The 71,294-nt window shown below is 48.1% G+C and overlaps 2 protein-coding genes across 13 annotated transcripts; one reads left to right on the forward strand and one right to left on the reverse strand.

The window, feature by feature from the left end:
* Positions 1–20,424: 20,424 nt before the first annotated feature.
* LOC100383605 (Transcription factor IIIA) lies at positions 20,425–23,946 on the reverse strand. Of its 11 annotated transcripts, none has more exons than XM_035959731.1 (9): positions 23,779–23,908; positions 23,537–23,683; positions 23,283–23,426; positions 22,872–23,003; positions 22,269–22,412; positions 21,760–22,039; positions 21,209–21,444; positions 20,958–21,101; positions 20,425–20,843 (listed from the first exon to the last, which is right to left on the reverse strand). In XM_035959731.1, exons 6-9 carry the CDS (start codon positions 21,893–21,895, stop codon positions 20,679–20,681), a joined length of 681 nt encoding a protein of 226 aa, XP_035815624.1. In that variant the 5' UTR covers positions 21,896–22,039; positions 22,269–22,412; positions 22,872–23,003; positions 23,283–23,426; positions 23,537–23,683; positions 23,779–23,908; the 3' UTR covers positions 20,425–20,678. The 11 variants fall into 11 exon arrangements, with proteins under 11 accessions (XP_035815624.1, XP_035815620.1, XP_035815627.1 ...); NM_001362095.1 differs by having other exon boundaries at positions 20,432–20,843; positions 23,537–23,687; positions 23,779–23,910; XM_035959727.1 differs by having other exon boundaries at positions 22,269–23,003; positions 23,779–23,921.
* Positions 23,947–24,007: 61 nt separating this feature from the next.
* LOC100284595 (protein alx) lies at positions 24,008–39,390 on the forward strand. Of its 2 annotated transcripts, none has more exons than XR_004849975.1 (13): positions 24,008–24,414; positions 24,737–24,849; positions 24,936–25,012; positions 32,580–32,667; positions 32,750–32,830; positions 32,916–32,972; positions 36,959–37,040; positions 37,264–37,313; positions 37,810–37,866; positions 37,958–38,036; positions 38,140–38,262; positions 38,771–38,828; positions 38,985–39,285. XR_004849975.1 is itself a non-coding variant. In NM_001157490.2 (13 exons), the coding sequence occupies exons 1-13, from the start codon at positions 24,174–24,176 to the stop codon at positions 39,089–39,091; spliced, it is 1,149 nt and encodes a 382-aa protein (NP_001150962.1). In that variant the 5' UTR covers positions 24,064–24,173; the 3' UTR covers positions 39,092–39,390. The 2 variants fall into 2 exon arrangements, 1 of the variants encoding a protein (NP_001150962.1); NM_001157490.2 differs by having other exon boundaries at positions 24,064–24,414; positions 38,204–38,262; positions 38,985–39,390.
* Positions 39,391–71,294: the final 31,904 nt, after the last annotated feature.

Below are 71,294 nucleotides of genomic sequence, written 5' to 3' on the forward strand. Positions count from 1 at the left end.
GAGTCCCTCGGCTCGGTCGGCCTTGGCTGCTTACGTGTACTCCGTCGTTTTCAGGATCCCACTTTCGAAGTAGTCAAAAAGCACGAAAGACGTTCTGGCAGAAAGACTTTTTCCGAGGAAAATTTTGATGCAGAGGGGGTGCCCCCCTTCTAGCCCCCGAGGGAGGGTCGGGCTTTGCCGAGGCAAGGCTAACCCTTCCTTGATGGTTAGACTTTGTTTGTGAACGAGGTGTACGAATGACTTGAAAGCATCTTAAGGGTAGAAGCGACGTAGCTGTCGGATGTTCCAAGCGTTGCTGTAGACCTCGCCTTGACTGTTGGCCAGCTTGTATGTTCCGGGCTTCAAAATCTTGGCGATGATGAACGACCCTTCCCAGGGAGGCGTAAGCTTGTGCCGCCCTCGGGTGTCTTGTCGCAGCCGAAGCACCAAGTCGCCCACCTGGAGGTCTCAGGACCGAACCCCTCGGGCGTGGTAGCATCACGGGGACTGCTGATACCGCGCCGAGTGTAGTAAGGCCATGTCCCGAGCCTCTTCCAGCTGGTCCAGTGAGTCTTCTCGATTGGTCTGGTTGCTTTGGTCGTCGTACGCCCTCGCCCTCGGGGAACTGTATTCTAAGTCTGTGGGCAAGATGGCCTCGGCCCCATAGACTAGAAAAAACGGTGTGAAGCCCGTGGCTCGGCTCGGTGTTGTCCTCAGACTCCAGACCACCGAGGGGAGTTCCTTCATCCATCGCCTGCCGAATTTGTTGAGGTCGTTGTAGATCCTCGGCTTGAGTCCTTGCAGAATCATGCAGTTGGCACGTTCTACCTGCCCATTCGTCATGGGGTGAGCCACGGTGGCCCAGTCCACCCGGATGTGGTGATCCTTGCAGAAGTCCAGGAACTTTCTGCCGGTAAACTGGGTGTCGTTGTCGGTGATGATGGAGCTCGGGACCCCAAAGCGATGGATGATGTTGGTGAAGAACGCCACCGCCTGTTTGGACCTGATGCTGTTTAGGGGTCAGACCTCGATCCACTTGAAGAATTTGTCGATGGCGACCAGCAGGTGCATGTAGCCCCCGGGTGCCTTCTGCAAGGGATTGATGAGGTCCAGACCCCACACAGCAAACGGCCAGGTGATGGGTATTGTTTGTAGAGCCTGAGCGGGTAGGTGGGTCTGCCTTGCGTAGAATTGACACCCTTGGCAGGTGCGGACAATTCTAGTGGCGTCGGCCACCGTGGTCGGCCAGTAGAAACCTTGTCGGAAAGCGTTTCCAACAAGGGCTCGAGGCGCTGCGTGATGACCACAAGCCCCCGAGTGTATTTCTTGTAACAGCTCCTAGCCTTCGGCGATGGATATGCATCACTGGAGGATGCCGGAGGGGCTGCGGTGGTAGAGCTCCTTCCCGTCACCCAATAAGACGAATGACTTGGCGCACCGCGCCAGTCGCCGAGCTTCAGCTCGGTCGAGGGGCAGCTCTCCTCGGTGGAGATATTACAGGTACGGGGTCTGCCAGTTTCAATTAGGCGGGACCCCATTCCGCTCCTCCTCGACGCGCAGTGCCTCACCCTCGGGGGCCGAGGGTGTCTCGGGCTGAACCGAGGGCGCCTCGGGCCGAGCCGAGGGCGCCTCGTGCTGAGCCGAGGGTGCCTCGGGCAGGGCCGAGGCCTTCTCGGGCTCGGGCGTGTCGTCGGTCTTGACTGAGGGTTGATGTAGGTCTCGGGAGAAGACGTCCGGGGGAACCGTTGTCCGCCCCGAGACTATCTTAGCCAGCTCGTCCGCAGTCTCGTTGTATCATCGGGCGATGTGGTTGAGCTCGAGCCCGTAGAACTTGTCCTCCAGGCACCGAACCTCATCGCAGTAGGCTTCCATCTTCGGGTCGCGGCAGTGGGAGTTCTTCATGACTTGGTCGATGACGAGCTGCGAGTCGCCACAAGCGTCGAGGCGTCAGACCCCTAGCTCGATGGCGATGCGCAACCCGTTAACCAGAGCCTCGTACTCAGCCACATTGTTGGACGCAGGGAAATGGAGGCGCAGCACGTAGCGTAGGTGCTTCCCGAGGGGCGAGATGAAGAGCAGGCCCGCGCCTGCCCCTGTTTTCATCAGCGACCCGTTGAAAAACATGGTCCAGAGTTCCGGTTGGATCAGAGCTACCGGGAGCTGGGTGTCGACCCATTCAGCCACAAAGTCCGCCAAGACTTGGGACTTGATGGCCTTCCGAGGGGCGAATGAGATTGTCTCGCCCATGATTTCCACCGCCCACTTTGCAATCCTACCCGAGGCCTCTCGGCACTGGATGATCTCTCCCAGGGGGAAGGATGACACCACAGTCACCGGATGAGACTCGAAGTAGTGTCGCAACTTCCGCCGCGTCAGAATCACCACGTACAGCAGCTTCTGAATCTGTGGGTAGCAGATCTTGGTCTCGAATAGTACCTCACTGATGAAGTAGACCGGCCTCTGGACGGGCAATGCATGCCCTTCTTCTCGTCTCTCAACCACGATCGCGGCGCTGACCACCTGAGTGGTAGCGGCGACGTAGATCAAGAGGGCTTCTCCGGCCGCGAGGGGCACCAAGATGGGCGCGTTCGTAAGGAGCGCCTTCAGGTTCCCGAGGGCTTCCTCGGCCTCGGGGGTCCAAGTGAAGCTCTCGGTCTTTCTTAAGAGGCGGTACAGAGGTAGGCCTCTTTCGCTGAGGCGCGAGATGAAGCGGCTCAGAGCCGCAAGGCATCCCATGACCCTCTGTATGCCTTTCAAGTCCTTGATGGGCCCCATGTTGGTGATGGCCACGATTTTCTCCGGGTTGGCCTCGATGCCCCGCTCGGAGATGATGAACCCCAAGAGCATGCCTCGAGGGACTCCGAAGACACACTTCTCGGGATTGAGTTTCACGCCTTTCGCCTTGAGACACCGGAATGTCGCTTCAAGGTCGAAAAGGAGGTCGGAGGCTTTCCTTGTCTTGACTACAATGTCATCGACGTAAGCCTCGACCGTTCGACCAATGTGTTCGCCAAACACGTGGTTCATGCACCTTTGGTATGTCGCACCCGCATTCCTCAAACCAAATGGCATAGTAACGTAGCAGTACATGCCAAAAGGTGTGATGAAAGAAGTCGCGAGCTGGTCGGACTCTTTCATCTTGATTTGGTGATACCCTGAGTAGGCATCGAGGAAAGACATGGTTTCGCACCCAGCAGTAGAATCCACGATTTGATCGATGCGAGGCAGAGGGTAGGGAACCTTCGGACATGCTTTGTTTAGACCAGTGTAGTCTACACACATCCGCTATTTCCCTCCTTTCTTTCTCACAAGCACAGGGTTGGCAAGCCATTCGGGATGGAATACCTATTTGATGAACCTTGTGGCCATCAGCTTGTGGATCTCCTCGCCTATGGCTCTGCGCTTTTCTTCGTCGAATCGGCGCAGAGGCTGCTTCACAGGTCGGGCTCCAGCTCGGATATCCAGCGAGTGCTCGGCGACATCCCTCGGTATGCTAGGCATGTCCGAGGGACTCCACGCAAAAACTTCAGCGTTTGCGCGAAGAAAGTCGACGAGCACTGCTTCCTATTTGGGGTCGAGCTTGGAGCCGATCCGGATCTGCTTGAAGGCGTCGTTGCTGGGGTCTAGAGGGACGGATTTGACCATCTCTGCTGGCTCGAAGTTGCCGGCATGGCGCTTCATGTCAGGCGCCTCCTTGGAGAGGCTCTCCAGGTCGGCGATGAGGGCCTCGGATTCGGCGAGGGCCTCGGCATACTCCACGCACTCGACGTCGCATTCGTACGCGTGTCGGTACGTGGGGCCGACGGTGATGACCCCGTTGGGGCCCGACATCTTGAGCTTGAGGTAGGTGTAGTTGGGGACGGCCATGAACTTGGCGAAGCATGGCCTCCCCAGCACTGCGTGGTAGGTTCCTCGGAAACTGACCACCTCGAACGTGAGGGTTTCCCTTCGGAAGTTGGAGGGAGTCCCGAAGCAGACGGGCAGATCGAGTTGTCCGAGGGGCTGGACGCGTTTCTCAGGGATGATCCCGTGAAAAGGCGTCACGCCGGCCTGGATCGAGGACAGATCGATCTGCAGGATCCCGAGGGTCTCGGCGTAGATGATGTTGAGGCTGCTGCCTCCGTCCATGAGGACCTTGGTGAGCCTGACGTTGCCGATGACGGGGTCGACAACGAGCGGATACTTCCCCGGGCTCGGCACGCGGTCGGGGTGGTCGCCCTGGTCGAAGGTGATGGGCTTGTCGGACCAGTCTAGGTAGACTGGCGCCGCCACCTTTACCGAGCAGACCTCCCGACGCTCTTGTTTGCGGTGCCGAGCCGAGGTGTTCGCCACTTGCCCACCGTAGATCATGAAACAGTAGCGGACCTCGGGGAACTCCTCTGCCTCGTGATCCTCCTTCTTGTCGTTGTTATGGGCTCAGCCACCTTCCGCCGGTGGCCCGGCCCTGTGGGAGTGGCGCCGAAGCATGACGCACTCCTCAAGGGTGTGCTTGATGGGCCCCTGGTGATAGGGGCATGGCTCCTTGAGCATCTTGTCGAAGAGGTTGGCGCCTCCGAGAGGTTTCCGAGGGTTCTTGTACTCAGCGGCAGCGACAAGGTCCGCGTTGGCGGCGTCGCGTTTCGCTTGCGACTTCTTCTTGCCTTTCTTCTTGGTGCCGCGCTGAGTGGACGCCTCGGGGACATCTTCCGGTTGGCGGCCCTGGGGCTGCTTGTCCTTCCGGAAGATGGCCTCAACCGCCTCCTGGCCAGAGGCGAACTTGGTGGCGATGTCCATCAGCTCGCTCGCCCTGGTGGGGGTCTTGCGGCCCAGCTTGCTCACCAGGTCGCGGCAGGTGGTGCCGGCGAGGAACACGCCGATGACATCCGAGTCGGTGACGTTGGGCAGCTCGGTGCGCTGCTTCGAGAATCGCCGGATGTAGTCCCGGAGAGACTCTCCCGGCTGCTGGCGGCAGCTTCGGTGGTCCCAGGAGTTCCCAGGGCGCACGTACGTGCCCTGGAAGTTGCCGGCGAAGGCTTGGACTAGGTCGTCCTAGTTGGAGATCTGCCTCGGAGGCAGATGCTCCAGCTAGGCCTGAGCGGTGTCAGAGAGGAACAGGGGGAGGTTGCGGATGATGAGGTTGTCATCGTCCGTTCCACCCAGCTGGCAGGCTAGTCGGTAGTCCGCGAGCCACAGTTCTGGCCTTGTCTCCCCCAAGTACTTTGCGATGGTAGTCGGGGTTCGGAACCGGGTCGGGAACAGCGCCCGTCGTATGGCCCGACTGAAAGCCTGCAGACCGGGTGGTTCGGGCGAGGGACTCCGATCCTCCCCGTTGTCGTAGCGTCCCCCACGCCTGGGGTGGTAGCCTCGGCGTACCCTCTCGTCGAGGTGGGCTTGACGGTTGCGGTGGTGGTGCTCGTTGCCGAGGCGACCCGGGGCCGCAGGCGCTGTGTTGCGCGTGCGCCCGGTGTGGACCGAGGCTTCCCGCATGAATCGAGAAGTCGCGGCGCGATGCTCCGAGGGGTACCCCTGCCTTCGGGAGGCAGAGCTTTCGGCCCGTCAGACCGCGGCATCCTCCAGGAGATTCTTGAGCTCTCCCTAGATACACCGCCCTTTGGTGGTTGATGGTTCCGGCATCGCGGGGAGTAGTATTGCTGCCGCAGCCAGGTTCTAGCCGACCCCACTGGAAGCCGGTGGCGGCCTTGCCCTGACGTCGTCGGCAATGCGGAGCTGGATGCCCTGGGGCAGATGACGCACTTCTCCGGCCGGAGCTCGGTCTGCCGATTCCTGCCCGATGTTCTGGCGGAACTGCTCAAGTGTTCCTGCTCCCTCGTCGAGCCTGGCCTGCACCTCGCGGATTTGCTCGAGTTGTGCGTCCTGACCCCCCGCAGGGACTGGGACCACAGCTAGCTCCCGAAGGATGTCAACACGAGGCGCAGGCCTAGGGGGGATCGCCGTTTTCTGGCATACCAAGATGGTTGCTTTCACCGGGACCCCCTAGATCGACGTGGAAACATTCACGACTTGGGCCGCAGTCCTCGTCGCCGAAGCTGCGGCTACCGTCGGAACAATCGGAGAGGCAGTAGTCGCATGCGGTCATGAAGTCCCGCATGGCACTGGGGTTACCGAGCCCGGAGAAATCCCAACAAAAGTCGGGCTCGTCATCTTCCTCGGAACCCGAGGGTCCGTAGGTCGAGACGGCCGTCAGCCGGTGCCAGGGTGACTGCATATGATACCCCGGAGGGTTTGAACATGCCTTTATAAAAGCGTCCACCAAAGCGGGGTCACTCGGTGGGTCGCAGCTGGATCTAAAAGGCACGAGACGGGAATCGGTCGGTACCTCTCGATCGACGGGTGGTGACGAAGTCGCGTCAGGGGCGGACTGCACCGTCATCTCAGGTACGAGGGTGACGCCCAGCAAGTCCCTCGCGAGCGTGCTGGCGTCGTTCGTCCGCTTGGAGTTGGCGTGTTGCGGGGAAACGGCACTCGTCTTCATCTCAGACGCAAGGTCATCGCCCGACGTGTCCCCCGTTTGGGCGCCGGCACCGTCGACTCGCTCGACAGCCGACGAGGTGCCGCCTCCTGCTTGGCCATGGTTGCCCCGCCTCCTCCTCCGTCGGCGGGGGAGATGACGGGACAAACCCGAATGTTGTTCTTCCGCCACGTGAGGAAGACGTTGTTGATTCCATCGCCGGCGGGCGGGCTGTCGGCCGCCATTGTCGCCGTCGCGCGGCGGAGGAAGGAGTATCATGTCGTAGCCGCCGTCGAGGGACATGAACTCAAGACTCTCGAAACGGAGAATCGTCCCGGGTTGGAAAGGTTGTTGTAGACTACCCATCTGGAGCTTGACGGGAAGCTGTTCGTCAACACGCAGCAGGCCCCTACCTGGCATGCCAACTGTCGGCGTTTCGACCCCGGGGGTCCTTGGACCAACGAGTAAATTGTCGCCGCGTGTCCCAGCCCAGATGGGTCGGCGCAAGACGGAGCACGAAGGGGGGAAAGGAGACAGGCAAAAGGGGAAACTCGCGGCCTCCGTGTTGTCCTGCGCCCAGGTCGGGTGCGCTTGCAGTAGGGGGTTACAAGCGTCCGCGTGGGAGAGAGCGAGGGACTTCCGCGTCGGCCCGTTCTCCCGCACGGCCAACCTTCTCGTACGAGAGCCCTGGACCTTCCTTTTATAGGCGTAAGGAGAGGGTCCAGGTGTACAATAGGGAGAGTAGCCGTGTGCTAACGTGTCTAGCAGAGAGGAGCTAGTGCCCTAAGTACATGCCGTCGTGGCAGCCGGAGAGGTTTTGGCACCCTGTTCATGTGATGTCGTGGCCGTTGGAGGAGCGCTGGAGCCTTGCGGAAGGACAGTTGTCGGGGCTGTCGAGTCCTTGCTGACGTCTCCTTGCTTCCGTAAGGGGCTGAGAGCCGCCGTCGTCATGGAGCACGCGGGGCGCCATCATTATTTGTTTACTGGGACGAGCCAGATGGGACGCCGGTCTTGTTCCCCGTAGCCTGAGCTAGCTAGGGGTAGGGTAATGATGGCCCCTCCTGTGACGTGGTCGATCCGAGCCCTAGATCGGGCGAGGCGGAGGCTCCTCCGAGGTCGAGGTCGAGTCTGTCTTCCAAGGTCGAGGTCGAGTCCGAGCCCTGGGGTCGGGCGAGGCGGAGTTCGTCGTCTTCCAAAGCCGAGGTTGAGTCCGAGCCCTGGGGTCGGGCAAGGCGGAGTTCGTCGTCTTCCGGAGCCGAGGCTAAGTCCGAGCCTTGGGGTCGGGCGAGGCGGAGTTTGTCGTCTTCTGGAGCCGAGGCTGAGTCCGAGCCCTGGGGTCGGGCGAGGCGGAGTTCGTCGTCTTCCGGAGCCGAGACGGGGGCCGAGCCCTGGGGTCGGGCGAGGCGGAGCTTCCTATGGCGCCCGAGGCCAGACTTGGCTGCTGTCAGCCTCACTCTGTCGAGTGGCACAGCAGTCGGAGCGATGCAGGCGGCGCTGTCTTCTTGTCAGGTCGGTCAGTGGAGCGGCGAAGTGACTGCGGTCACTTTGGCTCTGTCGACTGAAGAGCGCGCGTCAGGATAAGGTGTCAGACCATCCTTGCATTAAATGCTCCTGCAATATGGTCGGTTGGTGTGGCGATCTGGCCAAGGTTGCTTATCGGCGAAGACTGGGCCTCGGGCGAGCTGAAGGTGTGTCCGTTGCTTGAGGGGGCCCTCGGGCGAGACGTGAATCCTACGGGGTCGGCTACCCTTGCCCGAGGCTGGGCTCGGGCGAGGCGAGATCGCGTCCCTTGAGTGGACCGAGCCTTGACCTTAATCGTACCCATCAGGCCTTTGCAGCTTTGTGCTGATGGAGGTTACCAGCTGAGATTAGGAGTCTTGGGGGTACCCCTAATTATGGTCCCCGACACCATGCTGCTACATTGAGTAACAAGTGGAAATGTGATGAATTGGCAAAAGTTGTTGATTGCTAAAAATGTTTGATACCATGTATGATTAGAGAGGTGCACATTTAGTCTTAAGAGAGTCACAGTAAAACTTGAAAAAGCTAAAACTTGATTTTAGACTCAGCTAGTGCTTTTGGCAAAGCAAACCCCTCAGCCAAACAGCTACATGTCTAGAGGTAGAGGAGTAGACTCCTCATACCGGATAAGTCTAGCTCAGTATTAGTATACTCAGCCTTGCTTGTGGCATAATTTTACAGGTTCTCTGGTGGACATGGTTGCTGGAGTGACTTGGCCATCCATCTTGCCACCGGGTTGGACAGTCGAGTGGGACCCTACCTCGGCTAAGGAGGAGCATGAGGAGTGATGGGATAGGCTTCCCCATCCCCCCGTTTAATTATCGTTAGTTTTATTCCGCTGCAATCCGAACAATGAGCACTACTTTTGTTAAGCCCCAATGATGATGTAATAACTTAATTACTCCTTAATGTTTGGTTTTATGCTTTATTGTATTTGCTCTGTGCCTCACCATCGAGTGAGTACGTGGTACTTGATCCTGTTAGTGGCCTCGTCGGACTGGATCCGAGGGACTGACGTTTTATTCCTATTTAAGTGTGGTCTAGCCTTTAAGGTGGGGCTTAGACACTTAAGTTGGAATAATTCGGGTGGTTCCGCCACAGCCTGCGCGCGCGTTCGCGAGCGCGTCCGCTCGACCAAATCTAATCTGGGTCGTTGCTCGCTTATCTGATGGTCGAGAACACCCCGTACCCCTTCACGTGTGATTTTAGCTAAAGACACCCTGAGTTTTCGGGTAATAGAACCTGTCGTCCTTAGACTTTGCGCGCAGGCCCCTAAACTCTTATAAACAGACCCCTGCACTTTAAAATAATTACAGAATTAGACCTATTTTCATATTTCAAACTTCAAAACTTGTTTATTTCATATCTTTTTCATATGAACTCCAAATTCAGTTATTCAAATTGCAAAATGTTCATAGGAATATTCTCTGTTCAAATAAATTATATCCATTCACAGTCTGTACACTCTAATTTTATAACTAGACTATAGGTTAGTGTATGTGTTGATTTATTCACTTAATAAAATAAATAAAAAGGAAAACCCTAGGGGTAAATAGATGTTTAATATTGTGAAGATAATAATATGTGATGTATGAACTTATCTCTGGTTTAAATTGGATATCTCATTAACATAAGTAGAGTTAGATTATGTAATCATGGATCACACTTAGAGAATAATCAACTACTAAATGATATTAGTTCACCCTATAATTTAAATTCCCTTTTGGTTTTGTTAGTCACCCTTCCTTTGGGGAGAAGTACTGTGTTTATCAAACTGGAGAAACCTAATGGGCGGCTATGATCTCTGGGAAATCTTTGTAAAGGCTACATAGTGAGACCCTGCTAGGTCACCTTGGTAGTGATCAATGGGGAGGCTAGAACCCCGGGCAGAATGGGAATCACGACTTGTGGGTAAAGTGTGCGACCTCTGTAGAGTGTTAGAAACTGATATATCAGTCGTACTCACGGTTAAGAGCGGCCTTGGGATCCTCTTTGATTAGAAGAACTTTGGTTACTTTTATGATGATGGTTAATAATGATGGCTATAATTTTGATCGCTGGTATTTCCTCTATGAAAGAGTGCTTTTGGGTAATAACTGGGTTATTACTAAAACTTGGCTCTACTAATATTAATAAATACTTGACCAACTAAAAGCAACTGCTTAACCTTAACTCCACATACAGCTAGTCCACTTTAGCCAAACGGGACATTTGCTGAGTACATTGATGTGTACTCACCCTTGCTTTACAAACCACCCCCATCCCAGGTTGTCCCCACTGTACTCAGTGCTTAGGAGGAGATGCTGGCAACATGGAGGACTTTGAGGAGTTTCAGGACTACGATGAGTTCTAGTTTTTTTAGTGGCAAACCCCCTGTCAGCTGCCTGTGAAGGCCTTATCTTCTACGTTTCGTATTTCCGCACTTTGATGTTAATGACTATGTTATAGACTGGATGTCTTGGACATCATGTTGTAATAAAGTATTTTTCCACTATTTACTTTGAGCAATGTGTGATGATGTCCAATTATGTAATCATTGTGTACGTGAGTTTCTAATCGTGGCACGTACATGGTTCGCATTCGATTTGCCTTCCAAAACTGGGTGTGACACTCTCCTTGTTTACCGTTTCTTCTCAACAATTTCATGAAGATGGCTTTGTCCTCTTTGTTGAGATGAGCACAGAGCTAGCAAATCTCCTCTTCTTCCACATCCTCGCTTCCATTTTCCCTGTCATCATGTTTAGTGGAAGCATGCAAACCGATATGGGAAAACGAACCTTATAGTGATACATATTCATCATTTGGTCACCATCGTTCTTCTTCTTCTCCCTTCAAAAGGTTAGTACCACAAGCACTAGAGGGAGTATAAGCAATGTGTTTGGACTTAAAATATTTTGATTTAATTCTAGTTTACAAATCATGAGCATCAACACATATATCATTATCACTACTCATGATAGCAAGGTAAGCATCTCTAGTAAGATCATCAACTAAGATGTTGCAAGCATGATGATTAAGGGCCAAACATCTTATTTCCTTCTTAGGGATTTTTACTAATCTTAGAAGGAAAAATACTCTTATTAAACATTTGTCTTAAATCAGGATCAATACTCTTGAAAGCATTAAGAACAGAGACAGAATAAGATGCATAATTAGAACCATCGCCAAATAGAAGTTCTACGGTTACCTCTTTAGACAACATCGTCATCTCCGGATGGCTAAGCCTACACTAGAGAGCCTAGCCTTGATACCAATTGAAAAATTCCTTTGCCTAGGAACATAGATCTGGATGTCGCCTAGAGGGGGTGAATAGGCGAATAAAAAATAATACTAAAAACTTAGAACTTCTTACTCTATTGGTAGTCTAGATCACAGCGAAATGAAGTTGACTCGAGTAGCTCGCAGCGGAATTGTAATCTTTGTCTCAAAATGATCCTTCACTTCAAAACATCTTATACCAGAGATAAGTATAGAAGTGCAAATCAAATCAAACAGGAGACAAAAAATAAATTAGAGCAAAGCAGAGACAAGTGATGTAGGGATTTTATCCTATGGTTCGACTAAGCCTGAAATGTTTGGCTACATCCATATTTGATTTAGCCAACCTGGCTTGGAGCCAATATCAACTCCTTCCTCTATTTGCTCAGATCTATCACCAGGTAGCAGATCGAGGCCTTCACTATGTCGTTCGCGGTTACAGCAGAGCCGTGACTGTTTACAACTTTCTCGACAGCACTCCGGCAGAGTAACAATCCTCACTTGCTAAAGGTCTTGCTTGCAGGAAACAGTGATGCCTAAGGGGGTGAATTAGGACTTCTAAAAACTATCTCTAAACTAGGCCACAAATAAATCCCTACAAAACCTATGCAAATAAGAAATCTAGAATGTGCAAACTAGGTTTTGTCTAAGTGTTGCTATTTCTACCACAAAAAAAAGTTTTGCAACCTAAGTTCCAATCCTAAATATTCTAACTAGAAAGAGAGATTGAAACTTAAGTATTTAATGTAAATGCGGAAGGTAAAGAGCAAAGGTAGAGATGCAAACTCCCGTGGATGACGGCAGTATTTTTACCGAGGTATCTGGAACCACACAAGGTCATGACTAATCCTCATTGGTGCCCCTACGCAAAGGGTAGCCCAAGCGAGGGTCAAGCACCACGGTCGAGTAACTCCGTAGAGAGCCACGGGCCTTCTCCACGCGCAAGTGGTGCTCCGCTTCCGACTCCTCTCAGACGCTCCTCGCTGTCTCCTCTATCGAGCTTTGGGCCAAAACGTTGTGGGCCTCGTTCCCTCTGGTACACGGTGGCGGTCGTGTCACACAAGAGGTTGACACGGTCTCACAAGACTCTCGCCCCACTCGGTACAATTACAACGACTTATGTAAGAGTTGAGTGGTTTTGTGGGTTTTTTAAATTGACTCGACTAACTAGGAATCACCTAGAGCCAGCGCATAAGCGGTCTAATTAACCTAAGCACTTCGCAAAGAACCTACGCTAATCGCCAAGTGATTCTATTAAGCACTTAGGTGTTTGAGCACTTGGAAATGTCTATAACATGTGTTGTTATGTTGCTTGGGCTCCCACACCTTCAAATGGCGGGTTGGGTGAAGTATATATAGGCCCCAACTCAAAACAATCCGTTAGAGAAAAGTTGTTGCTCTCTGCGGCACACCAGACAGTCCGGTGGTAGGCACCGGACAGTCTGGTGCCCTGTACAGTGCACCACTAGCCATTAGATATGACTGTTGCCGTGCGTCAACCTTTGCACCGGACAGTCCGATGTCTCACCAGACAGTCCAGTGGTTCTCCTCCACAGTGCCACCAGGAACTAGCCATTGAGATTTTGTTTCTTGGTGCACCGGACAGTCCGGCATGTGGCACTGGACAGTCTGGTGTGCCACCGAACAGTCCGTTGCTCTCAGTCGGACGGTCAGCGAGTGGCTACACTCTCTTCATGTCTTGGACTTTACTTGATACTTGTTGATCTTCACTTATGGTCTTCATAATGTCTTCTTTTGAGGTGTTGCTTCCTCAATGCTTTAGTCCAAGTCACTTTAGCATCATGTGAACTATAAATACAAACACTAGAAAATATATTAGTCTATAGATTATGCTGATGATCAGACACCAAAATTATTTAGTCAAATGGGCTGAGGTCCATAATCATCTTAGACTTTAGACCATCACACTTGATCTCCTATGTTGAACCCTGTAAGCTTTGCACTAAATACTTGTTCAACACTTAGCAACACATGTTAGTTATTTAATTGAGTTGTCATCCAAACCACCAAAATTCACAAAGGAGCTTTCAGTATTTGTAGGAGTACTTTTAATTGTAAGGATGTATGCACGAAAGTGCAAAAGGCTAGAATCTATTTCCATTATAAAAAAACTCTAGATAGACGCAATTATAAAGACGCTTGGATAACTAGCTGCCTACGAAGGTACATCTACAGAGGTGGCTCCATAAATCTTATTTATCCATAAAAAGACATCGTTGCTAAAAATTATTTTTTTCAATGGTGTCTTATTTTATAAAAGGTTGTCTTACCCCGCAGGTTGAGTTTTACAAATTTCTACAACTTAAAAATCATGAGAATACTCTCTTAACATATCATAAAATGGTGACACTAAAAGTTAATTTGTAATTGTATTGATCCTTCATGGCAATAAATTATCAAGTTGTTATTTTTGGTAAATTTATTCATTTTGACCAAAACACTCAACACACATACATTTATTTGGTTTATTTATGATCATTCTTTTAAAAAACACTATTGTGTACATAATTCTTTGATATATGCAATTTAATATCTTGAACATCGTGGTGCATGCAAAAGAATTATTCATGCTGTTGTAATAACTAAGGGGTTGCCTAGGAAGTAGAATTGGTCTTTTTTTAAAAAAAATAGAATACAAAATGATACTTCTAAATAAAATATAAAATATATGCTAAAGTATGAAATTGACACATGGATCGGATAGAAAATATGGAAACTAATAAGACCAATATTTGAAACTCCAAATCTAAATTCACCGTGTCACAACATATGGGAATTGGGATAAAAAAGAGCTAACATAATTCAACCTAAGGTTGTCTCCGGAAGTAATGCAGACATAGATGTGGTTTCACGGCGTTCGAGACACCGTGAGCGTTACACAAAATGTATTGGTGCTAGTAGAGCTAATAGTTAGTTGACTATAAAAATTGCTAGTGCATTTAGCTAGATAATTATTAGCTAATAGTTAAACTATTAGCTAGACTGTTTAAATATTTTTAGTTAATTTTAATAGCTAACTATTAGCTCTAGAACAACACCCTCTTAAGCTAGTTAGCTTGTAGACGGTAGATTTATCCACGAACATCTAACACTTACATCTCATGATATTCTACTAGTGTCTAGCGCGCGCCCTGCACGCGTTGTGTTCTCGTAGTGAGGACAACGAAAGCACCCATTTATGTTGAGAAGCCGAAAAGACAACCTTATCTGCATACTGCTGGCGTCATTGATATATGTTTTCGGTCGTTGGATAGGGATGGGGACGTCAGAGATACGTTTCTGACCATTGGATTGAACTAAAAATAATATCAGCATAGTATTTGGTGGATTTAATAGGTGCTAGTGAAGCAATGTGTGTTTTTTTGTTTGACTGTAGAAGGATATTGGATTGCATTGGTGTTCTAGGAGATTTGCCTTTGGCTAGAGTTGATGGAAACTACACATTGTCAACATACTGCTTGGGGGATAACTACTGCTAGAAGGTTTCTATAAAAACAGATAAGTAGCAAAAGAAGAGCATCAACTTAATTCGAAGACAATCCGACCAGCAAGAACATATATACTTATTTGACATTGCAATTTTACGAACAATCAGCCACACAAAGATTCTATGGAACAGCTGACAGCTAGTTGAAGGTTAGCATTAACTTGATTCAGAGGTAATTGGATTATCAGCAACGTGCATGTTTGTTTTCCCTATAGTCAAAGCATAAAATGCATGCAAGCCATTATTACCAGGAACCACATGTAAGAATCAGAAGAGAAGGTTTGAAGGCAGTACCATGAGCAGCAACATCTAAGTGCTTCTTCTTTATTACATCGACCTTCAAAGCGTAGCTCAGGTCAATGTAGTTTTCTTTCTTTACATCAGAAGGGTGAGACCTACGAATGAACGTAAAAATACACATATCACCAATCTACAAATGGTTATCAAGACAAAAATTAATGATTTTCATATTTAAACATCGTTCTCTAATCGCTCTTAGGATTCGTAGACCTCCTCTTGAGATCTCAGTGCCTTAGCTCAACATTCCATGATTGTTTGTTCTGTTGGAGCAGTAGTTGATAAAATCTAGCAATACCATGTGCAGTTTGCAAACTTAATTGGGTCATTCTAAATAATTTGGCATTTAGCTTGTGTCAATTGTAGAAGTGAGAAAACAAAATTCAGAACATGTTAATCTAGAGTGGGGGTGTAAGTAATCAACCAAAATTGTTGAGACTTTGTGCGAAGATCACATCGATGTAATGTAATGGAGAACTGTGATTTGTTGTAACCATGGAACTGACTATGTTTCACTGAAGTACCTACTAAACACAGACCATAATGTCAGCGAACACTAAAGAATATAGCTTGAATCTAAACTAATTTAATAACGAAGCTATAATCACGATTCAAGGATATAGTTAAGCACACCAGAGTCATTGTACTGCTTCCTTATGTCATCAGAAGCTTCCTTCTTTCAAATTCAGACTCAATTTTAGAAATTTGGGTGTCTTCATGGCTCACGTTCCACATTAGCAAGGGATGCAAAGTATGGATCAGCTGGAGCCTGAAATAAGATAAACTAATATATTATGTCAACAATTTAAAATATACGTGTGACATTCTTTTTTTATGGAAACTCTTAAAGAAGATCTAACAAAGGAGAAGGAAGTGTGGCATTTTTTTCATCCTCCCATGCAAAAGTTTTGGTTATCAAGTTACCAATCATAGCTGGGAAAAAAATAAAAGAAAAAGAAATACAGTTTATGTTGCAAAAGGCAAGCAGGTTGAATTAGGAGTACATTAGCTGATTTATAGAAATTTGCTCGATTTGGAGCCCATTGGAAAGCATGCTAAACTGAAGTTGATGTTGTTAGCATATGGGGAAATAAAAACTCACTTGGAATGTTTTGGAAAGTTATCCTTATCTTTTCTGCACGCATGAGATTGAAGTGGGCACCCTTACCAGCACTATACCTATTATCTTCTTGCAGAAGTATCAATGTAAACATTTAAGATGTTATTAACAATATAAATTAAAGCTGAGATGCACATTATATGGTGTTAGGTAATATGCATGCTCAATATTAACATGACAGAGAAGGAAAAAGGCCGAAACCATTGAATCCTACTTTATTATATTCCTCGGGCCAAGTCTCTTGGTCAGAGGAGTCGAATAAAACGACATATACATGATAATAGATAAGTAGTTTATGAAAGTTTCCACTTCAAATCAAATGATATTAGGAACTGTCTCTCAAAATCATATAAATGGTAGCACAACAGTTCCACTTAGTAACCAATGGCATAGCAAAAGTTCGCACAGAGCGGAAATTAAGAAGCTTAAATAGTTCACACTAACATGCAGAAAATTCAGAAGATGAATAGGTAACAGGATAACCGTTTTTTTGTAATAAAGATTATTCAAAACTTAAACAACGCTGTAATCACCATACCTTTAGCCCATAATTTTCAGAAATGTAATCACCGTACTTTCCATAACCAAAAACATACATTTTTAGAATTGAAACATATATTTTTTAACATAAAAAGGCTATTTTCAAAGCTAAAAGAACACGTAGCCGAGGACGACCTGCAACAATCAGAGGAGATAGTAGAGGCAAAAGAGGAGCGTCAGAAGTTGTCCACCCTTCTTCCTAGCTCCTAACAACCTACAAATTATCGAACACCAGATACACGGCCTCGCCTTGTGCAGAGAGGCCAACAAGCGTGTAGCGGAGCAGGTAAGAGGAGACGAAGGATGACGAAGGCGGGCTGAGCTTGGTGAGGATGGAGGAGAATAGGGCACGAGAGAACAGTAGGGAGCGTAGGACTACGTAGGCCACGCGCAGCGCGCGGGGATGTAGATTCGTCACCTACTCGCGACGGCCGGGCAACGCCTCGAGGAGCGACGTCGATTTGCGCCTGAATCCGGATGGGAAGGTTGTAGAGGTGGCTAAGTCGTGGTGTGGTCGCGAGGAGATTCGGGCGCACGTCTAGGTCACTCAACCATGGCACGTGGCAAGGCCGGTGAGTTCCACTTAGTAACCAATGGCAGAATAAGAATAAGAAGTTGCTTCTTATATGCGCATACATCCAATTTACAGTGCAGTACCAAATTAAACAAAAGGATGGTGTTTATAAAGAGGTGTCAAATAAAACGACATTCTATAAAATAAATAGACTGACAAACTTTCTAATGTAAATCAAATGATTACAAGAACTGAAAGACTATGTTACAAATAAAATTGACACTTAGGATCCATTTGAAACTCAAGAATTTTACATGAATTATATAGCAATTTTATATGGATCAATTCATTTTTTTAAAGGAAAAATGTGTTGTCCCTGCTCAAACTTCACTGTCCATTGAATTCAAGCATTGTTTTAGGAGTTCTAAAATTGTTTCAGGAGTTGTAAATGGGATGTCAAACCTGAGGCCTTCAGGACGCACTACCGCCACTGGACACCATGCCACTAGCCATCTCCAAGGTACGCGCTTGTGGATCGCAGTCGCAGCACCATCGCCCACAGACCATAGCTAGCAACCCCGCCCTGGCGCACCGCAGCAGTCGCACAAGTCGCGACATAGAGCCCGAGCCTGCTGTTGTCTTCGCCATCGCCGTGAGTAGAACATGAGTTGCCGCCCACCGAGCCGGTCGGTAGCTGGGGTTTGGGTCGAGGTTAGCAGGACGACGACGGTTCCACCAAGTGTTGGTCGACAATGGTGACTTAGCGGGACGACGACGGTTCCACCAGGTGCTGGTCGACAATGGTGACTCGCACGACGAGCGGTGGCGCTGGTGAGGTGGTCGGCTTTTTAGAATTGAAACATATATTTTTAACATAAAAAGGCTATTTTCAAAGCTAAAAGAACACGTAGCCGAGGACGACCTGCAACAATCAGAGGAGATAGTAGAGGCAAAAGAGGAGCGTCAGAAGTTGTCCACCCTTCTTCCTAGCTCCTAACAACCTACAAATTATCGAACACCAGATACACGGCCTCGCCTTGTGCAGAGAGGCCAACAAGCGTGTAGCGGAGCAGGTAAGAGGAGACGAAGGATGACGAAGGCGGGCTGAGCTTGGTGAGGATGGAGGAGAATAGGGCACGAGAGAACAGTAGGTAGCGTAGGACTACGTAGGCCACGAGCAGCGCGCGGGGATGTAGATTCGTCACCTACTCGCGACGGCCGGGCAACGCCTCGAGGAGCGACGTCGATTTGCGCCTGAATCCGGATGGGAAGGTTGTAGAGGTGGCTAAGTCGTGGTGTGGTCGCGAGGAGATTCGGGCGCACGTCTAGGTCACTCAACCATGGCACGTGGCCAGGCCGGTGAGTTCCACTTAGTAACCAATGGCAGAATAAGAATAAGAAGTTGCTTCTTATATGCGCATACATCCAATTTACAGTGCAGTACCAAATTAAACAAAAGGATGGTGTTTATAAAGAGGTGTCAAATAAAACGACATTCTATAAAATAAATAGACTGACAAACTTTCTAATGTAAATCAAATGATTACAAGAACTGAAAGACTATGTTACAAATAAAATAGACACTTAGGATCCATTTGAAACTCAAGAATTTTACATGAATTATATAGCAATTTTATATGGATCAATTCATTTTTTTAAAGGAAAAATGTGTTGTCCCTGCTCAAACTTCACTGTCCATTGAATTCAAGCATTGTTTTAGGAGTTCTAAAATTGTTTCAGGAGTTGTAAATGGGATGTCAAACCTGAGGCCTTCAGGACGCACTACCGCCACTGGACACCATGCCACTAGCCATCTCCAAGGTACGCGCTTGTGGATCGCAGTCACAGCACCATCGCCCACAGACCATAGCTAGCAACCCCGCCCTGGCGCACCGCAGCAGTCGCACAAGTCGCGACATAGAGCCCGAGCCTGCTGTTGTCTTCGCCATCGCCGTGAGTAGAACATGAGTTGCCGCCCACCGAGCCGGTCGGTAGCTGGGGTTTGGGTCGAGGTTAGCAGGACGACGACGGTTCCACCAAGTGTTGGTCGACAATGGTGACTTAGCGGGACGACGACGGTTCCACCAGGTGCTGGTCGACAATGGTGACTCGCACGACGAGCGGTGGCGCTGGTGAGGTGGTCGGCCCCACGCCAGTGGAGCACTCGCCCTCCCCGTTGCACCTCTGCGGGAGGGAAGACTGTAACTGCTCTTCCGAAGCACCGACCTTGCACACGGCAGCATCGCAGAGGCTCTTATTGGCCCGATCCGGATGCTAGCGAGGGGAAAGGGTAAATCCTAGATTCAGGTCGCGGCTAGCGGTGGTGCTAGAGTCGTCGGAGAAGGTCCTGGTGCCTGGAGGGAGGGCCAGAGAAGTGTGAAGAGGGATGGATAGAGACGTGATGAACTTGGTTTGCAGGGGCAAGACGGGTTTGGGTGGGGGCAAGTCGATGGACGGGATAGGAAGCGAAGCCTCTAGAGGAAGCAAGAGAAAGGTGTGGTGGCCTAGAGCTCGATGCATACCATTGAGATGGGATCGAACGGTCTAAATAAAAAGAACGACTTAGACACCACGAATGGAGTCGTTTTGAACCGCCTTTCATATAATAGAAATTTCATGAGAAACGTCCTGGGGCTGTCGAAGGTCCATGCAACAAGCGTTTCTCAGCCCATTCAATTTTTTTGGGAGGATCCCCATGCCATCCAAATGAAGTGATTAATTTGCTAACGGCCTTTTAATCTTCGGAGCCCATTACTGGAGTTTATTGGGCTCTGAGCTCACTACTGCAAACTACTGGGCTTTAACTAAGCCATCATCGCCGTAGAAAGGAAGCACGCGATCCATTGGAGGCAAGAGATCACACTGACACGCGCACGCACACTGAGGCATCCGAGTTCCGAGGCAGAAGAGCCATCGCCGCCGCCGATGACGTCCGTGCGCATCTCGGCCTCGTCGCTAGTCCAATCGATCCGCGGGGCGGCGGAGCTGGTCCGCCTGGAGGCTCTCCGGCGCGAGCTGGACGGGTGCCAGCTGCTGACGGGCATCTGGTGCCACGGGTTCATGGTGCATCTGCAAATTATCTTTTTTGGTCACGTGCATCTGCAAATCGGAATGAAGAGTGCTGTGGTTCTGCACAATGAGAACTGAACAGATATTTTTGTTGTTACATAAGAGCATTCAAGAATCATGAATCCAATTTTCACCTGCAACCAGCAGGAGGCAAAAAAAGGCAAAGACACTGCAACTGCGAACATACCAAAACATGTTGCCAAGCTGTGCTGAAGACACATAGATCTAATGATCATGAGCAACCGCTCTTACATTCAAGATCTTGCCAATACAGCATATTGCCTTTATAATTGAGGTCCAATGATCTGTATTTCTGATACCGTACATAAACATTTACATAACATACTAGAGACATTCATCTTCCTATACATGCCAAGTAAATCGCTGATGTTTCCAACTACACAAAGTGCACTTGAACGTCCAATCAAACCGACAGAAGCCATCTCAAATATTCAGTTGCATCAGCATGAGCAGGCCCATCGTCAGGAGCGGCTACCCTCTTACGCATCAAACTCTCAACAGATACGGGTTTCCTCTTGCACCCACCTACTGAACGTGGCCGCTGCTCATCAGCCTCGACAAAATCACCCTGCAAACAATTGATGGGAAATCATAAACATCCCCCTCACAAGATGCATTTCTGAAGGAGAAAGCACAATGTAGGATGCCAAGGAAATTGTTATCAGGTGATCATTTGTGATACCTCAGTGTGCACATGAGCGCTTGACTTCTCATGATTGTCCCTTACGTGCTTGTAAGAAAACCTCTTGCCACACCCAGAGAATTGGCACACAAAAGGACGACGCTGCTCATGTACCGCCTTAACATGCTTGTCCAAATTGGATTTCTGCAGTTTCATGTTCACCAAGAATGAATAACTGAGTGCTTTTCTTGATAAATTCCACGGAAACAAACCATAAGAGAATCAAATAGTGTTAAGATTAGAAACCACACCTTCGAGAACGAACATTTGCAGTCCTCGATGTGGCATTTAACCCTCTCAGTGACGCAGGAACCTTCATGCATCCGATGATGGCGCTGGAAATTCTTCTTTAGCTGTTTCGTACCACAGATATCACACTGAACATATTGATGGCAAGATTGGTTATGCGCCTTCAGGCATTCCATGTTTGAAAAGAACTTCATGCAGCCTGGCTCACAGCACATAACTTCTGTGTATTCCAGCTGGACTGCACCACAGGTACCAAAAGTTTATCATGACAGAGAAACTACTGTCAGTGTTGATAATAAGCACTTGCATACATAATATTATGCAGAATAGATGAAAAGCATGCACTAAGGCAGAACACATAAAATAATCATATCAGAAAGACAAAAACAATTGGTAAAGGTGAGAGTTCATATTGATAAATATGGCTCAGAGGATAACAAGACCAGAACTACATGCTAACATCATCAATATACTATATCAACAGGCTTTTCAAAGTGTGTTATTTAAACTTGGTGTCAGAAATATGGAAATGGTTATAAAGTGTGCCTCTCACCATGTGATTCTTCGTGCTTCTTTAACTTAGAAGCATATTTGAAAGCCTTCCCACAGTTAACCTTTGGACAGATGAATTCTTTCTTGCTTTCACAAGGAGAGACATCTTTGTGGATTTCCTGAACATGTCTCTGCATATTACCCTTGATATTGAACTTACGGCCACATCCTTCGACAGGGCACACAAATAGTTTCCCTTCATGAGTAAGTAAATGTCTGTTCAAATGATCCTTCCTGCTATAGCTAAAGGGGCAACCATCAACAGTGCAGGAAAAGGGCCTCTGCAGTAGTTTTGGAAAGACATGTATCACTATATAGTACCTAAAAAAAGGTTTGATACAAATAAAGTAATAGAGATGCAAACAGTACCACAAAGTGCAACCAGGCATGCTACAACATGAGCTTTAAGTGGTGTGAAAATAATAGAAAATACAATTATAAAAGTGCAAGTAAATAATAACATAAAAGGAAAAATCTTAGAATGAGAAGGCTGGAACGAAATGAGCAAACCTTAAGAAACGCGTGAACAAGGCATGCTTGATGGAGCTTCTCAGGATGGTCTCCCAATCCTGATACTAGTCCATTCAAGGCCTTATCGCATTTTGGAGTTCTTTGGGATCCAATGCTTCACGCATTCATATGTCAACAAATTGCCTACAAAAACCAGCAAATCAAATGTCGTACACCAGTCCCCAAATACAGGGGCAAATAGCAGCACACCGTATCCGCATAACTCACCTTCAAATGAAAATTAATTTGATTTTTGCATGAAATGTATAATTCAACTAAGGAAGATCATGATCCAATCATTTCAGTGAACACATAACTAAAGTCGAGCACATAAACTATGCAGAACAGGAATTGTGTCTCTCTATGCCTGCTAAATCTATCCTGTCAATAATGAGGGCCATCAAACGGTGACAGCTAGATATACTCAAACAGCATTGCAGTGTAAATTCATCAATTATCAAATATGACTAGAACAGCAGACGCCCAACTTGTTGAAAAAAGTGGCATCGCAATCTCAGACTAGACCTTTAGCATATGTCATGTGACAGGAACATAATAACAAAAAAAGCAGCAAGCAGCTCAGAATAGCTCAGAACACACAACCTGAAGAATAGCGTGAATGAAGGAACTCTTGATGGAGCTTCTCAGGAGGGTCTCCCCATCCTGGTACTAGTCCGTTCAAGGCCTTCTCGCATTTTGGAGTTCTTTGAGATCCAATGCTTCACACATCTGTATCTGAACAAACAGACTGCAAAAGTCAGCATAATTAATAATAACATACAATGGACTAAAGAAAGACCATGAGGTATACAGAGTCATCCATCGAACCAATTGTTATTATAACAGGGTTGTAGCAACCACACCAAAAGAGTCAAACCAGCATGTATCTCGCTTTCGGCCTTTTCTCACACAATAAACATTAAGCGGATAGTAACAAACCAGGCGAGCACTAGTAGCCTGAGCATTCACTGAGCAATATACCAAAAAACCCAACATAAGCAGCCAGATCAGTACCTCGAGCGAATGGCTCTGCATATGTTGCTTCAGATGCGCCTGCTTCTTGAAGCTCATCCCGCACTGTTCGCACGCACGGCTGATCTCTTTGCGCGGACCAGCATCTCCACCTTCCCAGTAACCCCCCAAAGCATCCACCTCATCCTACACACACCCCATAAGTGTTACCCCTGTAGAACAATACAAAGGAGAACGCGCGCAAATCTGAAGTCTGAACCAAGCGGCGGCGAGCAAGCGAGCAGCACAGCTGGTACCTTGTGGTGCTCAAGCACGTGGGCGCGGAGCAAGCACTTCTTGGACCGGACCACGTCGCAGAACCCGCACTTGTAGCACCTTATATACCTCAGAGGCGGCGCTGTGGTCGCCCCGCCGCCGCTCTCTGTGCCTTCCCCCATCTGAGTCTGACTAACCCCAAAACCACAGCGAAATAAACGAGAAATTGAGACGGGATTCCCAGAATTAGCACCACACGCAACACCAATCGGAGGAAACTGACCTCGAATCGCGGAGGGAGCCGCGGGATCTGCAGGATCGCCCGCCGCCGCCGTGGAGAGAGGTAGCCGCCGCGCAGGAGAGAAACCCTCGACTCGTGAGTCGCCAAGCGTTAGTGGGAGAACAAGCCAAAAACAACCACTGGGAGATGGGCCTGATGAGCATCAGGCCCACCTGGCAAGGGGAGAGCCTTCCCGGGTTCGGGGTCCTAAACGGGTTACGGGTCCCGCTGCGGGTGGCGCACGTGCGCTCCGTTTGGGTGGGGTGGGCTGCCTACCGCTATACGCCTGTACCGCAGCCGGTGTGGCTGACGCTGAAGTGTGCTCCGCTCCGCCTCCGCCCGCGGCCGTACGCTCCCGAGCTCCACCCGTCGCGCCCCGACCGAGATCGTCCCCGGCGATGGCTTCCGCGGTGGCCGCTTCGACCGCTACGCGGTTCCTGCCGCGGCTTCCGGACCCGTGGTGGACGCGTCGTGCGCGAGCGGCGCTCCCGCCGCCGCCGCTCACGTGGCGGCCTCTCCCGTTCACGGTGTCCGCCGCGTCGTCCCGCCCTGGGGAAGCGGAAGGAGGACGGCGCGGGAGGATGCGGAGGCGGCGCGCCAGGAGGGCGGAACAGGAGGAAGGCGTCTCGCTAAGCTCTGGTGAGTACGACGCTCGGCTCCACCCCACCGCCGTCTAGCTTCTTACCGCCCAATTCCTTCCTTCGGCTCCTGCGAGCCAGCCAGCCTTGGGCGCAATAGCTTGGTTGCAACATCAAGCCATGCGCACAATTGTTTGGTTGCAACATCAAGCCATGGGCGCCATAGTTCGGCTGCAACATCAGAAATGCGCAATAACTCAGTGACGCATTTTGAAATCAAGTTCCTCAGAAGGGGACTCCCATGCTATCTGCTGAATTCATTTTTGATGGTTTCGTGAGATTTCTTGTCCCTCTCTGATACCTCGCGTTGGATATGTATGCAGAAAAGGAGACGGTAAATTCTACTCCACGTGCTCAACCCAAAAAGGGTGCAGAACCCGTAGCGGTGTCCAGCACGAGTGGGAAAGGCTCTGCCATTAGAAGGGTGACACTTGTGGTCAGTTTTTTCTATCTATCTACCATTTTGTTGATTCAGCTTAGAGTTACTTCTACACATGGAGCTAATACATTGGGTTTGTTCAGATTCTTGCTGCCGTGCTTTTTGGAGTTAGCATTGCCTTGAAGGACGGGGCCGAGAAGGCATCGGAGTATTTTGCTGGGTGTGTGCTATGCAGATCCCGTTGTATTTAGCATTGGCACTTTTTTACAAAATAGTTATAAGTTTGGCTGCCTTTTCTATTAGAATAGGATTTCTAGGATTACATATGAATAACAGCACATTTGAGAAGGACACAGCAATGCACATTAGCTTTGTTGTTTCGTGCATGTTAGTTTGGTTGCATTGCTGCTACCAATCAGCTCCGTAAAATAATTGAGCAGCACCTTCCATTGATCTTGAGGCCCTCGGGATCCAACACCATCTTCTGGATCACCTTGTCAACTCATGTTCGGAAGAAGAAGTTTGGGATACCATCAAGCAGATGCCCTCTGACAAAGCGCCGGGGCCCGATGGCTTCACGGGAAGATTTTATAAGGTGTGTTGGCCAATCATTAAGAAGGACATCATGGCGGCTGTTGTAGCAATTTGGAGGAAAGACTTTCGGAATTTTCGGGCTCTTAATTCAGCCTTTGTTATCCTCCTTCCCAAGGTTGAGAACCCGTCTAATGCCAAGGAGTTTAGGCCTATAAGCATCATTCATAGTTTTGCTAAACTGATTACGAAGATCCTTGCAAACCGGTTGGGAGGTCAACTTGATAGTATGGTGTCCAAGAACCAAAGTACTTTCATCAAGGGAAGATTTATTCAAGACAACTTCATGTTGGTCCAACAAACAACCCGCTTCCTTCATTCTCAGAATCAGCCAACAATTATGCTGAAACTGGACATATCAAAGGTGTTTGATTCAGTATCTTGGCCCTTCTTGTTGGAAGTCTTGCAGAGTCTGGGGTTTGGTGCTGGATGGTGTGACATTGTGAGTGGGCTGCTTGCCACATCCTCCTCTCAGATTCTCCTTAATGGTATTCCAGGGGACTTCATTCCGCACAGAAGAGGGCTGCGGCAGGGAGACCCCCTCTCCCCTATGTTATTCATTTTGGTGATGGACGTTCTAAACCTCATGGTGGGGCGAGCTGTTGAAGCTAGGCTGTTGCAACCCCTGTCAACTTGTTCCTTTCTGCATAGAGTCTCTCTTTACGCGGATGATGTTGCACTTTTCATCAAACCTACAGTGGATGACCTTGTTCTGGTGGGAAATATACTCAGGCTGTTTGGTGAAGCTTCCGGTCTCCAAACAAATATTCAGAAAAGTAGTATTATCCCTATCAGGTGCTCACAGTCGGAGGTAGCCACTGTTCAAGATCATCTGCCTTGCAAGCTGGAGGAATTCCTTTTCAAATATTTGGGGCTGCCACTGTCCTTAAAAAAGCTCAATAAAGCGCAATTACAGCCCTTCATTGACCGCTTGGCGAACTCTCTCCCGGGTTGGAAGGCTGATCTTATGACTAAGGCAGGAAGAGCGGTCCAGGTTCAGTTTGTGTTGACAGCTACTATCGTCTATCATGCTATGGCTCTAGATCTCTCTCCTTGGGCCCTCAAGGCCATGGATAAAATCATGAGAAATTTTCTTTGGCGTGGTAGAAGCGAGACTAATGGAGGTCATTGTCTGATTGCTTGGCCTAAAGTCACTAGACCTAAAGAGCTGGGTGGTCTCGGCATCTCTAATTTACAGTCTTTGAATTGGGCTCTCCGTGTTAGATGGCTTTGGCTTCAAAAGACTAGTCCGGACAAGGCTTGGGCTTCTTTTCAACTCCAGTTTTCAGATCAGGTCAAGTCTCTCTTCGATCTTGCCTTAGTCTCTGAAGTTGGAGATGGCAGGCTGGCAGCAACACCTTGTTTTGGGGTGACAGATGGCTGTTAGGGCAGCGCCTGGTTGATCTGGCCCCCAACCGTCGTCGTCGTCGCCGATTACGTCGCGAAGTCTGTGACCGTCGGCCTACCAGTCGCCGGCGCGCAGTGAGGTATGTGGCTATCAACCTACCAGCCGCCGATTGGTGCCGCCGCCACGAGGTCTGTCGCTGCCGTTCATTGATTGGAGCCGCCGCCTGATGAGCCGTGGGCTCGTTGCTACTGTCGCAGTCGATCTGTGGTCATCAGTCACCGATTGGAGTTGCCGCCTGATGATTGGTGGGTCTGTAGCTGCCACTGCCAGACTGGGTTTCTAGCCATTGTCGCCGATCCATGTCACAGTGACGCCCATCGATCCACAGGTCGACGTCGGTGTGTTTTGTGGCTGCCTGCACACCTTTGCCACAAATCAATCTGTAGGTCTGTGTTCTTATCTTCCCTTCTTGCTTCTCAAACTCCTTGCTTCTCAATCTGTTGACTGGTACAACTCCGGTCTTGTTAGATCCCATGGCAGCGACTAGCGAGTTCAAATGCTTCTGCTTCTGCATCTACTGAGGCCAGTGACAGCGAAGGTAGTTTTGCACGTCGCTAATAATCCTGCTATTTATTTTTATTTATAATATATATTTACGTGTCGCCGTATCAGTGTTTTTTGAGAAATGGCGTATCGGGGTATCGACGTATCGCGTATCCGTATCCATATCCCCGTGTCAGGGTAACATAGATGGCAGGAACACCTTGTTTTGGGGTGACAGATGGTTGTTAGGGCAGCGCCTGGTTGATCTGGCCCCCCACCTATATGCTATGGTTCCTAAGAGAGTAGCTAACAAGAGAACGGTCGTTGAGGGCTTAACTGATATGGCTTGGGTTCACGATCTTCGTGGTACGGTCACTGTTGTGGTCATCGCAGAGTTCATTAACTTAGCGGAAGCTGTTTCAGAGGTGTTGTTCTTGCCCGATACCCCTGATAAGCATATCTGGAGATTCTCAAGCTCGGGCCAGTATTCAGCAAAGTCTGCTTATGGGATGATCTTCATGGGCTCAATCACTTTCGAGCATTGCGATCTTATTTGGAAAAGTTGGGCGCCTCCAAAGTGTCGATTCTTCTTATGGCTGGTTGCCCACAACCGTTGATGGACGGCCGACCGGTTGGCTAGGCGCAACCTCGACCATCCCGACGCTTGTGTCCTTTGTGACCAGGAGGAGGAGACGATCAACCACCTGCTGCTGTCTTGCGTTTTCGCTCGACAATTCTGGTTTATCCTTCTCCAAAGGATTGGGCTTGCTGGTGTGGCACCGCAACCGGGTGAAGAGGACTTCATGGCATGGTGGAAAGGCATCTCCGCTCCCTTGGGGGGATCTTCTCAGGCTGGCCTTAATTCCTGGGGGCGTGGTGTCTTTGGAAGCATCGGAATGATTGTGTTTTCAATGGGATGAGTCCAAATCAATGATTTCAAATCGCCTAGTCGCCTGGTCGAACACCGGGACCGACCAGGCGACTAGTCGCGATTAGGCGACGACTAGGGCGACTAGTCGACCCCTAGTCGGTCCCTGGTCGTCCTAGACTATTAGCTATACTTATATAGGTATTTATATAAATATACCTGTATACATTATATAAATTAGAACAAACAACTAGGATAAACAAAGTAACATATTGCTTCATTGTGATTTGTGACTTACCTGAACCTGACATGTGACATCCCATAATGGCATAATCTCCAATTCTTCATCTCTCCATCTGTCCATCAATCTTGCAGCCCTACCTCTTGAGTCTTGAAGACTTGATTCCTGAATAACAACATAAAAGCACAAGCCACAACCACAAGCAATAACCCAATTCCAATCATAAAAGCACATGCACAAGCCACAAGAAATAAGTTCATGTTTTAACTGTCTACTCTAGTGCAACAGCGAACAATAGCACAAAAGTAGCACAAAAGATATGAGCACCGAGTAGCACAAAAGATAAAAGCACAGTCTGCTTGCAGTTGTAGCCTACAATAATCTAAATTTTAAAGCAAATCATCATCCAAATGGAAGCCTGCATCAGCAACTTCAGCAGGTCCAGATTCATCATCATTATCCTCGTCCATTTCATCTGCTGCATCACCTTCAGGATGTTGGTCTATGTCCCTTTGTCGCTTTCTAGACCGAGAATAAGCAATAATTTGGCTAGAAACTGCAGCACGTGTAGAAGCAGCACGAGGCAAGTTACGACCCCTTAGACCCTCCGTTGCACCAACAACTTCATCCACATTGGCCCAAGTAATATCAGCACCATCACCTGCATGAACCTCATCGTTTTCAACAACCCATTCACTCTCCCATTGAAAGTCATTTAGCAGTAGTGGATTGCTCCTCTTTCCTTTAGAACCGAGCTCTCTGATTTTTTGAAATCTGTTTTGCATCTTACGGTTGTAGCTGACATACACCAATTTATCCAATCTTTTGTGCTCCAACTTGTTCCTCTTTTTGGTGTGGATCTAAAAGAAATAAAAAACAGAAAAATACACTCCAATTAAGGACACAGGACAGCAGGTCAGCAGCAGTTAATTAAGGACAGCAGGAGCAGGACTTCACTTACATTAGCAAATACACTCCAATTACGCTCACAACCAGATGCTGAACAACAAAGACTAATAATTCTTTTTGCTAGACATTGAAGCTCATATGCTAGGCCACCATACGAACCCCACCAAAGAACTGCAATTGCAAACTAATATGAATATACAATTTCACGCAGAAAATAAAATAGAGAGACAAAAAAACTTACTAGGATTTTTTTTGTCTCTGTCCCTTATTGCTCCTTGCTTTGAGAAGCACTCTCCTTCCGACCTCTCATAGTCGTCAGCTTGCTTACTAATCACCGTTTGTTCATTATCATCGGCAACCATCTTCCACATACAATCATTGAACATGGATCTTAGCCTTGCAGCTTGTCTTCTGTCTTTGTCCCTTATGGCAAAAAACTTCCCTGGATTCAAGAACAGTGCAGCCCCATACAATTTTTGCTCAATTTGGGTTTCCCATCTCTTCTCATAACAATTTAGAACCTCTGCAAGTAACCTTTGGTTGTCTTTCAAAGCTTCCTTGATTGTGTTTTTTGCCACATCCATGGCTGCAAGAATTTCAGGAGCTGCTGGTGTCTCATCTCCATCAGCTATCCTCAAGGCAACAAGTAGTGGTTGTGTTGCTTTAAGGCAATTTTCAACTTTATTCCAAAATGGGGCCGACAGGACAATATTTTCTGCTTGTTGTCCTTCTGTGGTAGTAGAGAAACGACTAGCATGTCATTCTTCACAATAAAATAAAGCTCTCAGTCCATTCCTATGCCTATACATGCTTGCCAATGTAAGGAAGGAGGTAGCAAATCGAGTCACTGCTGGCCGCACTAGATCCCCACCTATCTTCTCTCTCATTTGGTCAAGAAGTCTCCCATGCTTGTAGATGAACCTTGACACCTTCTTTGCCATATTGATACAAGTACTGAAATCTTTTATCTTACCAATGTCTTCCAACATCAAATCCAAGCAGTGGGCAGCACAAGGTGTCCAAAACAAATGGGGCATCCTATCCACAAGAATCCTACCTGCTGCCTTGAAATTGGCCCCATTGTCTGTGACAGTCTGGACCACATACTCCTTCCCAATCTTGTTGATTTGCTTCTCCAATAAATCTGCCAGCATTTGAGCATTAGCTACCTCACTTGAAGCATCAACAGACTCAAGAAAGAAGGTCCCTGCTGGACTGTTGGCAAGAAAATTTATTATGTGGCGTTGCCTCATATCAGTCCACCCATCAGACATAAGACTGCACCCATATTCTTTCCAAGCCTCCTCATGTTTCTTTCTCAATTCTGCTGTCCTGTCCACAGCTCTATCAAGCAAAGGAACCCTAGTGTCATGGTATGATGGTGAGCGATATCCAGGGCCATACTGCCCAATTGACTCAAGCATAATCTCCCAACTTCTAGATTTAACAACATTTAATGGAATATTATTCTCATATAGGAAATCAGCAACATGGTCATCAACTATTTGTTTGGCCTCCTTATCTTTTTTGGTGCAGTGCTCAAGTGTAGATTGAGATGTTTTAGATCTATGCCTCTCAGCAACCACTTCTTCTGGTGTCTTGCAAAGCATAGAACTCACTGACTTAGAGTGCTTCTGAGTTTGTGGTTTTGGTGGTGCTGAAACAACAAATGCACTAATGGCTGACTGATTTATCTTCTTCTTCGCTTGCTTAACCTTAGTCCCAGAACTTGGTTCAGCTGCAACTTGTTCTTTTTTACCTTCACTTTCATCTTCTCCACCATCTTCATCCACATTCACAACCAAAGACCTTGCATTCTTCCTTAGGTAAGCAAGCATCTCTTTTGAAACCAATTCAGGCACACTACCACACTTCATTGTATCACCAAAACCTCCAGCGAGATGTTGCTTGAACCTTTTTATCCCAGAAGGGATGATCTTCCTACAGAAAATGCACTGCACAAAGTCCTTTGTAGAATCTGGCCACCAACCATATTTCCATCCTGGGTCTTGTGATTTGGCTTTCCTCTTCACGTCAACAGCTTGGGATGCAAGCTCTGGTGGAAGTGCTGCTATAGCCTTTTCAACAAAAGCAGCAGAGTCTAAAGTAGCAGAAGCTGCTGAACCAGGAGCACCACCTGATGCGGCTGATGATTCTACATTATTCATAATAACTTCCACTTGTGCACGGCCAGCAACAAATTCTGTACAGGGCAGCAGGCCAGCAACACAGCATTGGTTGAATTGGGGGAGCAGGAGGGACAACAGCAAGTCAGCAACCATCCACTACATGCAGTACAAAGAAGGAAGAAAAGTGGAGGGAGCAGGAGAAACCTTCAGATGATGTGCTCATCTCGCCACTGGTTTGTAGCCACAGCCGCTGCAGGACTCCAGGAGGGGCAGGGACGCAGGCTGCTGTGCCGCTGCCCGCCGGTGTCCAGGAGGAGGGGCAGGGACGCAGGGGCAGTGGCGCAGTGCAAGAGAAGGGAGAGGCAGGGGGGCGCAAGAGAGGAGACGTGCAGAGGCCAGAGGAGACGTTGGCCAGGCCAGGGAGCCAGTGTTTGGCGGCTAGGGTAGAATAGGAGAGGAAAGGAGACTTGTAGTCACTATAGATGGGCTAAAAAAGGCCCAATAACTGAACCCTAGCCAGGACGACCAGATCACACAAAATCGGACGACTAGTCGACCTAGTCGACGATTAGTCGGACGACCAGGACGACTAGGCTGTCTAGTCGAGTCGTCCGCCAAATCGTGCACAAAATACCGACCAGCCCGACTAATCGCGATTAATCGCGATTAGTCGGACGACTTGAAATCACTGGTCCAAATCTTTCTGCTGCCTTAGCCATGGTTGGAAATGATATTATGCTTTGGAAGCTGGCTGGTGCCAAAGGTCCGTCACTGCCAGATGTTGCTACCTAAGTGCTATTGTGTTTCATGAGTGTTTGTGTGTTTGGGGTTGTTATGTTTGTTTATGTTTCTCTCCTCTTGTAATCCTCCTGTAATTCTTGTGTGGCCTCTTGGCTATGACTTTTGTGTTTTTGCTTCTCCTATTAATACAAAAATACGCAATTCTCTTGCGTATTCGAGAAAAAAAAATTGGTTGCATTCTCATCTAATCATACATCTTGCTATTTTTTCCCTCCAATAACACTTCCATTTAAATGCTATTAGTTTGTAAACTTGAAGATGAGTTTTATTTTGTGTGTTTTATAAAATGATCAATCATTACAACAGTTTCCTTCAACTCTATACATAACAATGTAATATTGTCCTGTTATCTAACAGGTATTTATTGGAACAGAGTTTGTCGGTGGACAATCTCTTTGTTTTTGTTCTGGTCTTTAAGTATTTCAAAGTGCCAAATGAATACCAGGTATGTCTCAATGGCTATTGCAGCAGTTGACATTCAAGTCAATTTTGTACCTTTTCTCATCATTTCTGATGTCTGAAACAAGAATCGAGTACTTTCTTATGGTATTGCTGGAGCTGTGGTCTTCCGGGCTGTGATGATCATCCTAGGAACAGCTACCATCCAGGTTGATTGTTCTCTCATGCTACTGTTGGTTATTTTTTTCATTTATCATATTATATTGATTATTACAGCCTTCTAATTTTCTGTAGAAATTTGAGGCGGTGAATTTGTTGTTGGCTTTGATCCTGTTATTCACTTCTTACAAGGTAAGACTGTTTTTTCATTAAAAAAGATGGGTCACACTTTACTGTAAGACTAGCTCCAACAAGGGACCCTAAAGGGTTCTGTACCCTAAATATAGAGGATCGAATGGTCCTCTACGCCCTCCAGCAGCGTCCTCTAAACGGTCCTCTAAATTTAGAGGACGCTGCTGGATTCTCTATATATAGAGTTTCTCTAAACGATCCTCTATTCATTTGAATACTTTAAATAACCGGTTTAGCAAAACTAAAATATGTACAATACATTTGAGAGTATGACAAATACGTATGTATAAAAAATAAAAATAAAAAATGTTTCTAATATAGATATTTGAGTATAGAGAACGTGATTTAGAGGACGTTGTTGGAGAGGAAGGAGATATAGAGGATGGAATCTTTTAGAGGAGACTGTAAAGGACGGATATAGAGGATGAATATAGAGGACGTTGCTGGAGACAGCCTAAGCCCCTATTGGTAAACTTGTTATTTTACCATGTTTAAGATTAGCATAATAGTGGCCAGGATGCATTGTTAACTTCATGAGAATGGTAAAGTCGCCAAAAAAATATCAACTTAGAAATGATCTACTTGTTCATTTCCTGCAATTACACTTTTGGCAAAAACAAACTCCTGTCTTTTGACAGCTTCAATGAATGTGTCACAGCCCTGCTGCTGCTGCTTGGCGTGGGACAGAGAGGGGGGTGGCGCAGGGAGAGGGGAGCACACAGAGAGAGAGAGAGAGGGAGGAGCAATAGCTCTATTCTTGCTTAGGTTGAAACCGTAACATAGCCCCTAGTATAGACAGGTGTTGTGAACGGGTAATGGTACGACAGTGTCAAGAACGCCCTTGGTGGCACCTCCCTCTACTGGATGGCGACAAACATTTTGTTCGTCACCTCTTCCACAAGCTTGGGCCCGTGAGGTTGATTTCTCCTTCCCCTTGAGGAAGGCATGTTCAACTTGTTCAATGACATGTTTGGTGTGATATCCTGACCAAGACTTTGAATTAATAGAGTACTCATACCAACAAGGTGTATCTTATTTTTCGGAAGCCTGTCTCGAAATAACCTCTAGGTTAAGCATGCTTGGCCTAGAGCAATCTTGGGTTGGGTGATCGATCGGGAAGTCTTTTCGGGTGTGCATGAGTGAGGACAAAGTGTGCATGAAAGACTCGTGTTGATCTGTGGGGATGGTCTATGATCCTAGACGGTTGTCAGGAGTAAGTATCGTCGGTCTGGGAGTGGACGGGGTGTTACAAATAGTATCAGAGCCAACTCTTGCGGTTTCACGGACATGTGTGGGCTAGGGGTTCGAGTATATGGGGCATGTGGGCCCAGAGTGGTCACATGATATGGCATATGTCGGCACTAACATACATACGTGGACAAGAGGGAAGGTTCCTGGCTTAGGGTTGACCGACGAGGACGTCAGTCTTCTAAGGGGGTGAATTGTGATATCCTAGCCCCAGCGGATGGTGATATCCTGGCTCAAAGATTAATAAAATTAATAGAGTACTCATACCAATAAGGTGCATCTTCTTTTTCGGAAGTCTGTCTCGAAAAAACTTCTGGGTTAAGTGTGCTTGGCCCAGAGCAATCTTGGGATGGGTGACCGACCGGGAAGTCTTCTCGGGTGTACATGAGTAGGGACAAAGTGTGCACAAAAGACTCATGTTCGTATGTGGGGATGGTCTAATAATCCTAGAGGACTGTCATGAGTAAGTACCGCCGATCCGGGAGTGGACTGGGTGTTACATTTGGTCTCTGCCTCGAGCTCCTTAGTGCTAGCCTCGCGTTCCAACTTTTCATTGGTTGTGGTGGCGGCGGCAATCTTGTCTTTGGAGCCTCCTTGCCGCACGTTGCCCAAGTGGGCGTCGACCTGGCAAGGTGCTCTTGCACCTTGTCTATGCGCTTGGTGAGGTCAGCGGCGAGGGCCTCAAGCCACTCCATCTCCATGGACATGGTGGAATTGTCGTCCATGGGATCGATCCAGCCGAAAACCTAGTGTAACAGCCCTGCTAGGGGGGGCGGCTGCTGCTACTTGCATGGGAGAGGGAGGGGGCAGTGCAGGGAGAGGGAGGAGAGATAGCTCTATTCTTGATTAGGTTGAAATTGTTATGTTGCTCTTATATTTGTAGTCCCTATTAGATTTTTATTCAAAGAAACTAGAGGAATCCTTATAGATTTGGACTCTCCTTTTCCAAACAAACTCTATCTTTTTCTAAACAAACTCTATTTTTTTATTGCAAACTTATCGAAGGTTATTGAAAGGGAAATAGGGTTAACCTTTTTCTACAATTAATTTTAGTGGTTGAATGTCCAACACAAACATATGGACTAACTAGTTTGCTCTAGAACTAATGTATTACAGGTCCATAAGGTTCAACACAAACCAATAAAAGATTCAAGTTAGGGACTAAATTGAACCGGAGCAAAGAACTGAGTGTTCTGTGGTCTGGCGCACTAGGACCGTACAAGGGTCAACCAGCCACTCTCGGGAAAACGCAGGCGCGCTCCGCTATAATTCACCGGACTGTCTGTCCGGTGAGCCAGCGGGCAACGGCTATCCAGCGCGCAACGGTCGACTCTGACAGCGGGAACAGTGCAGCACAGTACGCGGCAGAAGTCAGAGCAGCGAGTCAGAGGGGCACCGGACTGTCCGGTGCACCACCAGACTGTCCGGTGCCACAAGAAGACAAAGGCGCCAACGGTCAACTGCTCTAGAACCCTAACGGTTGGGTTACGTGGCGGCGCACCGGACACTGAATAGTGGGTGTCCGGTGGCGCACCGGACTGTCCGGTGCGCCCATCGCCAGCAGTCTCCCAACGGCTTACTTGGTGGTTGGGGGCTATAAATACCCCCAACCACCACAACTTCAAGCATCCAAGATTTCTGAAGATCACATTCAATACAAGAGCTCTAGCATTCACTCCTAGACACAACTCAAAAGATCAAAGCCTCTCCAAGTCCCAAATTCATCTCAAACACTTAGCGACTTGTGAGAGAGAGATTTGTGTTCTTTTGAGCTCTTGCTTCTTGGATTGCCTTTTTCTTTTTCCATTCTTATTTTCAAGTGCTTTGTAAGCGAGGCAAGAGACACCAAGTGTGTGGTGGTCCTTGCGGGGTCTTAGTTACCCGTGGGATTAAGGAAGAAGGCTCACTCGGTCTAATTGACCGTTTGAGAGAGGAAAAGGGTTGAAATAGACCCGGTCTTTGTGACCTCAACAGGGACTAGGTTCTTTGGAAACGAACCTCGGTAAAACAAATCATCGTGTTCATCCGCTTGATTCTCATTTGATTTGTTTTCGCCCTCTCTCTCGGACTTGATTTTAGTTCTAACGCTAACCCCGGCTCGTAGTGTGTGTTTAAAGTTGTAAATTTTAGATTACTCCTATTCACCCCCAATCTAGGCAACTTTCAATTATCTCTGAGTTTCCATCGATTTCGGATTCTCCCGGACGGGAGGGACTCTACGGGCGGCAGGGGGTGTACCACCTAGCTCGCGTGCCTCCCTAGTGGCGCCCAGGGTGAGGTCATGGCTCGCCAAGGCCTAGCATTGGGCCTCAGTTGGCCTGCTAGGCCCAACATGGCGGCCCATATTTAGGCTCGTGGCATAATGCTTGTTTCTAAACTATTCAGTGTATTCCTTATATCACTCATTAGTGATATTAATATACCATAATGGCATGCTTATTTTACGGATCTATTCAGTGTATTCCTTATATCACTCATTAGTGATATTAATATACCATGATGGCATGCTTATTTTACGGATCTATTCTTGTTCCACCTATATTGTTACGTTTCAATCTTATGCCTATGTAATTTAACCCTCAAAAGGAAAAAAAACAATCATTGATACATTCCCAATTTATTTCCACTTTTGTGATGTTGAAAAGTCTCCAAGATAGTCGTGCAGAGATTCTTTAATTGACTTCAAGATATTCAACGAGGGTCACAGCACTAATACTTTCTTGATAACATAATGGCAGCTCTTTGCTGAAGAAGAAGAAGAATCTGATCTATCTGATAACTTCATTGTGAAAACATGCCAAAAGTTCATTCCAGTCACTGGTAACCAACTTTATTCAATGATTTTCACTTTTCCTTACCTATCTGCTATTTAGATTACATTAACATGCTCCATAGTTCACTCCAAATTACACGGCTAAAATGACCAACTTCTCACCTAAATTCTTGAATCACTTATCTTAAAAGTTATTATATTAGGGGTTAGTATTCACTAAATTACTTGATTTGTGTCTAGTTGAGCTCATTCCCATGTTTCTCCTGCCAGATTATTATGATGATAATCGTTTTTTCACAAATCAAGATGGTGTATGGAAAGTAAGTGTACGCTGGATCTTTACTAAAGCTACCATGGAATGAGCATTGTCCTGGATTATGAGTTTCTTTATCTGTTCCCAATCATTTGAATGTGTTACTATTTTAGCATTCACTGTTATGTTTCTGTTCAAACAAAGTAGATGCATGTTTGAGTGGAGAATTTAAAGGAGTTGTTGTGCCTTCACAAAGTTATATACTCTCTCCATCCCATAAAATACCACATATTTTTTTTGACAAAGTCTTTAGAGTGAAACTTTAACCATTAATTTCTTTTAAAATATTACATCAACAAATAGAAATTGAGCATCATATTAAAGTATTTTTTAATACAAATTCAAGTATATAACATGCATACACTAAAAATATATGTTTTTTGTTGATTTGTTGGTCAAAGTTTTAAAACGTTGACTTTTCTAAAAACATGCATGCCTTATTTTATGTAATGGAGGGAGTATGTTCCTGAAGATGTGATACCTCTTTTGGTTAATATCTGCAGGCTACACCATTGCTCTTGACTTTGGCAGTGATTGAGCTGAGTGATATTGCCTTTGCTGTAGGTTTCTTCTCAAGCTATTTTTACGTGCAGTTCTCTTTTTTTCTATTTTATGGCTCCAGGTATAGGTATTAACATTTATGTTATACAGATTGACTCAATACCAGCAGTTTTTGGCGTCACAAGGGATCCACTTATAATACTATCATCAAATATTTTTGCTATTTCTGGTAAATAATCTGCCTTTTTTGTTGCAAGCTCAAGTTTTACAAAAAAAATATATATTTCAGCAATAGTGGTGATTTTTTTATAATTGATCTAAACATTATGCAGGGTACAGTTGCTGCACTTCTAGATAATGTCAAGAGCTAACTTGATGGAATTATTGTTATGTCAGGTTTGCGGTCGCTCTATGTGCTCGTTTCTGAAAGCATGGGTGAATTGGAGTATCTACAGGTGAATATCCACAATCCCCTTTCCTTTTTAAGGTTTCTTGAGCTATTTTCTATTTACCTTTCAATATTGAATATTTAGATTTTATTTATTTTGTTCTGTTATCTTGCTTTAGAACAAACAAATCATTCAGTTTTACATCAGCCACTGTGAAAATTAGGTCCATGTTAGTGGTAATTGGAGGTATTGGATATTTGTTGTTAAATAATATCCAACACCACCAGTTACCACGAGCGTTGCAAATGTGATTGATCAAGGGCTGATTTGGTGTAGTCTTGCTTTAGCTGACACCCTCTTGGCACCCGGGTAGTCCCTGGTGGTTGTAGTGCCCTGTGTGTGTGTCCGAATGGTTTTTTTTGTTTTTTCTTTCTTTTTCTGTAATGCATGTTCTCTCTATTATCTATAAAGATGTGCAGTTCTCCTGCGCTTTTGTAAAAAGAACTGATTTGGTTCATATATTGCTCTATGATCTAACTGCATCACTTGCTTCTATTGGCAATTTGCTCTGCAGCCTGCCATTGGTATTGTGTTGGGCTTCATTGGGACAAAGATGATCTTTGACTTTTTTGGTAAGCAATTTAAAACATTATCTAACTCTTATTTTCTCACATTCATATTCATTAAGCACCTAATGTTTTGATCTCTTCTTTAGGAGCATACAAAGTGACATTGCTGTTTTTAAGTGCTTTTCGTCTCATCTAATTACTGGTTTCCACTTATGGCAGGTTATCATATACCAACAGAAGCTTCGCTTGCAATTGTAACTACATGTCTTAGTGGAGGCGTCATATTAAGTCTTAGGAAAGCATCAAAAGAGAAGGGGGACAAGTAGACTGATGCAACAACACATGCAGGCATAGGAATCCAGCTTGCTCCATATTTTTGGCAGATAGTCAAGTTACAAAAATAATTATAATAAACACTTAAAAGCCAGGTAAACATAGTGTTTTCACTAAACTAATTACTTGTATAAAAAAATCTAACCTGACAGAATATCTTTTGATCAGTATATGTAGTCTTAGCTAATGCCTTGTTCATTTAAAAATAGATTCAATAGCTTCTTTATGTTCTACATCTGAGGTGAATTTAGAAGTCACCATAACGAGGATAAAAGTACGCTGGTGCTACTTCAAAATTGTGCTCTTTTTTTTAGATAATGGAACACAAATAAGGTCTCAGCCTCTACACCATCCAAGACAGCGTACACAGCGTATCGATACAACCAAAAGGCGCTTAGGCTCACAAACAGACTCAAAAAAACCAAGTTTACCAAAGACAGCTAGACGACTAGGCCGCAATTCTATTTGAGAACTTCCACCCAAACTTAGCGAACACCTCCATAACGACCGACTCCAATAAGCGGCATGCCCTGTTTAGATCGGTCCTCGCGTCCTCGTCTCTAAGCAGCAGCGACCAAGAACGTGCCCAATATGTCGCCCTGAAAATAACCTGCATGAAAGTGTTAGCCTTGGCGCAATTAAACACCATATCATTTCTATTCAACCATATAGCCCAACAAATAGCAGATAAACCTACACAAATCTGATTTCTAAATGCTGGCCGAAAACCAGCAAGCCAAGAACCAAACAAGTCGTAGATGCTAGAGGGAGGTTTAATTCCAAAGGTGATATGTATTGTATTCCAAATAAAGCGAGCGAAGTGACATTGGATGAAAAGATGTTCGATAGTCTCTAGAGAACTACACAAACAACATTTTAGATTTCCTTTCCAATTCCGCTTTGCAAGGTTATCCTTAGTGAGAGTAACTCCATTTTTGATGTACCACAGAAAAATTTTAATTTTAAGTGGTATCTTAATCTTCCAGATTGGGGACTTAAGTGGAACAATACCATCACAAATCAATACCCTATAGAAAGAGCGTGTTGAGAATACCCCACTTTTGTGTAAATTCCAAATGAAAATGTCCCTATCACCTGTAAGGCTAGTGTTGAGGACACATGCCACCAATTTGTACCACGACTCCAAGTTAACGCCCGTTAACGCCCTTCGAAAGGTCACATTTAGCGGCGTGGTGCTTAGCACCTCGGCTACCGTTGCAGACTTTTTGCGCACAATCTGATAGAGGTTAGGATAGGCGATTTTAAGACGCCTATCACCAACCCAATTGTCCTCCCAGAATCTAGTTTCTTTTCCATTATGAACTTTGAAACGTCTGTAATGTAAGAATTGGTCTTTCACTTTCATGAGTCCAGACCAGAAATGTGAATCCCCGGGCTGTCTTTGAGCTTGGGCAAGGTTTTTATGTGACAAATATTTCCTTCTTAGAAGATTTTGCCAAATGCCTTCCTCATTAATTAACTTGAAAAGCCACTTACTCAAAAGACATTTGTTTTGGGTTTCCAAATTCAGGATGCCTAAAACCCCACAGTCTGTAGGCCTACACAAGATGCTCCACTTAGTGAGCCTGTACTTCTTCTTGTGTTCATCACATTGCTAATAGAAACGTAAGCGATAGTAGTTGAGTTTTTTAAGCACACCTTTCGGTATCTCAAAGAAAGACAACATATACATGGCAAGGCTAGTAAGCACAGAATTAATTAGAACTAGCCTACCCCCTACTGACAACAATTTTCCTTTCCAACTACTGAGTTTTTTCTGAAATTTTTCCTCAATTATCTTCCAGTCGTTGTTTGATAACTTCCTATGGTGCATGGGGATTCCAAGGTATTTAAAGGGAACACAACCAGTATTGCACCCAAAAAGATTTGCATATTCATGCTCAAAATCTTTAGCCTCTCCATAGCAATATAGCTCGCTCTTATGGAAGTTTATTTTAAGACCCGATAGCTGCTCAAAAGTACTTAACACTAGTTTAAGATTTTTGGCCTTATCGAGGTCATGTTCCATAAATAGGATAGTATCATCAGCATATTGAAGTATAGAGAGCCCTCCGTCCACTAAGTGTGGTACTAATCCTACTAAGTCAACATTATTCTTTGCTCTCTCAATTAAAATAGCCAACATGTCCGCAACGATATTAAAGAGGATCGGAGACAGAGGATCCCCTTGTCTAAGTCCTTTCTTTGTTTGAAAGTAGTGGCCTATGTCGTCATTGACTTTGATACCGACACTACCTCCCTTGACAATTTGGCTGATCCAATTGCACCACTGGGGGGAAAAGCCTTTCATGCGCAAAGCTTGTTGGAGAAAGGACCAATTGACCTTGTCATAGGCCTTCTCAAGGTCGATTTTTAGTACGACGCCATCAAGCTTCTTCCTGTGTAACTCGTGGATCGTCTCGTGTAAAATAATGACTCCCTCCATAATGTTTCTTCCTGACATGAAAGCAGTTTGAGAAGGCTTAATGACTTTCTGTGCTACTAGAGCCACACGGTTCGTCATTACCTTGGTGAAAATCTTAAAGCTCACATTAAGCAGGCATATAGGTCTAAATTGTTGAATTTGTTTGGCCTCTTTTTGCTTGGGGAGTAAAGTAATTATACCAAAGTTGAGACAGTACAGGGGCAAATTTCCCTTATGGAACTCAAGAAAGAGGCATAGTAAATCGTCTTTGATTACGTCCCAGAAGACTTGATAAAATTCAGCTGGGAAGCCATCAGGTCCTGGTGCCTTATTATGTTCCATCTGGAAGATTGCCTTCTTGACTTCATCCATCATAAATGGTGAAGTAAGAATTTCATTTTCCAGGTCAGTTACCTGTGGGATATCATCTCTGACCGATTCAACCATGGAAAAATGGTGGGTTCTGATGCACCAAAGAGGCCCTTGTAATAGATAGTGATAAATCTTTTAAGATTTTCATCACCCTCAATAGTGCAGTTCTCTTGTTCTAACTGGAATATCCTCGTTTTTCTATGTTTCCCATTTGCTACCAGCTGAAAGTACTTAGTATTACAATCACCCTGTAACAACTTAGTTGTTTTGGCTCTTTGGTACCATTTAATTTCTTCCTCTCTTAGCATGTGAGCTAGACGCTGCTTTAGACACTGCTTTAAGTCAAGTTCTTGAGCAGTAAGCATCTGCGTTTCGGCCTTTTTGTCTAAATCATCAGCCTTCTTAATAATTTGCTCTTTTTCTTTTTTATATGCACCACTGGTATTTTTTGCCCAACCCCTTAGGAATTGGCGTAGTCTTTGAATTTTGAACTGCCATTTTTGTAGGGGGGACCAACCTCTATTCTCATTTTTCCAAACCTGTGTCACCATATCCGAGAAACCTTCTCTCAGAAACCAGTCGAGCTCAAATTTAAAAGGAGGCTGATTGTTTGAGTGGGTTCCACTTCCCGTGTTCATGAGCAGTGGAGTGTGGTCAGAAATTTCTCTCGTCAAAGCTTGAACCGTTGTCAAAGGATACTTTGACTCCCACTCGGTAGTAACCAAGATACGGTCAAGAGTCTCAAAGGTGGGTACGCTTCTAGAGTTAGCCCAAGTGAATTTCCGATTTGACAATCCCAATTCCCGGAGATCCAAGCTATCAATGACTGCATTAAAAAGGAAAGGTCATCTATCATTGTAGTTGTCATTATTTTTTTCATGTTGATTTCTAATGATATTGAAATCACCACCAACAATAAGAGGTAGGTTTTCTTTGGCACAAGTTTGCACCAGTTCAGCTAGAAAAGATTCCTTCAATTCATCTTGTGCAGCCCCATAGACCGCCACCAGAACCCAACTAAAGCCATCATCCTTGTTTCGTAGATGGAACTTCACATAGAAATCACCCACATCAATACTACCTGTCGGGGACCATAATTAGGGGTACCCTCAAGACTCCTAATTCTCAGCTGGTAACCCCCATCAGCACAAAGCTGCAAAGGCCTGATGGGTGCGACTAAGTCAGGGATCGGTCCATTCGAGGGACTCGATCACGCCTCGCCCAAGCCCAACCTCGGGCAAGAGCAGCCGACCCCGGAGGATCTACGTCTCGCCCGAGGCCCCTTTCCAGCGACGAACATACTTCCGGCTCGCCCGAGGCCCAGTCTTCGCCAAGAAGCAACCATGGCCAAATCGCCACGCCAACCGACCAAATCGCAGGGGCATTTAATGCAAAGGTGGCCTGACACCTTTATCCTGACGCACGTCCTCCAGTCGACAGAGCCGAAGTGACCGCGGTCACTTCGCCGCTCCACTGACCGGCCTGACAGAAGGACAGCGCCGCCTGCGCCGCTCCGACTGCTGTGCCACTCGATAGAGTGAGGCTGACAGGCAGCCAGGCACGGCCTCAGGCACCATAAGAAACTCCGCTCCGCCCGACCCAGGGCTCGGACTCGGGCTCAGCCCCGGAAGACGGCGAACTCCGCTCCGCCCGACCCAGGGCTCGGACTCGGGCTCGGCCCCGGAAGACGGCGAACTCCGCTCCGCCCGACCTAGGGCTCGGACTCGGGCTCGGCCCCAGAAGACGGCGAACTCCGCTCCGCCCGACCCAGGGCTCGGACTCGGGCTCAGCCCCGGAAGACGGCGAACTCCGCTCCGCCCGACCCAGGGCTCGGACTCGGGCTCAGCCCCGGAAGACGGCGAACTCCGCTCCACCCGACCAAGGGCTCGGACTCGGGCTCAGCCCCGGAAGACGACGAACTCCGCTCCGCCCGACCCCAGGGCTCGGACTCGGGCTCAGCCCCTGAAGACGACGAACTCCGCTTCGCCTGACCCCAGGGCTCGGACTCAGCCCTGGCCTCCGCCGACGGTCTCCGCCTTGCCCGACCCAGGGGCTCAGACTCGACCTCGGCCTCGGAAGACAGACTCGACCTCGACCTCGGAGGAGCCTCCACATCGCCCAACCTAGGGCACGGACCGACCACGTCAACAGGAGGCACCATCATTACCCTACCCCAAGCTGACTCAGGCTACGGGGAACAAGACCGGCGTCCTATCTGGCTCGCTCCGCCAGACAAGTAATGATGGCGCCCCGCACGCTCTATGACGACGGCGGCTCTCAGCCCCCTTACGGAAGCAAGAGGACGTCAGCAAGGACTCGACAGCCCCGACAGCTGTCCTTCCGCCAGGCTCCAGCGCTCCTCCGACAGCCATGACACCACACGAACCGGGTGCCAAAACCTCTCCGGCTACCACGATGGCGTGTACTTAGGGCGCTAGCTCTCCTCCGCTAGACACGTTAGCACTCTGCTACACCCCCACTATACACCTGGATCCTTTCCTTGCGCCTATAAAAGGGAGGACCAGGGCCCTCTTAGAGAGGGTTGGCCGCGCAGGGAAGAGGACGGGACAGGCGCTCGCGTGAGGCCGCTCGCTCCCCTCCCGCGTGGACGCTTGTAACCCCCTACTGCAAGAGCACCCGACCTGGGCGCGGGACAAACACGAAGGCCGCGGGATTTCCACCTCTCTCTCTCGCTCCGACTGCCTTTTTCCCCCCTTCGCGCTCCGTCTTGCGCCGACCCATCTGGGCTGGGGCACGCGGCGACATTTCACTCGTCGGCCCAGGGACCCCCCCCGGTCTCGAAACGCCGACAGTTGGCGTGCCAGGTAGGGGCCTGTTGCGTGTTGACGAACAGCTTTCCGTCAAGCTCCAGATGGGCAGTCTCCAGCAACCTTTCCAGCCTAGGACGGTGCTCCGTTTCGGGAGTCTTGAGTTCATGTCCCTCGACGGCAGCTACGACATGATACTCCTTCCCCCGCCGTGCGACAGCGACAATGGCGGCCGACAGCCCGCCCACCGGCGGCGGAATCGACGACGTCTTCCCCGCGTGGTGGAAGAACAACATTCGAGCTCACCCCACCCTCTCCCCCGCCGACGGAGGAGGAGGCGGGGCAACCAAGGCCAAGCAGGAGGCGGCACCTCGTCGGCTGTCGAGCGAGTCGACGGCGCCGGTGCCCCAACGGGGGGCATGTCGGGCATCGACCTCGCGTTTGAGACGAAGACGAGTGCCGTCTCCCCGCAACACGCCAATTCCAAGCAAACGAACGACGCCAGCACGCTCGCGAAAGGCTTGCTGGGCGTCACCCTCGTACCTGAGACGACGGTGCAGTCAGTCCCTGACGTGACTTCGTCACCGCCCGTCGACCAAGAGGTACCCACCGATTCCCATCTCACGCCCTTTGGATTCAGCCTCGACCCGCCAAGCGACTTCGCTTTGGCGGACGCTCTCGTAGAGGCGAGTCCAAACCCTCTGGGGTTTCGTATGCGGTCACCCTAGGACCGGCTGACGGACGTCTCGACCTGCGGGCCCTCAGGGTCCGAGGAAGATGACGTGTCCGACTTCTGTTGGGATTTCTCCGGACTTGGTAACCCCAGTGCCATGCGGGACTTCATGACCGCATGCGACTACTGCCTTTCTGACTGTTCCGACGGTAGCCACAGCCTCGGCGACGAGGACTGCGGCCCAAGTCGTGAATGCTTCCACGTCGATCTAGGGGGTCCCTCCAAAGGCAACCATCTTGGTATGCTGAAGAACGGTGATCTCCCTAGGCCTGTGCCTCGCGTTGACATCCTATGGGAGCTAGCTGTGGTCCCCGTTCAGGCGGGGGGTCATGACCCATAGCTCGAGCAAATCCGCGGGGTGCAGGCCAGGCTCGACGAGGGAGCAGGAACACTTGAGCCGATCTGCCGGGACATCGGGCAGGAATGGGCGGGCCAACCTCCGGCCGGAGAAGTGCGCCATCTACCCCAGGGGATCCAGCGCCGCATCGCCGACGATGTCAGGGTGAGGCCGCCACCCGCTTCCAGTGGAGTCGGCCAGAACCTGGCTGCAGCGGCAATGCTTCTCCGCGCTATGCCGGAGCCATCAACCACCGAGGGGCGGCGAATCCAGGGAGAGCTCAAGAATCTCCTGGAGGGCGCCGCGGTCCGATGGGCCGAGAGCTCCGTCTCCCGAAGGCAGGGGTACCCCTCGGAACATCGCGTCGCGACTTCCCGATTCATGCGGGAAGCCTCGGTCCACACCGGGCGCACGCGCGACACAGCGCCTGCGGCCCCGGGTCGCCTCGGCAACGAGCACCATCACCGCAACCGTCGGGCCCACCTCGACGAAAGGGTGCGCCGAGGCTACCACCCCAGGCGTGGGGGACGCTACGACAGCGGGGAGGATCGGAGTCCCTCGCCCGAACCACCCGGTCCACAGGCTTTCAGCCGCGCCATACGACGGGCGCCGTTCCTGACCCAGTTCTGAACCCCGACTACTATCACAAAGTACTCGGGGGAGACGAAACCGGAACTGTGGCTCGCAGACTACCGGCTGGCCTGCCAACTGGGTGGAACGAACGATGACAACCTCATCATTCGCAACCTCCCCCTGTTCCTCTCCGACACCGCTCGCGCCTGGTTGGATCACCTGCCTCCGGGGCAGATCTCCAACTGGGACGACCTGGTCCAAGCCTTCGCCGGCAATTTCCAGGGCACGTACGTGCGCCCTGGGAACTCCTAGGACCTCCGAAGCTGCCGACAGCAGCCAGGAGAGTCTCTCCGGGACTACATCCGGCGATTCTCGAAGCAGCGCACCGAGCTGCCCAACATCACCGATTCAGATGTCATCGGCGCGTTCCTCGCCGGCACCACTTCCCGCGACCTGGTCAGCAAGCTGGGTCGAAAGACCCCCACCAGGGCGAGCGAGCTGATGGACATCGCCACCAAGTTCGCCTCTGGCCAGGAGGCGGTTGAGGCTATCTTCCGGAAGGACAAGCAGCCCCAGGGCCGCCCATCGGCAGATGCCCCCGAGGCGTCAACTCAGTGCGGCGCCAAGAAGAAAGGCAAGAAGAAGTCGCAAGTGAAACGCGACGCCGCCGACGCGGAACTTGTCGCCGCCGCCGAGCACAAGAACCCTCGGAAACCCCCCGGAGGTGCCAACCTCTTCGACAAGATGCTCAAGGAGTCGTGCCCCTAGCATCAGGGGCCCGTCAAGCACACCCTTGAGGAAGTGCGCTATGCTTCGGCGCCACTTCCACAGGGCCGGGCCACCCGCGGAGGGTGGCAGGGCTCGCGACGACGACAAGGAAGATCACCAGGCAGGAGAGTTCCCCGAGGTCCGCGACTTCTTCATGATCTACGGTGGGCAAGCGGCGAACGCCTCGGCTCGGCACTGCAAGCAAGAGCGTCGGGAGGTCTGTTCGGTAAAGGTGGCGGCACCAGTCTACCTAGACTGGTCCGACAAGCCCATCACCTTCGACCAAGTCGACCACCCCGACCACGTGCCGAGCCCAGGGAAATACCCGCTCGTTGTCGACCCCATCATCGGCGACGTCAGGCTCACCAAGGTCCTCATGGACGGAGGCAGCAGCCTCAACATCATCTATGCCGAGACCCTCGGGCTCCTGCGTGTTGATCTGTCCTCGGTCCGGGCAGGTGCTACGCCTTTCCACGGGATCATCCCCAGGAAGCGCGTCCAGCCCCTCGGACAACTCGACCTTCCCGTCTGCTTCAGAACACCCTCCAACTTCCGAAGGGAGACCCTCACGTTCGAGGTGGTCGGGTTCCGAGGAACCTACCACGCAGTATTGGGGAGGCCATGGTACGCGAAGTTCATGGCCGTCCCCAACTACACCTACCTCAAGCTCAAGATGTCGGGCCCCAACAGGGTCATCACCATCGGCCCCACGTACCGACACGCGTTCGAATGCGACGTCGAGTGCGTGGAGTACGCCGAGGCCCTCGCCGAGTCCGAGGCCCTCATCGCCGACCTGGAGAGCCTCTCTAAGGAGGTGCCAGACGTGAAGCGCCATGCCGGCAACTTCGAGCCAGCGGAGACAGTTAAGTTCGTCCCCCTCGACCCCAGCAGCGACGCTTCCAAGCAGATCTGGATCGGCTCCGAGCTCGATCCCAAATAGGAAGCAGTGCTCGTCGACTTTCTCCGCGCAAACACCGACGTTTTCGCGTGGAGTCCCTCGGACATGCCTGACATACCGAGGGATGTCGCCGAGCACTCACTGGATATCCGAGCTAGAGCCCGACCCGTCAAGCAGCCTCAGCGCCGATTCGACGAAGAAAAGCGCAGAGCCATAGGCGAGGAGATCCACAAGCTAATGGTGGCAGGGTTCATCAAAGAGGTATTCCATCCCGAATGGCTTGCCAACCCTGTGCTTGTGAGAAAGAAAGGAGGGAAATGGTGGATGTGTGTAGACTACACTGGTCTAAACAAAGCATGTCCGAAGGTTCCCTACCCTTTTCCTCGCATCGATCAAATCGTGGATTCCACTGCTGGGTGCAAAACCCTGTCTTTCCTCGATGCCTACTCAGGGTATCACCAAATCAGGATGAAAGAGTCCGACCAGCTCGCGACTTCTTTCATCACGCCCTTCGGCATGTACTGCTATGTCACCATGCCGTTCGGCTTGAGGAATGCGGGTGCGACGTACCAGCGGTGCATGAACCATGTGTTCGGCGAACACATTGGCCGGACGGTCGAGGCCTACGTCGATGACATCGTAGTCAAGACGAGGAAAGCCTCTGACCTCCTTTCCGACCTTGAAGTGACATTCCGATGTCTCAAGGCGAAAGGCGTGAAGCTTAATCCCGAGAAGTGTGTCTTTGGGGTTCCCCGAGGCATGCTCTTGGGGTTCATTGTCTTCGAGCGGGGCATCGAGGCCAACCGGAGAAGATCATGGCCATCACCAGCATGGGGCCCATCAAGGACTTGAAAGACGTACAAAGAGTCATGGGATGTCTTGCGGCTCTGAGCCGCTTCATCTCACGCCTCGGCGAAAGAAGCCTGCCTCTGTACCACCTCTTAAGGAAGGCCGAGTGCTTCACTTGGACCCCTGAGGCCGAGGAAGCCCTCGGGAACCTGAAGGCGCTCCTCACCAACGCGCCCATCTTGGTGCCTCCCGCTGCCGGAGAAGCCCTCTTGATCTACGTCGCCGCGACCACTCAGGTGGTTAGCGCCGCGATTGTGGTTGAGAGACGAGAAGAGGGGCATGCATTGCCCGTCCAGAGGCCAGTCTACTTCATCAGCGAGGTATTGTCCGAGACCAAGATCCGCTACCCACAAATTCAGAAGCTGCTGTACGCGGTGATCCTGACGCGGCGGAAGTTGCGACACTACTTCGAGTCTCATCCTGTAACTGTGGTATCATCCTTCCCCCTGGGGGAGATCATCCAGTGCCGAGAGGCCTCGGGTAGAATCACAAAGTGGGTGGTGGAAATTATGGGCGAAGCAATCTCGTTCGCCCCTCGGAAGGCCATCAAGTCCCAGGTCTTGTCGGATTTCGTGGCTGAATGGGTCGACACCCAGCTCCCAACAATTCCGATCCAACCAGAACTCTGGACCATGTTCTTCGACGAGTCGCTGATGAAGATAGGAGCAGGCGCAGGCCTGCTCTTCATCTCGCCCCTCGGAAAGCATCTACGCTACGTGCTACGCCTCCACTTCCCGGTGTCCAACAATGTGGCTGAGTACGAGGCTCTGGTCAACGGGTTGCGCATCGCCATCGAGCTAGGGATCCGACGCCTCGACGCTCGCGGTGACTCGCAACTCGTCATCGACCAAGTCATGAAGAACTCCCACTGCCGCGACCCGAAGATGGAGGCCTACTGCGATGAGGTTCGGCGCCTGGAAGACAAGTTCTACGGGCTCGAGCTCAACCACATCGCCCGGCGCTACAACGAGACTGTGGACGAGCTGGCTAAAATAGCCTCGGGGCGAACAACGGTTCCCCCGGACGTCTTCTCCTGAGACCTGCATCAACCCTCCGTCAAGATCGACGACACGCCCGAGCCCGAGGCACCCTCGGCCCAGCCCGAGGTACCCTCGGCTTAGTCTGAGGCACCCTCGGCTCGGCCCGAGGCACCCTCAGCTTGGCCCGAGGCACCCTCGGTTCAGCCCGAGGTACCCTCGGCCCCTGAGGGTGAGGCACTGCGCGTCGAGGAGGAGCGAAGCAGGGTCACGCCTAATCGAAACTGGCAGACCCCGTACCTGCGATATCTCCACCGAGGAGAGCTACCCCTCAACCGAGCCGAAGCTCGGCGGTTGGCGCGATGCGCCAAGTCGTTCGTCTTGCTGGGGGATGGGAAGGAGCTCTACCACCGCAGCCTCTCAGGCATCCTCCAACGATGCATCCCCATCGCCGAAGGTCAGGAGCTCCTACGAGAGATACACTCGGGGGCTTGCGGCCATCACGCAGCACCTCGAGCCCTTGTTGGAAACGCCTTCCGACAAGGTTTCTACTGGCCGACGGCGGTGGCCGACGCCACTAGAATTGTCCGCACCTGCGAAGGGTGTCAGTTCTACGCGAGGCAGACCCACCTGCCCGCTCAGGCTCTGCAGACGATACCCATCACCTGGCCTTCTGCTGTGTGGGGTCTGGACCTCGTCGGCCCCTTGCAGAAGGCACCCGGGGGCTACACGCACCTGTTGGTCGCCATCGACAAATTCTCCAAGTGGATCGAGGTCCGACCCCTAAACAGCATTAGGTCCGAACAGGCGGTGGCGTTCTTCACCAACATCATCCATCGTTTTAGGGTCCCGAACTCCATCATCACCGACAACGGCACCCAGTTCACCGGCAGAAAGTTCCTGGACTTCTGCGAAGATCACCACATCCGGGTGGACTGGGCCGCCGTGGCTCACCCCATGACGAATGGGCAAGTAGAGCGTGCCAACGACATGATTCTACAAGGACTCAAGCCTCGGATCTACAACGACCTCAACAAGTTCGGCAAGCGATGGATGAAGGAACTCCCCTCGGTGGTCCGGAGCCTGAGGACAACACCGAGCCGAGCCACGGGTTTCACGCCGTTCTTTCTAGTCTATGGGGCCGAGGCCATCTTGCCCACAGACTTAGAATACGGCTCCCCGAGGACGAGGGCCTACGCCGACCAAAGCAACCAAGCTAGTCGAGAAGACTCGCTGGACCAGCTGGAGGAGGCTCGGGACATGGCCTTACTACACTCGGTGCGGTATCATCAGTCCCTGCGACGCTACCACGCCCGAGGGGTCCGGTCCCGAGACCTCCAGGTGGGCGACCTGGTGCTTCGGCTATGACAGGACGCCCGAGGGCGGCACAAGCTCACGCCTCCCTGGGAAGGGCCGTTCGTCATCGCCAAAGTTCTAAAGACCGGAACGTACAAGCTGGCCAATAGTCAAGGCGAAGTCTACAACAACGCTTGGAACATCCAACAGCTACGTCGCTTCTACCCTTAAGATGCTTTCAAGTTGTTCATATACCTCGCTCCCACGCAAAGTTTAGTCATCAAGGAAGGGTCAGCCTTGCCTCGGCAAAGCCCGACCCTCCCTCGGGGGCTAAAAGGGGGGAACCCCCTCTGCGTCGAAATTTTCCTCGAAAAAAGATCCTTTCTGCCAGAATGTCTTTCGTGTTTTTCGACTACTTCGAAAGTGGATCCTGAAAACGACGGAGTACACGTAAGCAGCCAAGGCTGACCGAGCCGAGGGACTCCTACGCCTCCGGAATACGGATACCTCACTCATCACCTTCTGCGATAAGTAACTCGCGTTCGGATAAGTGATTCCACGGACCGAACAAGTCTTCGCGCTCGAAAGCTCCTCTGCCGAAGCAATTCTTCGGGCCTTCTTGACTGCGTCGATGACAGAACCCTATGGACGGGCAAGAGTGTGCGTAAGCAGCAAGGCCGACCGAGCCGAGGGATTCCTACGCCTCCGGGATACGGATACCTCACTCATCACCTTCCGTGAAAAGCAACTCTCGCTCGCACAGACAAATCTGTTACCGACGAAAAAGTCCAGATACTCGAAACAAGAGGAAAAGAAACGCAGCTTTGCAACACGGCGATGGCGTGTTTGGGCCTCGGCGGCCGCAGAAAACACACGCTACAAGATAATTCGATCCTGCAGGCTCGGATCTCGATAGTTGAAGGGAGCAGCAACACCCTCGGCGTCGACTACACCTTCGGCGAGGTCCGACCTAGCCTCGGATGGCGACGCGGTCCGAGGATCTCCACTCTGAAGGACGACGTCATCATCACGCCCGGGCCATCGCCGCCAGGGTCTCCTCCAAGAATCCGGCTCGGGCAGGCGGCTCGGCTGGTCACCCCGAGGCCTCGGCCAGCTGTCCCCCGAAGACATCAGCCCGGCCCGAGGCCTCGGCAGATCAACTCCGGCGTCGGTCCCGCTAACGGACGACCCGACCAGGCTCCGGCCGACCAAGTCTTCTTTTCGAGCCAACTCTGCCTCTGTCTGTGCTGACACCGCTACCTCTGACTTCGGCTCATCGAAGAGCGGCCGAGGGGTTCCTTTAACTAAGCAAGAGAAGCCTCGGACAGCAAGGCCGACCGAGCCGAGGGACTCCTACGCCTCTGGGATACGGATACCTCACTCGTCACCTTTGCACGGGGCGACTCACGCTTGGTGAAGCGGTTCAGACAACCAACAGGCGAGTCTTAGTGCTCGAAAATGAGGAAATAACACGGCTCCACGCCAAAAATACATACACGTTCAGGCCCCGACAGCCACAATGAACAAAAGACCGGCATTCAAGGTGCCATTACAAACGGAACTCCGGTTCCACCTCCGCAGGTACGAACAACCCCACACGATTGGGGGGCTTGCGGAGCAATAGAAGACCAACGGGTGGCTCGCCGTCGCCCGTTCCGGCAGCAGCGACAACGACCCCCGCTCCGGGTGGCTGAACTGCAGCAGCGATGGCCTCAGGGCGGACGCTGTTGCAACCTTGCCCTCGCCCACACCGACGCTCGAGGGGCGAGGACAAGTACAAAGAGCCGGAGGCCCGAAGCGCGGATGGTGGCGGTGATCCCGTCGGCGACGGGAACTTCTCGAGCCGCCCCCACCTCGGCACCAACGACAGGAGCCGTCAGCCCTCCGGCGGGTCCCCACTCAGATCCTCCCGGATGAGTGGAGCACCGACCTCCACGCGGAGGCGCCGTACCGGTGCAAAGGCAGGACCGCCCCAGAACACGAACGCCGCCCTAGCAGCGCGTGATGTCTTGGGCGGTCCTCCCGTGCGCGCGGCGCGACAACCGCCCTCGCGGCAGGAGGGGGCACCGGGAGCCAAGCCGGCGAGCCCAACGCGCTGAAGCTGACGACGCCCGCCGTCGGCCAGCCCCGTGTTATCGAAGTCCGCCCCGCTCGCAGGGCCAGTGAGCGCCCTCTCCCTTGAATGCTGAAGGAGAGGCTGACCCACGAACCCGCGCGGGAGGTAGAGCTCCGGCTCAGCCCGGCCCCCGCCCCAGCGAGGATGATGAACATCCTTGAAGCTGAGGGCGGGACCAAGATCGCAGCCCGGCTTGCTTCTCCCCACCCAGGGGCTGGTGGTCACCGTCTTGGGTGACCACCGGCGAGGGGATGCAGCCGGGCTGACTGATGAAAATCCTTGAAGCCGAACGATGGCTGAAAGGTACCAACTCCCACGGAGTTACGTTCCTCCAACGACAAGGCGGAAGGATTGCGGGTGTCCCCCATCCGGGGGCTCTGAAGGTGGAAAGACACGATGCATAAGGGAGCGCGAAGACATGGTCGCCTTTCAAGGGGGTCACCCTCCTTTTAAAGGCGACTCTCCCTACTTGCGTCCCCAGCCGTCGTGGGCTGAGTCTTCTCCAACACACTCCAAGGTCCTCCCCCTAAGGCGCGGGGGCTGGGTCCCACGCGTCATGCAAGCTGGCCCAGAGCAGAAGAAGCCAAACCGCCGCGCGCGGTGCATGCAACCGTCCAGCGGTTACGAGCATTCCTCCGCTTTCGCCCAGACCAGCGAGCGAAAGGGCGGGCAGCCATGCAGGCGGCATGCAACCGCGCCAAGTGGGCGCGCCCCTCCGACTTCCAACGCACCTAGCATGGGGGCCCACGCCCACGCGTCATGCAACCGGCGCGCCGGTCGCTACGTGCAAGCAACTGCACCGCCACTCGCACCACTGCCACGCCTCCTCGACTGTAGAACCAGTACCGCGACTCGAGGCAACCCTGCGTACGACCCAGCAGTGCCAGCCAGGCGCGATGGTCACTACGACCAAAAATGGGCCGGCAGTAATGGCGGTGGCAGGCGGGCGGGAGCAGCGGTTACGTCGTCAGCCAAGCTTACGTCCCATCCTGGGGCAGTGAGAGAACCCTCTCTCACGCGTGAAGACGGCGCGCCCGTGTTCCGTTCCTCGAACGGCTCGCGCACGCGCAACGGCTGCCCCGCGAACTGCTCGCCCCGTCGCATTAACTCCGCGGCGGGACAGGCGGCGCCTCTGGCAGGAGAAGCGAGCGACGCTTCGCCTTTGCCATGATGACCGCGTCAAAAAAGGTACGCCATGTCATTCGATTTCGTATCCTTTTCCTTTTCCTCTTTCTCTCTCTTACAACAGGGACCGGGAAAGGGGGATACCCCGAAAAGGATCCTTCTCCGTGAAGGAAACAGGCTCCGAGCCTCCCTACTGATCAGAGGTTCAAAGGCTGGCCCCTCGGAGGGGTTTAACAGCCGCCTCAGAGCGCGTGGGCTCCACACCTACTACTGGTCAGAGGTTCGAAGGCCGGCCCCTCGGAAGGGTTCAACGGCCGCCTCAGGCCACTCGGGCTCCGCGCCCACTACTGATCAGGGGTTCGTAGGCTGGCCCTCGAAGGGTTCACAGCCGCCTCAGACATAGAGCGAGGGATGACCCTGGGTACGTTCGATACATAACCGAGGCTCGGGCTACGCTCCCGAGGTACCCTAGGACATTTCTGAGACCAGCGGGAACGATCTTGTAACGGAATCCCATCAGAGGGAGGAATCGAGCCCTTGGACCCCGTCGACAGGGGACCGGGTCCGGCAGATCACCCGCAAGTACTTTTGAGCGCGCCTCCGGGCCTCTAGCCGACCCCTAACAAATGGGGCACGGGCGTCCACTCGGATTACCCGCCAGCAGCTCACCGGAGACACCATGTTCGGCGCCCTCCGAGGGCAACATGGCGCTTTCCCCCCTCCTCCTTGCGGAAAGGCGACGCAGGGGCGTATGTAAAAAAGTCGAGTCTGCCCTTGACCGTCCTCTCGCACTGTGCAGAGGCTCGGGGGCTGCTCTCGTAAACCCGGCTCCGGCCAAACCGTTGACAGCGTCAACATACCAGCCCGAGGACTTGGGACTCGACCATGCACCCGGGCTACGGCCAGCTCGCATGAGGGAACGACCAGACCAGCCGAAGCATTGCGCGAGGCATTAAGACCTCAGAGGAGTCAAACCACTCCTCCGAAGCCTTGGGGGCTACACCCGGCGGGTGCGCTCGCGCGCACCCACCGGAACAAAACGCAACCGAGAAAGGCTGGTCCCCTTGCAAAAAAGTGCGACAAAAGCCTCCAAGCGAGTGTTAACACTCCCTTCGAGGCTCGGGGGCTACTGTCGGGGACCATAATTAGGGGTACCCTCAAGACTCCTAATTCTCAGCTGGTAACCCCCTTCAGCACAAAGCTGCAAAGGCCTGATGGGTGCGACTAAGTTAGGGATCGGTCCATTCGAGGGACTCGATCACGCCTCGCCCGAGCCCAGCCTCGGGCAAGAGCAGCCGACCCCGGAGGATCTACGTCTCGCCCGAGGCCCCCCTCCAGCGACGAACATACTTCCGGCTCGCCCGAGGCCCAGTCTTCGCCAAGAAGCAACCCTGGCCAAATCGCCACCCCAACCGACCAAATCGCAGGGGCATTTAATGCAAAGGTGGCCTGACACCTTTATCTTGACGCACGTCCTCCAGTCGACAGAGCCGAAGTGACCGCAATCACTTCACCGCTCCACTGACCGGCCTGACAGAAGGACAGCGCCGCCTGCGCCGCTCCGACTGCTGTGCCACTCGACAGAGTGAGGCTGACAGGCAGCCAGGCCCGGCCTCAGGCACCATAGGAAACTCCGCTCCGCCCGACCTAGGGCTCGGACTCGAGCTCAGCCCCGGAAGACGGCGAACTCCGCTCCGCCCGACCCAGGGCTCGGACTCGGGCTCGGCCCCAGAAGACGGCGAACTCCGCTCCGCCGACCTAGGGCTCGGACTCGGGCTCGGCCCCGGAAGACGGCGAAATCCGCTCCGCCCGACCCAGGGCTCGGACTCGGGCTCGGCCCCGGAAGACGGCGAACTCCGCTCCGCCCGACCCAGGGCTCGGACTCGGGCTCAGCCCCAGAAGACGGCGAACTCCACTCCGCTCGACCTAGGGCTCGGACTTGGGCTCAGCCCCGGAAGACGACGAACTCCGCTCCGCCCGACCCCAGGGCTCGGACTCGGGCTCAGCCCCTGAAGATGATGAACTCCGCTTCGCCCGACCCCAGGGCTCGGACTCAGCCCTGGCCTCCACCGACGGTCTCCGCCTCGCCCGACCCAGGGGCTCGGACTCGACCTCGGCCTCGGAAGACAGACTCGACCTCGACCTCGGAGGAGCCTCCACATCGCCCAACCTAGGGCACAGACCAACCACGTCAACAGGAGGTGCCATCATTACCCTACCCCAAGCTGACTCAGGCTGCGGGGAACAAGACCGGCGTCCTATCTGGCTCGCTGCGCCAGACAAGTAATGTTGGCGCCCCGCACGCTCTATGACGACGGTGGCTCTCAGCCCCCTTACGGAAGCAAGAGGACGTCAGCAAGGACTCGATAGCCCCGACAGCTGTCCTTCCGCCAGGCTCCAGCGCTCCTCCGACAACCACGACACCACACGAACCGGGTGCCAAAACCTCTCCGGCTGCCACGATGGCGTGTACTTAGGGCGCTAGCTCTCCTCCGCTAGACATGTTAGCACTCTGCTACACCCCCCACTATACACCTGGATCCTTTCCTTGCGCCTATAAAAGGGAGGACCAGGGCCCTCTTAGAGAGGGTTGTCCGCACAGGGAAGAGGACGGGACAGGCGCTCGCGTGAGGCCGCTCGCTCCCCTCCCGCGTGGACGCTTGTAACCCCCTACTGCAAGCGCACCCGACCTGGGCGCGTGACAAACACGAAGGCCGCGGGATTTCCACCTCTCTCTCTCGCTCCGGCTGCCTTTTTCCCCCCTTCGCGCTCCGTCTCGCGCCGACCCATCTAGGCTGGGGCACGCAGCGACATTTCACTCGTCGGCCCAGGGACCCCCCGGTCTCGAAACGCCGACACTACCAATGTCAAAAACTTCCAGATTAACACCTAGTAGGATGCCTCCGGACCTACCGTGAGGTTTCGACCAGTGCCATAAGAAGTCCCGACCAGCACAAATATTATTCAAAGTACTTTGTGTGAAATCATTTTTCCTGTTTCGAGTAACGCAATGAAGTCTAGCTTCTCTTCTTTACTAGTCTCGGAAAGGAACCTAAATTTAGCCAAGTCACCAAGACCTCTGCTATTCCAAAAAATTCCTTTCATTTTGTACACCTTTTATGTTTCTTAACAAACTTTATTTTTGTGCTACCTTTGCTTCTTGAGGAGCCTTTTGATTTATTTTTCTTAAAGACAGTGTGGAAATCACAACTTAGCTGATCATTGTCCTCATCCATAACCTCCTCCACAAAGTCACCACATAAGTGTCCAAGAGCGAGATTGTCAGATTCATACTTGTCCACCTCATCATTATCAGAATGTTCAAACTCTAAGCCAGAAAAAAAACGTGCTACTATCTAATTGGGGTTCAGAATTGTGGAGCTCAAGTCTATTTAAAAGAGAAACTGAAACTGAAACTTGTTTTTGATTAGAGCCTAGAGATACCCCTAGATTGCTAACCATAGTAGAGATGACATCATTAGGAAAAGAGAAAGGGCCAGAGGATATGGAGTTACCTGGACCGTCAAGATTCCTCCATGCAGCCCTCAGCTTGGCCTTCTCCAAAATGTGGTGATCAGCCCCGCCCGCAAGCCTTGGGCTTGAACGTGTGGGCTGCGACACCACCTCCTTGATCCCTGCATCGGCCACCAGCATATCTGATGAGAGGGTGCCAAGTCCAGGCTGCTGCAGCCCCCTCCTAGAGCAAGGCGGCGTAGAGACAGCCCCACGGCGCGCATAAACCGCAAGGCATTCCCGCGGCCGACCAGGATGCGATTCCTGCACCAGATCAGCAGCCACCATTGTGGCCTCAGTATCAGCCATCAACATGGCCTCAGAAGGAGATCCACCACCGCACACACCATCATCAGATACCCCTCCAACCACAGAAAACGCAGCAGGCAATTTGTCCACCAGCACACCATCTAGTGAGCCACCATTCACAACCTTCATGGGACAATCAGTAGGAGATTCAGCCACCATGTCAATAGAAATGCCATCAGCTGCTCCTTCCAAGTATTCGCCATCTTCCTCCGCGAGAACTTTGTCAACACAAAAGTCAAGCGACATATCCACGGCCATATCCATAATTTCATTTGTCATTTTCCTGATTTTTCCTCTGTATCTACTCCATGCTCAAGTGCCAAAACAGGGGCTGCAGAGGTGCCACCAGGGGCAGCCCCACCCATTCCCATAGAAGTGTCACTTCCATTTTGGCAGCGAGAGAGGTCCTTCTTAGAGCGCTTCCCCTCTCTGTCCAAGCTACTGCTATCATTGGGATCATCTTCATCCATGTCCTCATTGTCGCCATCATTTCCATCCCCAAAATTCTGGTTTACTTCATCACCGTTTTCATAAAAACCCACTGATTCGACCTCGAATCTTAATTCAAAGTAGTGGTCGCCGATAACAGCATCCAACTTTGTCGGCAACAACTTGGGATCCAACACAGCAACCAACACCCGGCCAAAATTGTTCTTGCGAGTAGTTTCCATATCAACCGTTTGTGTAGACCTAAGCATAGACCCAATGGCCCAGAGATTCAAAAATTCTCTCAATTTCTTCCTGATTCCAGTGACCCGAATCCAAACCTTAGGTAACAGAAAACCTTCCTCCTCCTCATGCCATTCCTCAAATTGCATCCTTGTCCCCATGGGCACATTTTTTTCCCGGACATCCGCACCCCCAAAGGCAATGGCCCCCTGTAGCTCATTCTTAGATGGAAACGTGACAATGAAAGAGTTCTGCTCATGAACAACAGGTTCCCAATTCCACTTACTTGAAACAACACGTTGCAATTGCGCCACCAACTGATCACCCGAAAGAGTACTACCAATAATCGTAACAAGGGCTGTTTTGGAATCCTTTTTCCTGGAGAGTGGCGGATGAGGTATATGATAGAAACCCAAGCCAGACACCGCATATCCGACAACATGTGCCACGGGTCGAGGTTGCTTGAGCAAATGGCAACGTGGTTGACATGATCATGGCCATCACAAATGACACAATACAACTTGGTAGAGCACTCAGCACCCAGGTGCCCCTTCAAACCGCAGCAGCTACAGTTCTTCACCTTTTTCCCTGTCCTGTGCACCTCCCTATCTCCCGCCACTGTCTCCTGGTTCCAAGCACCTGCAGCAGCATCAGAGCCGACGATGAAAGCCAGCACGGTGATAGCAGCAGCTGCTGCAGCATCATCCATCCCAGGCGCACGAGCAGGCGGGGGCCTAACAGCCGCCTGGATAGTCTGAACCGGACAGTAGCCCCTGCCTGCCGTTGCAGGGTCCCTGAACTGATGGCCATGGTGGCCAGCCCGAGCGCTGTTGAAAGTGCATTCATCCCTTTTGTGAGTTTTGGTGATTTGGATAACAACACATTTAAAGGTCTAACAAGTTTGCTAAGTGTTGAACAGGAAATTCAGTATGATGAACATACTTGAATAGTGTATAATGATCAGTGAACAAGGTTCAACACAAGGTCAAATAACCAGTGAGACAATGCAAATGGATATAATATGGTCTCTATATTGGTTTGAATATATGGACAAGTCCTGAGAAATCACTATGCATAAATATGATCATAATAGAGGTTGAAGTGATTAAGAGGATTGGTCAAGCCAAAGTGAATAAGATATGAGGAATCGTGAATTGGCTTGACCATATTACTATTAGTCCATATATGAATATATGAGAATCAAACTAGAGCTTGATTGATCTTAGCAGTTATATCTAGATGACATTCAAGCAAGGTTCACAATATTGAAGAAATGATTCTCTCAATGGATGCTCAATAGGATGTGACTCAAGAATGGCTTGATAGGGTGAAGATAGCAAGGAAAGGGCTTCGAGGAACTAAGCGAAGGTGAAGGCCAAGCGACGGCTTGTAGACCGAGGTACCATGGCTAAGGTGAAGAAGAGAGTACTTGCACTAAGTTGATGAACTAATCAACTATGAAGAGTTACAACATGTTGATGCATCAGTAAGGTGACTTGAAGCCATGATTTGAACTCATATATGGTGAAATGAAACAAGTCACAGGCTCGATTTGTGTTTGCTTCAAAAGGTGAGACAAAGATGTTTGTGATCCTTATGAAGCAACATCATGGAGAAATCACACTTGAGACACCAATGACTCAAGGAGTTTACTTAATTATATTTTATTTGACTTGAGTATAGGAATCATCGTACTATCAAGGGGGATCCATAAAGAAGGTTGATGTTGGTACTAAAGCTCAAAATCCTTGATCTAAAACTTCCATTTTACCCTTGTTAATCCTTAGTGAAAGTATGTAGTTCAACCTTTTTAAGTCTATCTTGGCCAAAATTGTTTTTTTTGGAAAAACAGGTTCAACCGGTTTTTGTACTGTTCACCTTTTTGGAAAATACTGGTTCAGCCGGACACTCAACCGGTTTTTGTCTGGTGGAAACAGGTTCAACCGGTTTTAAAACAGGTTCAATCGGTTTTTGCACTGTTCACTTTTTTCTGCCAGTCTGCTGTGTCAGCCAAAAAGCTGTACGCAGCTTTTTGAAAAACCGGTTCAACCGGTTTTGGGACCGGTTCAACCGGTTTTTGGGCAGAAAAGTCAAAAATGGCTAGTTTTGGAGCCCCACCTATATATACTCACTCCCACCTCTCTCCCCACAGGAGAGCACGACTTGGACTCCATTTCTAACCTGAGAAACACCTCCCACTCTCTCTCACACACCTCTTGCCTCTCCCATTTCAAATCTTTGGAGAGAAATCTTTGAGTGAGATTGAAGAGCTGCGATTTTGGTGCTTCATCTCTAAATCCCTGTTGCTCTTCTTGATTCGAGCTTTGGTACTACATCGAGTTCTTTGTGGATTCATTACTCTTGGAGTTTCTAGCTCCTAGACGACTAGGTGTCTCTTGTGAGTCTCCAAATCTTGTGGAAGACCACAAGAAAGTTTGTATTACCCACTCGTTTGAGCAAAGATTAGTGTGTGGGCTTGACCTTTGTGGTCGGCAAGGGAGGATTAGGGTTGAAAGAGACCTGGCTCTTTGTGGGCGCCTCAACGAGGAAGTAGGGCACCTTGGTGGTGTGACCGAACCTCGGGATAAATCTTGTGTCTCTTGTGTTCTTGCTCATTGTGTTTGTTTGTGTTCTTCGTTCTCTCACCATTCCGTGAAAGATTGTTTATATCTTTTTGGTGTGTGGATTTTGAGAAGTGCCCTTCTTAGATCTACTACTTTGAACCCTGTGGATCATTTAGAACATCTCATTTCCAAAGTTAACTGGGTGAATTTCAAGATCAATTCAGTTTTACCCAGTTTGCTTCTAGTTTTTGTTGAAAAAGTTTTAACTTGCCTATTCTCCCCCTCTAGGCAACTTTCAATTGGTATCAGAGCCTAATCCTCATTCTAACGCTTAACCGCGTGAGGAAAAGATCATGTCGGGGGGACTAAGAAACGGAAGTGCTTCTAAGCTTGAAAAAGTTGAGGTTGCCTCAACTTCATCTTTTGGTGCAGATGTTGATCCTAGGGCAATAGATCTTGCCATGAGAATCGCCGAAAGGATGTTCCTCAAAATGAAGGAAGATGAGGCGAAGAACAAGATTGAGGAAGAAGAAAATGATCGATGGCGACCAAACGACGAATCCACCTCTTCACAAGGTTCATCTTTCAAATTCACTTCTCATATGTGCTTTGTCGCTAATGGGAGTGACAGCGAAAGCGAAAGTGAGGATGAGGAGGAGCAAGAAAGTGATAGTGAAGATGAGGATGATCTTCAACAATTCTTCGCTCAGCTAAGCAAGAAACATCGGATGAGCTTTCTCAAACTCATGAAAAGAGCGGAAGAACAAAAAGAAATGCTTCATAAGCAAGAAGACTTCCTCATCAGAAAAATCGAAGACTTAGAGAAGTTGACCAAAGAGCATGAGAAGCTAAAGTGCTCTCATGATGATTTGGTCCAAAGGTATGAAGACATTTCAATTGAGCAAATTAAAGCTGTTAATCATTTATCATATATTGCTCAATTAGAAAATAAAAATGCTATGTTCAAGAACACGATAGAAAAGTTAAATATTAAAAATCTAGCTTTGCAAGAAAAACATGATATGCTTGTGTGCTCTCATAATAAATTTATGGATTCATATATCATGTTAGAAATGGCTCATGAGGTTGTGTTAACTAATTTGAAATCATACCAACCTCACGTATGCACATGTACTCAAATAGAAACTATATTACCATGTGCTAACAATTGTTGTTATCAAGCAAGCCAATCTTCCATTGAGCTAGAAATTTCAGGAATTAGTGATATTTCTATCACACAAGAAAATAAAGAGCTCAAGGAAGAAAATGAGAGGCTAAAAAGGAGCTTGACTCAATTGAAGGGAAAATGTCATGCTCAACCTTCTCAAGATAACCGTGATAATATGGTGAAAAAGCTTGAGAAGGGGACAACTGTGGCATGCACAAAACCCCTTCAAAAGAATACCAAGCTTTCCAAGAAGGGTATGAGAAAAATCCATGGTGAGAAAATTAATGCTTATATGATTTGCTCTAATAATGTACATATGTGCTTCAATAAAGAAAAATCAAAGAGAAGCGATAGGAGGTGCTATGGATGCAAGGAGAAGGGCCATGAAATTGATTCATGCCCCCACATGAAGAATCAAGACCTTGAACGATCAAGAAAGATGACCATCAAAAAGGATGAAAGCAAAAGGCAAATGCATTGCAAGGACAAGCATCGCATTTGCTACAATTGCCGTGAAAAAGGTCATCTATTCAAGGTTTGTCCAAAGGGTAAAACTCCTAAGCCTAACTTGTCAATACATTCAAATATGCTTAGGAGACCCAAATTTGACTCTTGTGCTAGAAAGGTGATGAATTCACCATATTCTAGGACCAAGGCTATTTGGGTGCCTAAGTCCTTATTGGCTAACCTTGATGGACCTATCATGAGATGGGTACCAAAATGTACTTAATAAGTTTTGCAGGTACCTAGAGATGATATGAAGCTTTGGGGTGCTTGAGCGGTTTAACTCAATTCTTATCTCAAGCTATCAATCTTACATTGTCTATCCTTTAAGATTGACCCAAATATGAATTGAGTTGTTATATCACTAACTTCATATTTATCTCTAGCAAGAACTTGTGTTGTAGGGAATAAGGATTAACCTTTGTGGGAATCAAGCAAAAGGCCTACAACCAAGTGATATCCAAAGGATGGTAACAATTAATTCTTAAGTGCACATTGCTTTTAATTGGTATATTCCTTTGTGTCTTTTGTAGCCACATAGGAAAAATGAAGCACTTGAGAATGAACTTAAGAGATTTTACCTTGCTTTGGAAAGGATCTAATTATATGGTAGATTGCAAGTTCATATTTTTATATTGTGACAATCTACATGCTTTAAATTGATTATATGTATCTTGTGGCATATTTCAAATTAATTATCGTGTTATTGCCATGACCTAGACATAAAGAGGATTATCCTATGTTCTTAAATGAATAGAGTGCTAAGTAAGAAATTCAAATTCTTATAGCACTTAACAAATAGGGAATTCTCTATATGACTAGAGTTGTGAGACTAATGTTTCTATCTAAGTGTTTATGTAGTCTCACAACATGAGAATGTGTTTCCCAAATGGAGTGTGCCATTCAACATTCAAAGAAGATCGAACCAATACTATGTGATGTATTCATTCTTGTTTAAATTGGTTGAGTCTTCTCCATTAATCACTCACCATGTTATGAATTAGAGTTGCCCTATAAACTTAATTAAATAATCATGCTACTTTCATCTTTTTTCAATTGATGTTATGCATGATGCTTGTAAGGGTAATTTAGTTCATATCATGAGGTTTCCTTATTTTAGTAACCTTCTTGTCATTCATATACTAGAGGTTGCTAAATAGGAAACTATTGCTTGTGTTACTAATGCAATCTCTTTTAAGCTATTTCATGAAATTCATATGTAGAGATTGTGCTCTTTCAATTGGTAAAATCACAAGCTTTAAAGGTTAATCTTCACCTAAAAGAAAGATTAGGAATGCTCAAGGCAAAGGTATGGAACTAATTGCTTCAATTGGTAGTTGATCAATAGTAGTTCCTTTCAAGTGGCATACTTTCAATTAGTAATAATCTATTTTATGAAAAGAAATGTCAATATGAAGGTTAAATTCCTTTTGAATTAAATTTGTAAATTGGTGCATATTGTTAATTCACTCATCCATGTGCATTAACTTAAAAGGAATTTAATTTATGCCTTTATGCCTCATAAATGATGATTTATTTGACATTCATATATAAATATCATCATTCATTAAATACTTCATTGTACTACTAATACCTCTTTTCAAAGTGCTTTTTTTACTAGTTTTAAAAGGAAAAGAGATAACAAGCTAAAGAAGAAAGTCTCCACAATTGAAGAAAAGAAGAATACTTAGATGACACCATCTCATATAGTAAGATCTTCAATTGATATAACAAATGGTACATTCTATATGGTGGTAAGTATTCTTAGGCATAAGTTAATTCATTGCAAAATTTTCATGCCTTGACCAATATATGTAATGTACTCCTCTTGAGAATCTTCATTGAATTGAAAGTGCATTTGATAAGTCATTCAAATACTTGATGCACATATCTAGTGGGAGCACATTATATATATCTTGTGTCATAGAGAATAAGTTTCCCTTGAGTAAGCTATACTAAGACAATCCAACATGGTAAATTTGTATCTCATTCATATGGATTGTAATCTTTGTTTTCTAAATAGCTACTCTTGATGCAGTTTAAAATTCCCTTATCGTTAAATCTAAAAGTGCATAAGAATCTTTTTGTTGATATTCATGACATACATATGCACTAACATGGATATGATTTTTAAACTGTAAAAGGTACAATTAGTGATCCATACTCTCTAAAATTTGGAAACCCATATTTTCATATCTTAGAAATCTACTTAAATCGGTATCCATATGCTTCACATTGAATTGGATCACTAAGTTGTAAATTCCATGCATAACTTGTCTTTATGATATGAATGCTTGTGAGACTAACCTTGATAAGCTAGGTGCACCCAAAGTCTAGGTAGGTTCATCATCAAGAAGGCAACACAACGATGTATTAATAAAAGGAGAAAAGGCTCCTATTCTTAACTCTAGTTTTTATCTATGTGATTAAATATTGACTTGAAACCATGTAAGATGGTTGTCAAGTATATGTGGGTGCCTACACAAAGAGAAAGGCCACAATAAGAATTGTGTGGGTACTTAAGGCTCTTACTACTAATCTCAAAGGACCCAATTCAAATTGGGTACCAAGATATGAAGCTTAAACTTGTTTTGCAGGATCACTCCTTCAATGGATCAAGTTGGGTGCTCGATAATGAATATATAAATCATATTTGGAGATAGCAGCAAGGGTGGTAACAACTGAATCTCAAGTGCATATTATTTTCAAATCTTATCTCTTTTGTGACTTGTGTAGCTACTAAGGGAAAAGAAGCACTTGAGGATATACATCAGTTGTTGATTATGAAATAAAGGTCCAATTGGAAGAAAAATGAATCTTATCATATGATCAATAATTCAAAACTATGTGATGTATTATCTCTCTCTAATTAATTTGGATTTGATTCTTTCATATTAGACACTCACCACAATATGGCTTAAATTAGACCTTTGGACTTCATTGAATAACCATGCATATATAAATCTATGTCATTCAATAATGTATTGTGTATAAGGGATTAAGGGAAATTTAGTCCATATTATGAGGTTTTTTTATTTTTAGCAACTCACCTGCCTTCCACATAAAAAAAGGGTTGCTAAATAAGAAACTAGTGCTTGTGCTACTAATGCCATCTCTTGTGTTGAGTTTATCCATAGAAAATCTATGTTAAGAGATGGTGCTTGTTTTAAATTGGATAAATCACAAGCTTAAAGGATACTATTCAACTAAAGTAAGATGAAGTTGATAAGAGGCCAAGGTATGAAAACTTCCTATCCTTCAGTTGTTTTAGTATTCTATCCTTAGTGGTATGTACCATAGTATAGGTTAAATTCATTGCATTATAAAATGTTCAATAGTGCATATAACTTTGACATCAACTACATGTGTGCACTAATTTAAAGGAATTTAGTCTATCCTTTTGGGTTTCAAGAATGATGGTTCATTTTCATCCACATATAAGGATCATCATTTGTGAAACCTTCCCATGTGTTTTTAATGCTCTCTTTTCTAAGTGTTTGAACAAGGTCCTTCCAAGTGCTTTCAAGATGGATTCAAAATCTACGGATATAAGAGTCTTGGTTATTTCAATCATTGAGTTTCAATGGGTCTCATATCATGTATGGTTGAACCATGCCAAGATGAATGAAGTTCAAGATTGCCTGGTTGGATGAAATCATAAAGAGAAAAGAAATCATAGTGATTCAAGAAGGGAGTTACACTTTTTGTCAACCAAATAATGAAGATGTAGTGACATATTTATATGATATCCTTCATTATGAGGTTTGAGGTTCATATTAGCATGCTTTACCCTTCAGAATTTCAATTGATATACTTTCAGTTCTTAAACTTTCAATTGGTTTAATTTTCATCATCTATGTAAAGCATGTTATGTTAAACCAAGATATAGTACAAACATCTCCTTTAACCTCGTATTGTTGATGTGCATAAGTGTACTTTGTGTACTCTTGCATGCACAAATTGAGGGAGAGTTTAGCCTATATCTTGTGAGATTAATGATTTCTTTCAAGTTCATGTTGTGTAGTCTCACACCTTGGTGAAATAAGAACATGAAATGAGGATGAGTGGTTCCAAAGAAATGATCAAATAATTACCACATGTCACCCCATGGATTAGTTCTTTTGGGGAACGATATGTGTTCTCTAGCATGATTTCAATTGTTGCAAATTTATTATGCCCTGGCCAAGATATATGATGAACCCCTCTAAGAATCTTAATTGAATCAAGTGCATGTTACAAGTAATTCGAGTACTTGATGCACACATTTAGGGGGAGCTCATTCTATATCCTGTGTCCTTAAATACTAACATTTTCTTTTAGTGAACTTGTGTAGTTCTTTGAAAAGAATGGGTTTCTCTTGATTTTTTTGAAGAGGATATGTTTGTCCTTGGCATGCTAAATTTACTCAATACATGTCGTAATGAAGACTGATGGGCATGAATGAAAATCATCTTGCTTTGTGCAAAAATAATGTCAAGCCTATCAAAAGCTAAGATGGAAATTCATGATTATAATGGAGACCATGTGGCGTAGAACAAAGGTGTGTCACTCCATGAACTATTGTATTACATTTTTTGTATCTAGGCTCTTACATGCTAGTGTGTGCATGTATATGCAATATCTTAAGTCTCACCATAAGGTTGCACTAGTGGTGATGATTATAGAATCTCTAGATATTTGATTAATAGCTCTTGTGGTGATGTCATAAGTTTGTCTTAAGTCATCTTAGTGAGGTATGAGTCAAACATGCTAACTTCTCAAGAATCTTGGCTTAAAATATTGCATATCATGTCTATTAGTATACCTTTTGATTATGAGTAATTCCTTCAATTGGTGCAATTTCATATTTTCATACTTTATTTGTACCAAGGTTCAAATTGTAGAACTTAATCCCCTGGCCTCACAAGTCCAAGTGCATAAGCTAAACAAGTATTCATCACCTGTATGCACACATTTAGGGGGAGAATGGTCTATAATTTGAATCTTTGAGACTAACTTCATTTTCAAGTCTATTATGTGCGTAGTCTCAAATTAGAAAGGAATCTTCAAGCAAAGACAATCACTTCCACTGCAAATTTTGATGGGTATCAAAGATTCTTTGCTCCAATAAATGTATCTTCTATACATTTCATAAGAGAATGCGTTTCTCTTGTATATGCTACTCCAACGTCATCTAAAATTGGTAAATATGTATCACATCTTTGTAGATTACAAATATCTGAAGTAGCATAGCTTATAGATTCTCCTGTCTAGAACTTAATTGATTAAATAGTGCACATGTTTCTTATGTCGCATGATTATGTTCAATTGATACTTCTTTTATGCCAATGGTACTTTAAGTTGCAAATAAGTACTCTCAACAGGTATCAATTGAATTCATATATATATGTGTGCACTAAAACTTGAGGAGAACGTAGTGTAATATGCAATTAGTGATCTGATTATCTATCAAATTGTATCAATTGGTGGTTTTCAATTGATATTTTCGTACATGATCACTAATTGTATAATTCATACTTGTGCAATTTTTATGCTGCCTCTTGTTATGATAAGAAAATGTTAGGTGACATCTAGACTCCAGGTATCAAGATTTATCTTTCAATTAGTATGACAATATTCATTTGATATCTTGGACCTATGTCACAATTATGCCAACAAGAGATTGCAAAATGAACTCTAAATACAACACAAGTGTGGAACACCCCTTTGAAAAGGTAAAATGCAAAGGTACATCACTTATGACACTTCTCCATTACCTTTGTGCCATATAAGGACCCTTTTCATGATAGTGTGTTCAAATCTTGATTAATCATAATTTCTACCCTTTATATTCTTTATATCTTTTTTTTGGAGATTTATGACAAAGGGGGAGAAATTGTGCATTAAAGCTTACCTTTAGTCTTATGTAACTAAGTGTAAGAAGACTTTTGAAAAGGGGGAGAAATAATTGACAAAAGGGGGTTGAATCATAAGTAAAACATAAGATGAAGGAAATTGATGAGTGCATAATATGTCATGAGCATCACGTTTATTTATGACACAAAGCACCCTATGAATAGTATGATATAAGTTGTCTTCACTCTTTGACCCAAATATGTGGTTTTTGCATTTGAGTACAAAATTGGTATTTTCTGAAATGCACATATTTAGGGGGAGGAAACTATATCATAGGATTCAAAATCTTATTTATCAAATCTTATGTAAGCTTTAAATGTGTTGTCATCAATCACCAAAAAGGGGGAGATTGAAAGTGCATTCATCCCTTTTGTGAGTTTTGGTGATTTGGATAACAACACATTTAAAGGTCTAACAAGTTTGCTAAGTGTTGAACAGGAAATTCAGTATGATGAACATACTTGAATAGTGTATAATGATCAGTGAACAAGGTTCAACACAAGGTCAAATAACCAGTGAGACAATGCAAATGGATATAATATGGTCTCTATATTGGTTTGAACATATGGACAAGTCCTGAGGAATCACTTTGCATAAATATGATCATAATAGAGGTTGAAGTGATTAAGAGGATTGGTCAAGCCAAAGTGAATAAGATATGAGGAATCGTGAATTGGCTTGACCATATTACTATTAGTCCATATATGACTATATCAGAATCAAACTAGAGCTTGATTGATCTTAGTAGTTATATCTAGATGATATTCAAGCAAGGTTCACAATATTTAAGAAATGATTCTCTCAATGGATGCTCAATAGGATGTGACTCAAGAATGGCTTGATAGGGTGAAGATAGCAAGGAAAGGGCTTCGAGGAACTAAGCGAAGGTGAAGGCCAAGCGACGGCTTGTAGACCGAGGTACCATGGCTAAGGTGAAGAAGAGAGTACTTGCACTAAGTCGATGAACTAATCAGCTATGAAGAGTTACAACATGTTGATGCATCAGTAAGGTGACTTGAAACCATGATTTGAACTTATATATGGTGAAATGGCACAAGTCACAGGATCGATTTGTGTTTGCTTCAAAAGGTGAGACAAAGATGTTTGTGATCCTTATGAAGCAACATCATGGAGAAATCACACTTGAGACACCAATGACTCAAGGAGTTTACTTAATTATATTTTATTTGACTTGAGTATAGAAATCATCGTACTATCAAGGGGGATCCATAAAGAAGGTTGGTGTTGGTACTAAAGCTCAAAATACTTGATCTAAAACTTCCATTTTACCCTTGTTAATCCTTAGTGAAAGTATGTAGTTCAACCTTTTTAAGTCTATCTTGGCCAAAATTGTTTTTTGGAAAAACAGGTTCAACCGGTTTTTGTACTGTTCACCTTTTTGGAAAATACTGGTTCAGCCGGACACTCAACCGGACACTCAACCGATTTTTGTCTGGTGGAAACAGGTTCAACCGGTTTTAAAACAGGTTCAACCGGTTTTTGCACTGTTCACTTTTTTCTGCCAGTCTGCTGTGTCAGCCAAAAAGCTGTGCGCAGCTTTTTGAAAAACTGGTTCAACCGGTTTTGGGACCGGTTCAACCGGTTTTTGGGCAGAAAAGTCAAAAACGGCTAGTTTTGGAGCCCCACCTATATATACTCACTCCCACCTCTCTCTCCACAGGAGAGCACGACTTGGACTCCATTTCTAACCTGAGAAACACCTCCCACTTTCTCTCACACACCTCTTGCCTCTCCCATTTCAAATCTTTGGAGAGAAATCTTTGAGTGAGATTGAAGAGCTGCGATTTTGGTGCTTCATCTCTAAATCCCTCTTGCTCTTCTTGATTCGAGCTTTGGTACTACATCGAGTTCTTTGTGGATTCATTACTCTTGGAGTTTCTAGCTCCTAGACGACTAGGTGTCTCTTGTGAGTCTCCAAATCTTGTGGAAGACCACAAGAAAGTTTGTATTACCCGCTCGTTTGAGCAAAGATTAGTGTGTGGGCTTGACCTTTGTGGTCGGCAAGGGAGGATTAGGGTTGAAAGAGACCCGACTCTTTGTGGGCGCCTCAACGAGGAAGTAGGGCACCTTGGTGGTGTGACCGAACCTCGGGATAAATCTTGTGTCTCTTGTGTTCTTGCTCATTGTGTTTGTTTGTGTTCTTCGTTCTCTCACCATTCCGTGAAAGATTGTTTATATCTTTTTGGTGTGTGGATTTTGAGAAGTGCCCTTCTCAGATCTACCACTTTGAACCCTGTGGATCATTTAGAACATCTCATTTCCAAAGTTAACTGGGTGAATTTCAAGATCAATTCAGTTTTACCCAGTTTGCTTCTA

Source organism: Zea mays, chromosome 6, assembly GCF_902167145.1.
Source record: "Zea mays cultivar B73 chromosome 6, Zm-B73-REFERENCE-NAM-5.0, whole genome shotgun sequence".
In the NCBI taxonomy this organism is placed as follows: Eukaryota; Viridiplantae; Streptophyta; class Magnoliopsida; order Poales; family Poaceae; genus Zea; species Zea mays.

Bases quoted from the DNA above. Each gene is read 5' to 3' on its own strand.
- LOC100284595 (NM_001157490.2), top strand. From the start codon at position 24,174: ATGGCTTCCGCGGTGGCCGCTTCGACCGCTACGCGGTTCCTGCCGCGG. The intron at 24,415-24,736 runs GTGAGTACGACG...ATATGTATGCAG, and splicing joins AGGCGTCTCGCTAAGCTCTG to AAAAGGAGACGGTAAATTCT. The intron at 32,831-32,915 runs GTTGATTGTTCT...AATTTTCTGTAG, and splicing joins TAGGAACAGCTACCATCCAG to AAATTTGAGGCGGTGAATTT.
- LOC100383605 (XM_008649906.3), bottom strand. From the start codon at position 23,939: ATGCTCATCAGGCCCATCTCCCAGTGGTTGTTTTTGGCTTGTTCTCCC. The intron at 23,427-23,536 runs GTACCAGCTGTG...GGGTGTGTGTAG, and splicing joins ACGTGCTTGAGCACCACAAG to GATGAGGTGGATGCTTTGGG. The intron at 21,102-21,208 runs GTGTGGTTTCTA...ATGAAACTGCAG, and splicing joins GCAAATGTTCGTTCTCGAAG to AAATCCAATTTGGACAAGCA.